Source organism: Denticeps clupeoides, unplaced genomic scaffold (assembly GCF_900700375.1).
Source record: "Denticeps clupeoides unplaced genomic scaffold, fDenClu1.1, whole genome shotgun sequence".
In the NCBI taxonomy this organism is placed as follows: domain Eukaryota; kingdom Metazoa; phylum Chordata; class Actinopteri; order Clupeiformes; family Denticipitidae; genus Denticeps; species Denticeps clupeoides.
This window is the reverse complement of record NW_021629704.1, coordinates 1-66,706: the sequence shown is the minus strand read 5'-3', so window position 1 is coordinate 66,706 and position 66,706 is coordinate 1. Positions and strand designations below refer to the sequence as shown.

The following is a 66,706-nucleotide window of genomic DNA, read 5'->3' as shown; positions in this document are numbered from 1 at the left end:
TGAAATCTTTCCGAAATTCAGCCTTGGTGCAGAATTACTGCCATTTTAAGTCTGTCCCACAATGAGATTTTCCTAGGATGTGCCATTTTAGTTTAGCGACCTATAGAAGTCGAGCTGGCATTTGTGGAAATTATGTCAACACCATTCATAAACCACAATGTTTGGTACAGACAAGGAAGACAACTGAACTGAAAAAATACACATTTGTCCTTCTTTTCAAATTCAAATCACAAGCATCTGCAAAGCTTCGCACATTTGGAAGCCATGATGGTCAGTGGAGAGGTACGGGGTGGGAAATTCTCTGGGCGGAAAAAGCATGAGAAACGGGAGGTAAACTTTCCCCTTATGACTACATAAGGGAACAAATTCCAGATCCAAACGTCTGAGCTGCCGCTCTATGGATGGCGAAGCAGAATGGCCAAAGCACTCTTTACACCTATCGCCATTTTTAGCCAGGGCAGGACCATGGACAGGCTAGGGAAACTCGTATTAATCGGAAATAATCAACTTTCATGATAGGGGACCTTAAAGTATTCTTCACGTAATCCGACACGCCTATTCGTGAAACGGTTTCCCGGACACTCGCAGCGGTATCACCCCTTGTTGATTTTCTTTATTTAAATTGGCAGTAAAATAATAGTATATTTAAACTTCTGCTAACGTTACTCACCCCCCTGCCAAATACAATTACCCAAACCCCTCTTTTTTTTTTTTTTTTTAATTGCTGTGCAGATTAAAAATGTGTCATTTCAGGAGTTTTGACATATCTGGTTGCAGATTTTTTGCCGTTTTATTGTTCATACAGGCATACAAACACACACTCCAAAAGAAACAAGGCATTGAAGCCGACTCTCAAACCAAGACAAGCAGCAATACTTCCAAGTATATTCAATATATTGCCCACCCCTCCTTGTATGACATGGAAAATCACTAACCTTGTAACTGCTTCAGCTTATTCTCATTGGTGAGCTCTACATCATCTTTATGTGTACACAACCTGGTCGCAATGATTCCATCTCTCTCAATGCTGTGACTGGCACTTTTCAGGAGCTGACCTGTGACTACTTCTGTGACTCTGGAGGAGGGAGGAACTATATGAGCCTTGGTCAGGTAAATAGTAAGCATGTTAGAAAATATCTATACAGCAGTTTGTTGTGATATTTTTTATGTGGAAGCATTGTATCAATACAGGAACATCAAAAATAGATTTTCAATACAAATGTATTCCAAAATTGAGGTTCTGAGTCATGTTGTTTTGGCTAAATTATTACCACATTATTTATGTGATCCACACAGATTGTATATATCAGCTCTGTTTTTACATTTTCAGTGAACTGTAGAATATTGCAATATGGACAGTATCAGAAGGTTGTCAGTTCAAATCCCGAGCTGCCAAGGTGCCACTGAAGTGCCACTGAGCAAAGCACCGTCCCCACACACTGCTCCCTGGGCACCTGTCATGGCTGCCCACTGCTCACTCAGGGTGATGGGTTAAATGCAGAGGACAAATTTCACTGTGTGCACCGTGTGCTGTGCTGCTGTGTATCACATGTGACAATCACTTTACTTTGCCAATACACACCCCTAGTAAATAGTATCACAGCGTTTGTGGGCAGAAGATCATTATACTCTATGACTATACTCTAGGCTTAGAGTGAAAAGTACTAGTGTCATACCTGCCCATTCGCAGTGATTGAAGCAGAGAGATGAATGCCTGGTCGGTCTGCCGGCGCACCTCAGTCAGCTCCATGCATAAATGGATGCACTTCCTCCAGCACCTCGCCTGAAAATAATCTCTCTAATATTTGAAATTCATTTTTGAGAAAACACTGGAAACAACTTTGACAAAGACAATGAAAATTATTCACAGCAAATGTCAAACCAAACAAAGAAGAGACCTGAAAGCAATACTTGGGGTTGTCTTTTCCTTTAGATACAGGTGGAAGCTGCAGGAAGTCTCCACATAAAATTAACTGAATTCCTCCAAAGGGCTCAGGAGATCTCTTGATTGACCTAAAATCATAAAAACATCCATAAATCCAAAGGGCTCAGGAGCCATTTGTGAACCCTAAAAACGTTCACAAATGAACCTTCAGTTATATCACATCAACCATGTCTTCAGGATTTGCATAAACCGCTACGTCATTCATGCAACAGAGCACATCATATTCTAGACCAATCAGAGATAGTGAAGGGTGGGGCTTGCCTCTGAATCACCATGGTCCAGATATTCCTGTATGTTTGAAGGTGCACATGCTGCAGTCAGACAGAGGTGAGTAGCCTGGACCAATCAGCTAGACGAATTACAGCTTTAATCAGGCCTTAAAAGTTACACCGAAGTACAGCTTTTAAAAAGCCAGAACCTGACATTATTGTGGCAGCCAACATAACTGTACCAACATACTTTGCGTGCATCATGAGTCAGTTCTAAATTAAACATCCTTTTCATGGTCCGGGTTTTTAATGACCGTAGGAACCTGGAGTAACCCTTGTACTAAAAAATGGGTTGAGCACCCCAGAGCACTGCCTATCAAATCAATAGTACACAGTTTATTATCATATGCAATCATCCAACTACATTTCCTCAGAAATAGTGGTAGATACATTTGAGTTAATGAGCTGAAAAAATGTTTAGAGTTGTAAACCTAAAAGCTGCTTATGTGAAGGACATGCTTTCTGTGCTCTCAGTTTTTTCTTTATTCTTAATAAATTAGCCAAAACCTCAAGCAAACATTTTTCACATTGTCAACATGGAGTGTTGTGTATAGAAGATAAATAAATTAAAAATAAATACATTTTGGAATAAGGCTGTAACATAACAAAATGTGGAAAAAGCAAATGCACTGTAAATAAGGGTTTAACAAATAAAAAGATTTGGGATACCTAGCTATAGTCTCCAGTTTGTCGAACAGCTGGGCATCCACCATAGAGATCTCATCAATGATTAGGTGCTGGCAACTGGTCCAGTTTGGCAAAACCATAGGTCTCTGTGCAAGCTCTAAACACTGCTCCAAAGATCCCAAACCTGAGCCAATGCCTACCAGAGAAAGAGGAAAACGATAAGAGACTGGCACCAACAAAGCAGGGTTACAGCTACTGTCCTTTCGTAAGAAGTACAATATTGAAGATGGACACCAAAAAAAAAAAAAAAAAAAAAAAAAAGGAATTGTAGAGCAGATTTAGACTTTTGTTTTCAAATAGAAACACGGCTGCCAACTTAAAACTCTACACCTTTGCCGTTCAGAGAGTGGCAGCTCAGACGGTTGGATGTGGAATTTGTCCCCTTATGACATCATAAGGAGAAAGGTTACCTCCCGTTTCACATGCTTTTTCAAGCCAGTGAATTTCCCACCCAATCCCTAAAACATTATCTCTACTGACCGTCATGATCACATTGCAGTTGCTGTCATTGGATGTAAAATTTTTAGTTAAGACTCTGAAGAACCAGTAGATTAATTTTAATTTTTCTGGAAAAACTTCCGGAAAGACTTGCATCAAACATTGTGGTTGGTGAATGGTGATGACATAATTTCCGCGAATGGCCACTCAAATTCTATAGGCTGCTCCCCTACTCGTCCCGCCCCTCTCTTCCTCATTAGCATTTAAAGCTACAGACACTGAAACGGCACGTCCTGGGAAATCTCATTGTGGGACTGGACAGTATTGGGGGGGGGGGGGACGACCATCAAGACAGACATAAAAGCAAATAAAAATTAATGTCATGGGACATTAAATAGAAATATGGTAAATTATTTTGTGCTGTCAACTGATGACACGCAGAATTGATAAAGCATCCTTAAGCATATTTAATACTGTGAGAGAAATCTGGGAGAGAGGCTCAGATGGGGGGTGTTGATTGACAACAAACATTTGTCAACACACACACACACACAAACTATGTACATATGACAGAAGAAAGTTTTTAAATGTTAAGCTTGAGTTGTCATAAGCAAAAACAAGGATTAGTTGCCACACATGAATACAGCCTAAAGCCATTTCACATGGAACACACATGACATTCTGTACACAACACGTTAAAATGATGACAATCCTAACTGATACAGTGAGTAGGTTCTTGCTGTATTTTGGCATGCATTCAATCACATGCAACATGCTGAAACTAAAATTGGTCTAAATTCTGTTCAATGTCTGACTGGAAAGATTGTGGAGAACTACCATCTTTGTGGATGAAATGTGGTCAGAAAAATGATCTTGAATGGTCATCACTCCCAATCACTGAAATGTTAAGTCAACTCTAATTGTATTGGACAGTGACAGAACATTTCCATATATAATGTGATAAGAACTCCAGGGATTGGGACTAAAAAGCTGTGTAACCTTAAGAAAACCACTGATCAGTGAGGGAAATCCGTGAAAAAGATTTGCTAAGGAGCATAAAGATTGGACTCTGGGACAAGAATGTAATAAGGTGTGATGAGTCCAAAGTGATTGGTGCATCATCCAAGTTTCTACTGTATATGCCTGTGGTGGCGGTGCTATGATCTGGGGTTGAGGTTCAGCAACGTTGTGTATCCAAACAATGAATTGGGCTCAGACTAATCAGGTTAAAATAGTGAAAGAGTGCTTCAGAGAGCATTGGACTGGACCCCATTGAAAATCTTTAGGTGCTTTAGAAGATTTTGTACAGTGGTCTGACTGTCCTATCATTTCAAGATCTTGGAAAGAGGGTTCCAGCTTGAAGTGTACTATCCTGTTACGGTTTTACATGACAGGGTCATGCAGGAAAAGATAACGACACATGACTGTCCCGCTGGAAATAAAGACAGCAGCATGTTAAAGACAGCACATCTGGGACGTCTAGCTCAATCCAGCAACGCCAAGTTGCACCACAGAATGTCCAGGAGTTGGTAGATGCTTTAGTAGAGGTCTGGGAGGAGATACCTCAGGAGACCATCTGCCACCTCCTCAGGAGCATGTCCTTTTTTTGTGTGTGATTGTTGTCAGCACATTCAACTATGTAAACAGGAAGTATTTAATAAGAATTCATTCAGATCTAGAATGTCTTATTTTTGTGTCATATTTGAGCAGTGTATATAAACTGCTACTTTAAAAAAATAACGTTTGTGCCCATGTCACAAGTTGGTTCGACTCTTAAAACTATTTTACATATTGTCCTATAACAGAAAACCGATCGAGTTGACATTTCTGAGACAGCAGATATAGGGCAGTATCTCAATAATTTAGTGTGGAGCAGGTTTATTTAATGTATATGAAAACACATTATGAAATACAGATTTTTACACAACAATGTCATACAGGTGAAGAGCACCACACTGTGGTACATGAATGTCATTACATTGTGGCCTGTGCCACAGGACACTGGTTCACTACAACCCCTAGAAATTTGGTGTGGACGTTCACTAGTCTCGATTATTAACGAATCATGATACAGAGTTCCCAGAACTGTGGCCTAATGATTAAGGAAGCGGCCCCGTGACCAGAGGGTTGCCGGTTCGGACACATTTTGTTGTGTCACCGTGTGCTGTGCTACAGTGTATCACAATAACAATCACTTCACTGTCAGTACCGGGGTGAATGATTTTATGAAAATATCCAATTGCACTTAATATGACCGATATTGTGATTTGATTTGCAATTCTTTTGGTTCATATTCTTTGTTCTTTCATGATAGTCACATCGATGTTAAACATTACAGGGAGTGCAGAATTATTAGGGAAATGAGTATTTTGTCCACATCATCCAATTAAGCTTATTAGGTGATGTGCATCTCTGTAATGAGAAGGGGTGTGGTCTAATGACATCAACACCGTATATCAGGTGTGCATAATTATTAGGCAACTTCCTTTCCTTTGGCAAAATGGGTCAAAAGAAGGACTTGACAGGCTCAGAAAAGTCAAAAATAGTGAGATATCTTGCAGAGGGATGCAGCACTCTTAAAATTGCAAAGCTTCTGAAGCGTGATCATCGAACAATCAAGCGTTTCATTCAAAATAGTCAACAGGGTCGCAAGAAGCGTGTGGAAAAACCAAGGCGCAAAATAACTGCCCATTAACTGAGAAAAGTCAAGCATGCAGCTGCCAAGATGCCACTTGCCACCAGTTTGGCCATATTTCAGAGCTGCAACATCACTGAAGTGCCCAAGAGCACAAGGTGTGCAATACTCAGAGACATGGCCAAGGTAAGAAAGGCTGAAAGACGACCACCACTGAACAAGACACACAAGCTGAAACATCAAGACTGGGCCAAGAAATATCTCAAGACTGATTTTTCTAAGGTTTTATGGACTGATGAAATGAGAGTGAGTCTTGATGGGCCAGATGGATGGGCCCGTGGCTGGATTGGTAAAGGGCAGAGAGCTCCAGTCCGACTCAGACGCCAGCAAGGTGGAGGTGGAGTACTGGTTTGGGCTGGTATCATCAAAGATGAGCTTGTGGGGCCTTTTCCAGTTGAGGATGGAGTCAAGCTCAACTCCCAGTCCTACTGCCAGTTTCTGGAAGACACCTTCTTCAAGCAGTGGTACAGGAAGAAGTCTGCATCCTTCAAGAAAAACATGATTTTCATGCAGGACAATGCTCCATCACACACTTCCAAGTACTCCACAGCGTGGCTGGCAAGAAAGGGTATAAAAGAAGAAAAACTAATGACATGGCCTCCTTGTTCACCTGATCTGAACCCCATTGAGAACCTATGGTCCATCATCAAATGTGAGATTTACAAGGAGGGAAAACAGTACACCTCTCTGAACAGTGTCTGGGAGGCTGTGGTTGCTGCTGCACGCAATGTTAATGGTGAACAGATCAAAACACTGACAGAATCCATGGATGGCAGGCTTTTGAGTGTCCTTGCAAAGAAAGGTGGCTATATTGGTCGCTGATTTGTTTTTGAATGTCAGAAATGTATATTTGTGAATGTGGAGATGTTATATTGGTTTCACTGGTAAAAATAAATAATTGAAATGGGTATATATTTGTTTTTTGTTAAGTCGCCTAATAATTATGCACAGTAATAGTCACCTGCGCACACAGATATCCCCCTAAAATAGCTAAAAATAAAAACAAACTAAAAACTACTTCCAAAAACATTCAGCTTTGATATTAATGAGTTTTTTGGGTTCATTGAGAACATGGTTGTTGTTCAATGATAAAATTATTCCTCAAAAATACAACTTGCCTAATAATTCTGCACTCCCTGAAGGTCCATTAAAATAAATCACTGCACTAAGACAACATACCAAAATCCTGCTCAGTACTCCAACCAGTACTACTGCTGTGTGTAACGCAAGCCCGAAGCTCATTTCAACTTCAACATAATCAGATACAGTACTGAAATGAATACAACTCTGATAAAAAGTAATGCCAGAGTTCTCAATATTAAGTAGCCTAGTGGGTAACACACTCGCCTATGACCCAGAAGACCCAGGTTCAAATCCCACTTACTACCATTGTGTCCCTGAGCAAGACACTCCAGGGGGGCACTGTCCCCGTAACTACTGATTGTAAGTCGCTCTGGATAATAAATCTGTAAATGGAAATGAATAATGACTAAGAAAATGTGTTGCTAATACGTTGCCATTTGACCATGTCAACAACAAAAAAAATACAAACCTGCAAAATTGTGCAGTGTGGTTCCTCCAATATAAGATGCTGCCACGCCTGTGCTTGCTGTTGCATATGTGCTTTTGGGAGGAAGGGATCCAACAATCCTCTTCAACAGGAATGACTTTCCTGTACCTGTACCATGTATTTTAAGAAGCATTTGCACTTTCAGGGATCCATAAAAAAATTACAACACACACACACACACACATATATATATATATATATATATATATATAAAATTTCACACACCTGCACTTCCTGTGAAAAACACGTTCTTGCCACTGAGAACTGCATCCAAGACAGAAGATTGTTCTCGGCTGAGCTGATAATCAGTTGGCAATGTAAAAAAAGGCCTTTTCTCAGGCCTTTTGTCTTTAATCTACAAATAAATAGACACTTTGTCTGGTTAAAACCTTATAAGAGAGATTGCAAGTACACAAAATTCTTCAGCTGTCAACCATACCGGACTGAAGTCACACAAGTTCCTTGGTCTTTTTACTTGCTGTGCTCGAGCCGTGGTATTTGCTCTTCTCTCGGGGTGGCCTGCGGGAGCCATGGGTGCATTTACTTTGTTCTGGAATGCGTTGGCTTTCTCCACATCCTTTTTTTGGACAGGACTAATGGCTTCAAATCTCCAGTTCTTGCAGGCAAGGAGCTTTGCACGATCCCCCAAACACTTACTCGTTTTCCAAGCTAGATGTTTTATGCTCAGCGTTTTGAGGAAAGTACTCAGTCGGTCGGGTGGACAGTCAGACATCAAAACCTGAACGTTTTCGGGGAGAAATTTTACCGTGCACTTTCCATCTTTAGCAAACCGGTTAAACAACTGGACATCAGAGACTGTGAAACTGTGAGGAATTTTCCCATCATGGACTCGAAGAACAATCTCTTTAAACTCGTTCCGACCGATCGTTACTGAAGCCCGTTTGAAAAGCCGCCGTTTGGTGGCCTGTCCACATGAGTTCAGCCATTCAATGACCACGGTGCACTGGAGCTCCGCAGGATTATCGCCGTCCAGCATTTCCGCGATTCCACTTTACATCCTGCCACTTCCGTGCGGTGTGTCTAAATGCAAGACTTTACCTCTTACATTACAGTTCCACGTGACATTTAAGCCGTTTAATATTGTAAGACTCCGCTCTTACTTGCTTGCACAGCGAACCCAACAGACGCACAGATTTGAAATATGTCAGCAAGGTAACGATTGGCTAAACGTGAGGTCCGATCCACCAGTAGATGCGCCCGTGACCTCAGCTAACACCCGGAAGTGAACCATAGGTCAGCGCCCGCCATATTGCGAGTGGCAGGCAGGCGTGGAAACTTGCATTCAACAGATTATCATTCATCTTTTTTATTATTGTTATAAGAATTTACTACTAATAATAGTGACAAAAGACGGAAAATGAACAGTGAAAAATAAAATGCTCCCTTGTTAAATCCCATCCAAGGCCTACACAGACCTAGTAAGAAAATAATTGAGTGAGAGAGGAACGAAATTGAGTCAGACAGATAAATTGAATTCACTTTTTTAATTTATTTACATGTATGTTTTCTTTCAGTCTTGATATAAGTACCACAATAAAACCATTTCATTTGCGAATACAATCCCTCATAGACTGCCTATTTATTTCTACAAATTCTAAAAAACTTTAATTATATATCCTTCTGTTCAACGTCAGCACAGCCAGAAAACTTAAAGTCTCTTTCAAATCCTTACTAGAAAAAAAGTGAAACTGAACAGAAACAAACCTCTGTTGAGCACCTATGCCCAACCCTACTTCCCAGCAATCTTTAAGCAAAACTCCACTCTTTGGAAAACAAGCTGGGTGAACTAAGATCCAGGATGACTTTTCACTGGGAGACCAAGAACTCCAACGTCTTTGATTTGAGAGTCATGTCCCCAGCTTAGCCAGTTTCACGAAGGAACTCTCCATTCACCACCAGGACAGAACAATGGTCTCAGTAAAATGTAGGGGAGTTGGCGTGTGAAATGACCAATAAACTATGGTGTACTGATGTACAGAAAGTAAAAAAAAAGGTGCCAGTGGCGAATTGGCCAATCTTGGTTTTCTCTGGCAGGTGCCAAATGTGTTGGGCTGTAAACACAGCCCCCAGCTGTGGACATTGGGGCTTCATAGCACCCTCATGGAGTGCTGTTTCTGGTCTGTTTCTGACCATTTGAGCAGACACATGAGACACATTGAGCAGCTACACTCCTGCACGCTCTCTCAGATCAGCAAACGAAAGGAGACTAAAAATTCCGTCTTCACTGGGTCTCCGATTCCAATCATCTCTGTTCTCCGTTGTTGTCCCTGGCTGGTGGAACAACCTGCCCTCCTCCACACGACTAGCCGAGACTATCACCACTTTTAAGAAGCAGGTGAAAACCCTCTTGTTCAAAAAATATTACAGACAAATCTAACTTACACACGCACATGCATACACATTGCACAAACAATACAAAAATATATAAATACATTATAATTTTTCTTTGTCTAGCACCTAACAATCTCTGAGCATGCTCTTCACTGACAAGTTTGAGCCTTATCAGGGCTCTTAGTTTGTAAACTCAATATTCTATAGAAGTCGAACGAGAATTGCTGGTGTCTTCCTCTTGTAAGTCGCTTTGGATAAAAGCGTCTGCTAAATAAAGTAAAGTAAAGTAAAGCACATGTACATTTATGTCCTGCTGGAGGTCATTTTGCAGGGCTCTGGCAGTTCTCCTCCTGTTCCTCCTTGCACAAAGGTGGAGGTAGTCCTGATGCTGGGCTGTTGCCTTCCTACAACCTCCTCCACGTCTCCTGATGTTCTGGCCTCTCTCCTCATTGGTGTGCCATCCTGGATGAGCTGCACTACTTGAGCCACTTGTGTGGGTTGTAGGTCATTAGAGTGAAAGCACCAGCAGCATTCACAAGTGAACACCAGCTCAAAAGTATAGGAACTGAGAAGTGGTCTGTGGTCACCACCTGCAGAACCACGCCTTTATTGGGGATGTCTTGCTAATTGCCTATAATTTCCACCTTATAATTTCTATTCCATTTGCACAACAGCATATGAAGTTGATTGTCAATCAGTGTTGCTTCCTAAGTGGACAGTTTGATTTTACAGAAGTGCGATTGTCTTGGTGTTACATTGTGTTGTTTAAGTGTTCCCTTTAATTTTTGAGCAGTGTAAGAAAACATACAGACAGCTCCTGGACCAGACTATATCCCAGGTTGTGCAAGCGTTACAGACATTTTCAACCTTTCCCTGCTTCAGTCTGCTGTCCCAACATGTTTTAAGAGGACCACAGAGATCCTCTCTGATCCCAGCCATCGTCAGGCCGGCAGTACAGGAGCACCAGACCCACACCAGCAGACATTCTGCACATACCAGTGTACTCTCACCACAACTACTGTATTCTTCACAATGACTCTTTAAAGGTCCCCTAATATGAACATTTTATTTTGCTTTTATATCTGTCTTATTGGTCCCCTAATCCTGTATCTGAAATGTCTTTCCGAAATTCAGCCTCTGTACAGCCAATTGGCTACTCTCTGAACGGTGAAGCAGAATGGCAAAAAACTCTCTTTACATCTATTGCCATTTCTAGCCACTGCAGAACCATAGACAGGCTACGGGAATATCGACACTGTGTAGTATGTTGTAGATTTGCGAGATTCCTTACAGCCCTGCCTGTGGCATAGCAATATAAGGTGCTGCTGCATTTGTAAACCCAGTATTGAGTCCCACTGGTGGACACTCATTTACTACTATGCATCACCAACATTTAGCCCCATCAGGAACTGTGTAAAAGAAATATAATAAAAAAATGGATACAAATGTTTCATTTTATTTTTTACAGTGCATTGTTGATCTCTGAAACTGAATCTTCTGCCATTTACATCTGCAGGGAAACAACATAAAACACAGACAACATTGAATAATTTTATTAAATGAAGTTAATAAAAGCACATGAAGCCTTTGAGGTTATTTAAAAAAAACGATTTGATAAAAAACTGCCTATTGGTTAAATAACAGAACTACACAGGAAGACCATGGATTACAAAATGCTTGCAAAATATTAAAACAAGCTAATATATTGTGAAATTGTCAAATTTAATAGAAGATAATGAAAATACAAAAGATGTGGAATGAATTAAATAGCATTCTATTTAATAGAAAATGAAAACAGTATTACAGACATGAATGATGTGATAAATGGATTCAAGGAATTACTAATATAGGACTAAAACTGGCAGAGGAAATAAAAGCTGAGAGGATAGAAATGGATGCTGCAGACTGTGTTAAAAGAATTCCCATTTACAAAGCAAGAGATAAGCACGACTTCACCAATTATAGGCCAGTATCAATACTTTCCCAGTTTTCTAAAAATATTAGGAAAAACTCATATAAAACATGACATCCAGTATGGATTTAGAAATAATACCCTAGGTCGATCACAGTTGTGTTAGGGTCAGGGTTTCTGGTCTGTGGTATAGGCAGCATGGGTAAACACTAAGGGCGTCGTTCATCCAGGGGGCACCACAAACGGGAAGAAAATAACTTTTCACTATTCTTAAAACTAGCTGGTTTTAATGTGTCTTAAAATGAAATGAACAAGCCAATATGAATGTACCTGCTTTGCAAAGCCTATTAAGTAGTAGCCATAATACTGATGATGATGATGATGATGATGATGACATTCCTTTCCCTGCACTTTCGTAAACGTCAACAACCCTTCAACAAAAATAGCAATCTAATAACGGTGTGTGCCCACAGTAACCACCTTGTTCGGGTCACCTCCTCCCCTTCTCCAATGCTAACAATGCAGTAATGAACACTACTGTCCCCACAACATCACCAACAGTGACACACAATGCATAAATTGTGCCTGCAGTAGGCGAATCCCCACATGAATCCCACAGGTGGTAGTGGCCTAGTGGGTAACACACTCGCCTATGAACCAGAAGACCCAGCTTCAAACCCCACTTACTACCATTGTGTCCCTGAGCAAGACACTCAAGTTGCTCCAGGGGGGGACTGTCCCTGTAACTACTGATTGTATGTTGCTCTGGATAAGGGCGTCTGATAAATGTTGGAAATGTAAACATGCAAATTAACACATGTTTCTGTCTTTTATGTAGTTGCTCTTGCGCTTATAAATTGGGTAGTATGGGTATGATTTTCCAAATGATTTTAGATTTAGGTCACTCACTAATATAATTAAGTATATTTAAGTATACTTAATTCAGTATTAAGCATATACTGAACTTGAATGGATAATATTTACCAACCTCTAGAATTGCTTTTTACAGTGTAGGTGCAGTCCCTGAGGAAAGTGTAAGGTGGTAGTAGCCTAGTGGCCCAGGTTCAAATCCCACTTGCTATCATTGTGTCCCTGAGCAAATGTATGTTATGTATAAAAAGGAGAAAGCTAGTGTATATAGTCTTATAAAAACTTAACAGTAATAAGATATAACACCTACATTTAAGAATGAGGCATGAAACCTTATTGCACGTGGAATAAAAACGAGATCATATTGGATGTGGAGATTGTTCTTGTTTTAATGCTCCTGATGGCAGCAGTCGGAACAGGAATCTTGGAGGATTGCGGTGGATGGTAATAAACTATTTTAGAAGCTCTCTTCGTGCGTTCCGATGTTTAATAGCCAGCACTTGGCTGGTTTTGGGCGATAATGTAACGTTGAATGAAAAAGTGACCCAGTATCCCAGCCTCTCCAGTGCGGCGGCGCTCGACGGGTCACGTGATCCCACTTTCGCCCTGGACTCCCCCTTCAAAAGAGCTGCAGTACCTGGATGGTGGTGGTGGTGGAACTTCTGCTGCTTCAACTCTTTCACGTTCGGGGACGTGTACGTCTTCAAAATGGCTGGAGCAATTATCGAGAATATGAGCACGAAAAAGTTGGTGATCGTCGGAGTGATCCTCGTCCTGTTCCAGGTCTTTTCCTTCATGGTCGGGGGCTTGATTGGTAAGTTGCAGTTAGCACTGAGCTAGTGTTTCAGCTTTTGTTCGGCCTGCCTGCTGCCTCCCCGCCGCCTTCTGAACATTCACTAATGTCGCGTTGTGAGGGAATGCAGAAAGTTGTTCCTGCCGGGTTCTGTCCCTTCACCAAACTTCCAACTTTCACTTCTTTTGTTCTCAACTCTCTTGGAAGTGAACCGTGAACACAACTTGCTCCGTGAAGACCATGGGATGACGTTTTCTCTTCATTTAGAGCTAATATTCATATTCGAGGCGCTGTTATTCCTGTTTACAATGAGGGAGGAAAGTGGAACATTGATCTATCTCATGTCGAATTTCAGCAAGCTAAATAAATTTGGTGCTTCAATTTTTATCAAGAATTCATTGGCATTGGACATTATACAACAAAATATTCAGAAACATTATTTTAATACCAAAATAAAATTTACGTTTGAATTTAAAAAGGTTGATAAAATAAAAAAAAACTGCAATATTGTTCCTATCAAGAAAAGGGTGACTGTAGAAAAAGTTTGGGAACTGACATAAAGCTATCAAGGAGGGCAGCAAAAGTGATTGTTTCATATGTTAATAACCTGTTCATCTCTGGTGTCTTTAAGTTCAGTCTGACAATAATAAAAAAGATTTTTATTAAAATAGATCAATTGAATGGTTCAATATGGGAAAATATATTGTGATCATTATTATTTTTTTTTTTGCAGTGTCTCCTGGCATTTAGTCAGTAGCTACTAATCAATTCCCAGTTTACTTTATTAGTATAACTACCACCTACTGCTGTGCAATGTGGCATAAAATTCATTTTGCAATATAAATTGAACCATGCACTGTATATATTACAGTAACCCTAACTCAGGAATTTGTGTAATAGACTTTTTACACTTTTCAAAATAGAATGTATTTGGTGCATATTAGCAATTATAGAAAAATATAACATTTGAACATCTCTCCCATAAAGGTCTTGACCTCACTAAAGCATGCAGTTCTGTGTTTGACAGGCTTTCAAATAACTTTGCTGGATTTTCTTTTAATCGTTAAACAAAAACGTAGAAATCTCCACTTTCACAAAGTCGTGTATGTTTGTGAACTTGCACTCGTTGAGTGCATTTCAAAATAAAAGCCTAACTCTATCACAAGTGTGAAAGTGCATGATTTATATGGATTTACACATGTAGTTTGGCCCAAGCTGAAAGATATGTTTAGGATGTTCACGTAAATATCACACCAAAAATATATTTCTTGATTAGGCAACAAATGTAACAAGTTTCACAAATGTCATTTAGGACTTTTACAAACCACTGTATATATTTGAGAATACCCTTACATCTACTTGCTGATTTTATTTATTTATTTCTTTTTAAAAAAACATCCCTGACTGCACTTGATTCACATTATTTTTTATTTATTTATTTATTTCTTCTTCAAAAGGTAGCCAGTCACATCAACTGATGTTCGAGAGTTTGTTTTACTGTTGACAGCATTACTTTGGCATGGTTTCTTAGAAGGAATAGTGAAATGAATCAGGACTAAAGTCATAAATATAATGCAAATCCTCTAGTGTTTTGTTGCCATAGTAACTGTGTTTCTGCTCCGTTTAAGTGAAAGTTTAAATTAAACGCTCATCACGAGTCAGAATCAAATTATCTTTATTATCATTGATAATAAAGATACAATGCAATTAGGTGCAGGTACCTGAGCTGGAGAGGTATCTTATATACTGTGTGTAAAAGCTTAAAACAAAGACAACGTGCATATATATATATATATATATATATATATACACACACACACACACACACAATATAAATAGCATATAGTATTTATATGTGGTGGTGGCTGTCAATCACATGTCAACAGACAGCCTGGTGTCTGGACATGCCCTGGATACAAAAATACTATCTGAACAGGTTAACAGCATGCACACGCAGGTCACTTGTAAGTCTGCAACAACTGGACCTGGATGATCATTTTCCAGACTTATTTTTCAAATATGCCACTATGTTTTACTAAACAGATGAAAATAATCCTACTTCTGTTGTATTCAGACACGACTCTCAAGTCAGACACAAATCACTGGATAATCAAATAAAACAAAACTATATATTCACACATGTTCTCACTCAGGTGTGTGCTTTTTGTGGGCAATATGGCCTGAGGGGGAGGAGTGTTTACATGCATTGCTGTGATTTTGTTTAAATGATTGCTCATGTAAAATGAATCTCACATATAATGCATGTTTAGATAACTTCAGTGGATTCAGTGTATACTACTTCAAAGCACTGTTACTATAAAAATATTTAGGTGCCAAAATGAGTTCGCTAACATACACTGCATCCCCTCCACAGCTCCAAGCCCAACCACTGCTGTGCCATATCTAGCAACTAAATGTGTGGATTCGGTCCACCATAACGAGAAGAGCACCAAGTGGTTCACACCATGGGGGCCAAACCAGTGCCACAAAATTCGGGACTTTGAAGAGGCCACGGTAAAGAAAATTGAAGCCAATAACATCGTGTTTGCAGTCCATATCCCTGGGCCTAAAATAGAGATGAGTCCTTGGTTCCAGTTCATGCTGGTCGTTCTTCAATTTGAGATAGCTTTCAAAATGTACAACCAAATTGGTAAGTACTTCTTTTTTTTAGCAATTATGTATTTATACGTTGATTAGCATATATATGTGAATGTAAATGAAGGAAATTTTTAAAAAAGGGTGTTTAGATGAACATGCTGCACTCTTTCATTTGTAATATACATTTATAATGTACAAGTCATGTAGCTGTTGGAAACCAACAGTATGCTGATTAAGGTAAAGAATTTGAACATCTGAGAATTGAGGAGGTCATTTAATGGAGTTTTGAGAGAACAGTGATGTTTCATCCATGATTTGTTTAGCAGCTCCTCTCTGTCCTGTCCTCTTTGTAGCATCAAAGTTTGATTGGTATGACCACATATCAGATTTCCACTTTGTCTCAATTCATTTTAAATAAGGCCAGAGAATATGAATAATGTACTCCTATCAGCCCAATGTCACCTGCTCTGCCTCCAGTCTGTCATCTACAATTCAAACAATGCATGAACTTCAGATCAGGATTACAGTTTCAGACCAGGAGACTGAGTCAGTAAATGTACTGAATCAGTAAGCATCACCTCCAGCTAGCAGATACTGTCTGTCCACTGTCCAATGTGAAAGAGCTGCCCAGCTCTCTGGATAATTTGCATACCTGCCAAACAGGTCTACAGCCGATGCCATCTCCTCTGCCTTTCATCTCTCCCAGTCACACCTGGAAAAAGTGTCATCATTTCTTCACCCCAATGCAAATCTCAGCATCTTTACCTCTCCTACCTCCTGCCTTCATCAGTGGCCTTTCCCTTTCACTCCTGCCACTTACCAGCTCTGTTCCCTCGAACGTGACCATCCTCTCATTCACACACATTCTGTCTTAGCCTTACTGACCTTCAATCCTCTTTACAGCATCTCTCAAGGTTAAAGTGAACTTTTCATCTATAGAGAAGCAAAATGGCGGAGCTCAGGATACACAGTAGAGAATAGTGTCGTGACACTGTCAAGTCAGTGTTCATGTTTAAGTGTCTTCTCCTGGATGGGAGTGGTGGCCTAGTGGTTGAGGAAGTGGCCCCGTAATCAGAAGGTTGCCGGTTCAAATCCTGCCAGTTTTGTTTCCTGTAGTGTGGAGATGCACCCTGTTATTTTTTCCTGCACAGTCATCTGCAGGTGCTAGCGGTTCGATTAGTTGCCGTAGCAACGGTGATGCAGCTAGTCAGAATGCTCTTTATGGTTCCTCTGTAGAATGTGGTGAGGATAGGACAGAGAAGGCTTGCTTGTTTCAGCTTCCACATGGAAGGAACATTTTTGGTTATGGAGGAGGTGATCATTGTCCACATGAGGTTCCTCAGTAATGTGCGAGGAATGTCAAAAAAATACTCAAATCTCTACAGCTGATCCATTGAGTGGGGTGTGAGGAGCTCATGTCTTTGTACGGTCTTTTCCACCAGGTTTCATGGATGAGCACTGAAGTCTGTGAACAGCGTTCTAGCCTATCTCTGTTTCCATAATTGTGAGGGAAAGATTGCATGGCAGAGAAGATGCAAGAACTTCTGTGGACCTGTTGGACCTGAGCCAGGGATGTGCCCTGACTAGCCTTCAAAGTACCTTCATGATAATAGGTGTGAGCATGATGAGCCGTTAGTCATTCAAGCACAAGAATTTTTTGGAACTGGAATAATTGTTGATTTGAAACCTGCTGGAGTAGATGACTACTTCTATGAGGCATTGTAAATGTTACAATGCCAGCATGACATGTCCAGCAGCCTTTTGTGAGTTGACCCTGGGTAGAGTCCTCCTCCCATCTGCTGTGGAGAGGCAGAGTACATAGTCATTGGTTGGTAGTTGTTCCTTTCTTCACATGCTCTTTGTACATTCTGAAGCACAGGAGGCATTGCCAAATATGAGTATTTTCTCCAGTATGGCTGAATTGTACACTTCTCTCATAATCCTGGGTTTTGGTAGCCTCTTGTGGTGATGTTTTGCTGGAAGATTAACTTCCTCCGTGGACTTGGGGTGCCATCATTCTTAGCAGCCTCGCTATAGATTTTCTATGGGCTGGTCTGGTGCATTTCAGCAGGATCTTGTTGACCTCATCAATGTTTGTGTGTTTGTGTCATGAAATATTGTAAAGCTTTTTACACACACAGATACAACAATTTCTTTATTTTTTCAGCCCAAAGTCACAAGCAGTTTGTCTTAATGGGCTTTTGACCCTTTCTGCACGCAGGTTTCAAGAGAGTTTTGTCAGTACAACAGTAGACACAGTATGCAGTGTCTTGAAATGCTGTTTCACACACACCGACAGTGTGATCACAAAATAAATAAAAATAAATATTTCTCATGAATTTAAGAAATATTGCACTGAAATTAAACTAAATCTTAAAGACCTATATTGAATATAAAAGCAATAAATCTTTCTGTACACTAAACATATGCTCAGTGAACTGGTTCAGGTATATGGGCTATTTCAAACAAGGCAAGACAACTCCCGAGGACGGTCAAAAGGACTACGTTTGATGGACAGTAGTTCCAGGTTGGGTGTACAAGAGGCACAACTTGATTGTCCCGAGTCCTGTCCATGCGGTGAACCGAGAAGAACTCTGCCGGCTGGATGGCGTGGTCCGGCACCGCTGGGTTCAGCCATGTCTTGGTGAAGCAGAGGAGGTTGCTGTCCCGGATGTCTCTCTAGAACTTTACCCTGGCCCTGATGTCATCGAGCTTGTTCTCCAATGACTGGACGTTGGCGAGCAGGATGCTCGCCAACAAATTTCAACTTTGAATGTGTTCTGAGAACAAGGCCACCAAGTGTGAAACTCTTACCCAGATCAGGCAGCCACAGTCACCACCAGCACTACTTTTTAATGAAAAAAAAGCCAAAGAATTATACCAGAAAATCACCAAGCTAAGTCGTTATGATATGATCAAGGATGTTCTGTAACGCATCGATGAAGAATAGTTCACATCTGCATTGCGATGCATCGATTAGATTCATTTCAATTAACCAGGGTGGTGGCTGGAGCTCGTCATGGGACACTGGGGCCAGGGCGGGACACACTTCACACACACTCACAGTCAATTCAGAGTTGCCAGTCTACCTAGTGTACATGCCTTTGGATACCATGAGGTCCAAAAGTTTGGTGATTTGACATGAAATGTCGCAGACACTGCTGGTAATGGTAATGGTTAAGTGTGTGGGACGAGGGGTCTTCAGCTGCGAGCGTAAGAGGAGGCCTGTAGCAGGATAGACGGTGGCTAAGTGCTTACAGAGTTAATTTTGCAGAGAGAGAGAGATTCCCTAATGCCTACATTTACATTAAGCCATTTAGGTGACGCCCTTATCCAGAGCACCTTACAGCCAGTAGGACAGACCCCCATGAGAAACTCAGGGTTAAGTCTCTTGCTCAGGGACAATGGAACAGGGACAACATATCAGGCAGCCACACCTTTTAAAATGAGAATGAGAGCTATATTTTCTCAGGCACCCTTGTAGATTTGCAATGTGCTGTTTGTGATTCTTATTTCATTCTTGTTCTGTATTCCAGATGACGGTGCAGTGGTCACCATTGATGTTGGTTTGGCCTACAGGGATGACACCTTTAGTGATTGGACTGAACTGGCTCACTCTGTAGAGCAGAGGAAACTCTCCTGCAATTTTACAGCTGTCAAGGTTCTTAATGTTTTTAAGATTCGCATATTATCTATTTCTATACAGTACCTTTTTAACGGATTTTATTTAAATGAAAACTGTAATCACACTGGCAGTAATTTCTTCCACTGAATATTTTTTTTTCTTTCATATGGCAATAGACATTCGAGAATGAGGGGCGCTACTATGACTGTAACCTCTTACCTTTTATGGAATTGGGCAGTGTTGCGCACAAGTACTACCTTATCAACATTCGACTGCCAGTGAGTGAGCGTAAGAAGACAAATGTGGGTATTGGAGAGATCAAGGACATACGATTAGTGGTGAGTAAGGAGGAGTGGAACCAAAAAAAATATGAATTTTTATTTTGTAGTGTGATTTTTAAATATAATTGTTACAAATGTGTTTATTTATGTGGTTATTTCTTCTGTAGAGTATCCATCAGAATGGTGGATTCACAAAGGTCTGGTTTGCTATGAAAACATTCTTGACTCCTAGTATTTTCATCATCATGGTGTGGTACTGGAGACGAATCACCATGATGACACGACCCCCTGTCCTGCTTGAGAAGTAAGCATGTGTTTTATTGTTCATAAGGAAATACTTTAATGCCTGAAAGTAGGACAAACTTCACATCACTGAGAATTTTGATCACCTTTTGAGAGCTGAGATTCAGGTTCCATTATAAATATATTGCGATTGGGACTAATTTACCCTATTCTGTGGGTCATAGTCATGCAGCATTTGGAACATAAACCTTGTAGCCTTTTGTAGCAGTGATAAAACTGGATAAACAGGAGCCAGGTTGTTGATTGCAAACCAGGGAACAATTTGGTTTATTTACATGACCACAATTGGTGTCTAATACCTGCTTAGATATTCTTGTTGTTTCCAAATAAAAAAACCTAAAAGAATTCGAATAAACAAAGTTTCTGAAGTCTGTTCCCTCATAGATTTAAAGAGATATAATAGATGAAATGTGTTTTAAATAAGATTAATGTCTGGACAGTAAATTTGAACAGCTGGATATAGTGTACTGTTCACCAAGGGTGATTGGTTAAAAGCAGAGGACACATTTTGTTGTATGCACCGTGTGCTGTGCAGTGCTGCAGTGTATGGTGGATTGGGATTCAAACCAGCAACCTTCTGATTACGGGACTGCTTCTTTAACCGCTAGGCCACCACTGCCCCAAGTTCTTGGTATAGCTGATTCTTGGGACTCTGAAAAATGTTCATAAATTTTAGTCAAGCTAATAATACCCATAATAATAATAATCTTACAATAAGCTACAAAAGATACTCATTTGTGAATTAAAAATCCAGATTTCCCAACCATATTGAATGGTATGTTGGTCCAACCCAGACTTTCTTTAGACATACAATGTGTGACATGCACATATGTATCTGTTTCCTAAGTGCAGGAAAGCTATAATTTTTGGTATCCTTCACATTCCTATGTTGAACGAAGGTTATGACTAGACTGTCCCCTTCTTGAGGCTTTGGTGCTAGTGAATGCTGGCCACAGTCCAGACACGGATAGTTTTTTCAGGAAGTTTGTTTGTGGGGCATGTCAGCAGTTCTATATTCCTACTGGCTTGGGCACACTTCAAGTGTTCATATGATTTCAAATTTAAAGAATTTTCCAACAGAGCTCTATTCTTTTGGTCACAAATCACTCCTGCCACTCTTCTCCATCCATTCCACCCTGCCTGCACTTTCCACTTCACCTCTTTCCATTTGCTCTGGTCTGTTGAACTCATGTTCCATCACCACTTCTACTCCTGTAACCTGACCAACTGTCCACCCTCTCTCAAACACATGTATTCTGCCTCAGTCCTGTTGACCTTCATTCCTCTCCTCTAGACCATACCTTCACCTATTCAGGGTCTCTTCCACCTGCACCACTACTAGCAGGGAAGTATCACTCCTTCCCAGCTGTCACACTGTCCTCATACATATCCAAATATTTCTCCACATACTACCTCATACAAAACCACAACTCCTTTTCTTATCCAACCTTCTCTGTCCCATTCTCTTCCATCTACTCAACACTGCTTGTAAGGACATTTCCACTGATGTCCTTTATCGCCCTCACCATCTTTCCCAGATCTGTCTCTCTGCTTAGCCAGACAGAATAGGTCATTTTCTCCTTCCTTAGTGTCCAACCTCTCATAAAACTCATCATATGCCTGAGCTTTAGCCTGAGCCACCTCCCTATTTGCCTGATATATCATCTCCTTGTACTCTGTCTACTTTCTTCATCCCACTTGTTTACCTACCTCTTCTTTTGAAAACCCACCTGTACTTCCTCATTCACCACCAGGTGTCCTTGTCGTCTTTCTTCTACCCAGACATCACACCAAGCACCTTTCTAGTGGTGTTCCTCACTACTTCTGCAGTAGCTGTCCTACTAACTGCTAACACTTCCCTGACATCCAGTGCCTCTCTTAACTCCTCTCTAAACTTCACCTTATCTTTCTTCAATCTCCACCACTTGATCCTTCTTATCCTACAAACCACAATCCTATGCTGTCTAGGAGTACCATGTACTCCATCCAACTAATCTCTCTCATCTCACACATAATGGCCCAATAACATTAGTCACAACTTCAATTTCCAACTTTACACTTATCACTGTTTTCACCTCCAGAACACTCTTAACATGCTCTTCCCTCACTCTTAACTAGCTTCCTCTTTGTTTCTCCTGTCATTGACCCCTTGGTAAAACAGTTTGCAACCTCCTCCAATACACCTAGCATTACTTCCCTTCCATCTGGTCTCCTGCACACACAATATCAATAATAATAATTCGGTTGTGGATCAACTTTTCCATCATATCAGCAGCTCTCTCCCTTTACCAGTCATGCTGGTAACATTCAAAGTCCCTACTCTCACTTCTACTCTCCAAACACACCTTTTCCCCTCTTCTTCAGCCAACAGTCCAATATGATGTGTGTGTGTGTGTGTGTGTGTGTGTGTGTGTGTGTATATGTACACATATTTGTGTGTGTGTGTGTGTGTGTGTGTGTGTGTATTGAGACACTATATTCAAGGTATAAGATTAAAAATCCAACTTTTTTTTTCTCACTGAAATGTATTGTTTGCCTAGATTAATTGAAGAAAATACTACTTGATTGATTTTTTTTTCTAGGCATAAAAATTGTGGACTACAGCTGTAATCATTCAGCGAAAGAGCAAAATATCTGCCAATTGTCTGCATTGAAAAAGCAAAAAAGATAAATAAGGGTTGTATTCAGGGTTAGGGCTAGACTATATTGACGAGATACATAGGCAGAGGACCGCTAACAAAAGACAGATGAGAGCAAGGAGCATCACATTGTGATGGATTATATCTCATTGGAAGCATAATTAAATGTTTGTTTCTGTTTTAATAAATAAACAAAATGTACATGAAAAAGAATACATGAATCTTTTTTTCCCCCCCCAAAGGGTGATCTTTGCTTTGGGAATTTCAATGACATTCATCAATATCCCTGTGGAGTGGTTCTCCATCGGGTTTAACTGGACCTGGATGCTGCTTTTTGGAGACATTCGTCAGGGAATTTTCTATGCCATGCTCCTGTCCTTCTGGATTATCTTCTGTGGAGAACACCTCATGGTCAGTGATGCAACAATGTTTCCATCAGTACATAATTTTGTTTAGTCATAACAGAAGAACATAATTACAAAAACATAAGCAAATAGGTTAGAGGCTCCCATTAGATAATTACTGCATGGATGGTTATGATTCAGTTGGCAACAACTTGTAGTGGCAACGGTGGTAGTAGCCTAGTGGGTAACACACTCGCCTATGAACCAGAAGACCCGGGTTCGAATCCCACTTACTACCATTGTGTCCCTGAGCAAGACACTTAACCCTAAATCGCTCCAGGGAGACTGTCCCTGTAACTACTGATTGTAAGTCGCTCTGGATAAGGGCGTCTGATAAATGCTGTAAATGTAAATGTAAACTTATTTAACTCTAACCGATGCAGTGAAGTTGGTTATTCAATCAGTGAATTTCTTCTTTCCTGATGTCACAGGCATATTTCAAAATGACAATTGCAGGATTATTCAGACTCAAATAATGTGAAAGTGGTTCAGGAAGCATGAGACATAATTTTCACACATGGACAGGGGTGGTAGTAGCCTAGTGGGTAATACACTCCCCTATGAACCAGAAGACCCAGGTTCAAATCCCATTTACTACCATTGTGTCCCTGAGCAGGACACTTAACCCTAAATTGCTCCGGGGTGGACTGGTTCACTTCTGGTTCATAGGCGAGTATGTTACCCACTAGGCTACTACCACCATGTAGTTATATTAATAACTGGTGTAAGAAAATTCAGAAACTGTTATGTTAAATACATTTTTGTCTCAATCAAGGTGGTGTGATTTTAATCTGTAGACTTGTATATGATGATTTAAAAATTATGTAATGCATTATTTGCAGGACCATACAGAAAGAAATAATTTTTCTGTATACTGGAAGCAGGTGGGACCCATTGCCTTTGGTTCCTTTTGCCTCTTTATCTTTGATATGTGTGAAAGGTAAGCAACATTACATTTCATCATGTACCATCATTGCAAAGTATGTGTTTGAGCTTGTTGGTTTCTACTCCTTTACAGAGGAGTGCAGTTGAAGAATCCTTTTTTTAGCATCTGGGCTTCAGATGTTGGGACCGAGCTGGCTGTATCCTTCATTATTGAACAAATGCAATTAAATGCAGAGGACTTGTGCATTAAATGCAGAGGACACATTACACTGTGTCCTGTGCTGTGGTGTCACATGTGACAATCACTTTTATGAGGCCTAGTGGGTAAGGAAACAGACCCGTAATTGGAAGGTGCCACTGATCAAGGTACCGTCCCCATACGCTTCTCCACGGGCACCTGTCATGGTTGCCCACTGCTCACTAAGGTGATTGTTAAATACAGAGGACGCATTTTGTTGTGTGTACCGTTCACAGTGCTTACCTTGTATCACAATGACAGTCACTTCACTTTGGAGACTGAGCTGGGTATATGAATTGGGTTAGTTCCTTGACTGGGAGTGCGTCAGATGGCCTTCATTGTTGTTGCAGGGATTTGTGCATGCCTGTACTTCCTCTTTCTGTGCTTCATGGTATTCCAGGTATTTCGGAACATCAGCGGTAAACGCTCATCCCTTCCTGCTATGACCAAAGCCCGTCGGCTGCACTACGAAGTACGTACCTTACCTGAAAACTGGAAATGCCTTACTGGAGGAATAGTTCAAATGAAAACGGAACATTTACTCTGCAGTCTAATTTCCTTTTATCGACCAGGGTCTGATATTTCGATTTAAGTTCCTGATGTTAGTCACTTTGGCCTGTGCGGCTGTAACTGTCATCTTTTTCATCATTAGTCAGGTAGGCAGCATGTTTCCTTTTATTATATCATTTGTGTTGGTCTTTTACTGAATAGAAAGTCTAATGTAGGGTGTGTGAGACTGGGACCTAATGAAAACATTGGTGTGTGTGTGTGTGTGTGTGTGTGTGTGTGTGTGTGTGTGTGTGTGTGTGTGCGCGCGCGCCCCCAAACAGGTAAATGAAGGCCACTGGCACTGGGGTGAACACACTGTGCAGGTGAACAGCGCGTTCTTTACTGGAATGTATGGCATGTGGAACCTGTATGTCTTTACCCTCATGTTCCTTTACGCGCCATCGCACAAACGATATGGAGATGAACAGTGTGGTGGTAAGAATTTTTGCCATATTCATCATTTAATCATTATTTAACAAGCTGAAATCCAATCCAAATCCAAATGACATCCATATCGACTAGGGGTCGAACATTATTTTTCAAGACTGATACCAAATACCAATTTTTTTTTTTTTTTCCCCTTGCTTTTGTATAAGTCTTAGTGGTCCCTTATTACTATATCTGAAGTCTCTTACCTTTGCGTCATCAACACCATTCACCAACCTAAATATTTGGCGCATACAGGAAGTTTTGTCTGTTTTTCCAGAATAAAAAAAAATTCCCCTTATAACAACATAAGGGGACAAATTCCTGATTGACCGTCTGAGCTGCCGCTCAAAATGACCTAAGCATTACATTTACATTTACAGCATTTTATCAGACGTCCTTATCCAGAGCGACTTACAATCAGTAGTTACATGGACAGTCCCCCCCTGGAACAATTCAGGGTTAAGTGTCTTGCTCAGGGACACAATGGTGGGATTTGAACCTGGGTCTTCTGGTTCATAGGCGAGTGTGTTAACTACTAGGCTACTACCACCCGCACTATTTACACCTATTACCATTTGTAGCCACTGAAGGACCATAGACAGGCTAGGGAAACTTGTATTAATGTAAAATTATCGTCATGTGAAATGTTCTCTCAATACGTTTGCGGCACAAAAGTACGGTCCACAAAGAAGCTTGGTGGAATGACCTTGGAACCCCCGTCCCAATATGTCTGTATCTTATGCCAAATCTAGTGTTTATATATGACTCCAAGAACACCATCCCCACAATCAAATATTATGCTTTGGGGGGGTGTTTCTGTCAAGGGGGATGAATGGGACCATGTAGTGTTAAATCTTGGGTGAGAACCTTCTTCCCTCAGCCAGGGTATTGAAAATGAGTTTGAGAGGATCTGCAAAGAAGAGTGGGACAAAATCCCCTGAGGTACATTCAAACCTTGTGGCCAACTACAAGAAACAAAAGTTTGGCCACCAAGTACTAAAACACGTACTTATTTAATTCATTCTAACCTTATAAATGCATAACTTTTTGTTATTGTTCTGTCTCTCACTGTTCAAATAAAGACCATTGAAATTCATATAGACATGAATAAAGCGGCAGCATTTTTAGCAGTAACATGGCTTTTGTTCATTCTCACTCTCTCTTACTCGCTTATCCAGGGGGGCAAGGATCAAACAGTGGAGAGGACCTTCAACTCACCACTACAGTTACTCATGTTGATGGTCTAACAGAGATCTACAAGATGACTGGAAAAGAAGCCCAAGAGTAGCTGCCACACCCTCCTGGATCTTACCACTGTTACTTGTCAATGTATATGACCTAATATTAATGTTTATCAAAGTAACTACTACAGGCCTTTTGTGATTTGAATTACTAATAATTTCAGTAAGGATAAGTTCAACGACTCCCTTTTATGTGTTTTTAGTTCTTATCAAATGGAGACTGAATTTGGAATTAATGCTTTCTATCAGGGACCATTATATTTTTAAATGCAACGATATGTACATGGAATAATTACAGTAGCTACCAAAAGTCTTCAACCCCATTGAAAGTACTCAAAATGCACATAATTCTTCATTCAGTATTTTAATGTGAAATGCAGTCATAAGAGAAAATAAACATTTTGTACACATTTAATGGAAAAAGTATTTTTTATAAGTATTCAACCTCTGCACATGTGGAAAGATTTATCTGTTGCTGAGCATTAGGTTAATTCCAGACCAACAATTTTATGCAGAATTTGTATCCATCTATTATTGACCTCTAGCTCTGAACCCCAGTACTAGTAAGGCTTTGGGTGCTGTGATATATTTTCACTCTGATTTCATTGATTTTTGTCTCGTCAACAGATTGCTTCTTTGTCTTCAGTTTGCAGATACAAAATGTATTTTTAATGTTTTTTTATAGCTATAAGGAGAAAAAAAAAAAAGTGTATCAAGATCATTCTTGCTTAAACCTGGTGCTTCCAAAGCAGAATGGTATGCATAAGAATTTAATCTTATTTTAATTATTTTGCCTTATGCAAATGCACTGTTTTTACATATAATTCAACATTTAAACCACTGAATGGAAAAATGTGTAGAACACTTATACAAAAAGTTGTGACTACTTTCAGTGGGGTCGAATGGCCTCTGTTGGTACTATAAAATTCTCCCTGAATGGCACACAGGTTGCAAAGGCTTGGTTTCAGCTTCTTTTAATGTTCATTTAAATGTACTGGAACATCACTATACTTTGTATGTTTTCCATCTTATGTTAATATGTTTTTGTGGGGCTGCCTTATGTTGAGCTTTCTAATACACGCCATTAGATGATATTATATAACATGTATAGAAATGTAGTTTGTTTTTTTATGTTAAAAATACATTTCATTATCTGTCTCATTTCATTATACAAAATATGTTTCAATAAACATTTACATTTATATACATTTATGGCATTTGTCAGACACCCTTATCCAGAGTGACTTACTTGTAGTGGCAATGGTGGCCTTAGGAAGTGGCCCCGTAATCCTTATTCCTGTTACCTTTAGGTCACGTTTATAAACACAGTATTAACTTTCACTGCTATGCAGCAGTTCTTTCACCTTAGAAATATTGCAAAGATAAGAAATATGATCTCAATGCATGACGCACAAAGTTGGTTAATGCCTTTATTACATCATTACATTCTGACACCGTGACACATTACTAAAACCTTCTCTGCACTGTCCAGTACCTCCAAACATGGACAGATGCTGAATACTACAACTTTTCCACCACTACAACTGTTGGACTATTTTTTCTTTTCTTAGACAAATCATCACCAACCCCGCATTGACACCAATTGCAAGCTCACTCTAGGGTGTGAGGGGTGTCCCTCTCTCTATCACTCCTTCCTAAGTTTCTCCTAGGGTTGCAACGATTACAAATTTTGGTGGTATGATTGTCAGTTTCCAGTTTTCACAATTATCTTCATTATTTTACAGAAATTGATTTCACAACTGTATTAACATATATGAACCCCACAAACACATTATATAAAGGTTTTAAACTTAAGAAGCTATTTATTGCAGCTTTTTAGACAGTTAGAACAATACAATGTTTAAATTAAATAAAATTAACCACTGGACATCTATAGCACAGCTCATTTTTTGCTGCCAAAATCCTTACCTTAAATGAAGTGACAATAAAAAACAAGATCTTTAGTTGGAAGTGCAAAAAGATGAGCATGATCACTTCTTCTGAGCTCGTCTTTGACCGATGAGGTGAGTGAATATTGCCAATACTGCTGAACACTGTAGTTTCACCACATTTTATTGGAAAAAAATTATGCCACTGTTTTAGAAAAAGTACCTCACATAGTGCATATGGAATAACACACAACACAAAAACATGACAAAGGACATTGTGGACATCGTGCACTGACCCATAAAATAGTGCAGGTTGAGACAAACCAGGCAGACAAGTAGCAGCAATATGACAATATAGCAGTTTATGGAGTATTTAGTACATAGTGTATATGGTATTTGATATACTATGATAATAATGGTAGTAGTAGTGATATGACATCATTTGATGACAGAATGATGTAGTGAGAGATTAAAATGCAGGGTGTAATATTGTCGGAGTGTACAACCACCACCTCCGATATAAGTATAAGAATTTTAAATATTAGATCTCGCACACCAAAAGAGAGTTAAAGGAATGATTACAGATAAGGGTTGTACTGTGCTTTATCGAAACTTGGCTAAAATAAAATTAAAGTCTAGCCCTCGTGGATACAGTTATGTACACCAACCTCGCTTAACTGGAAGAGGAGGTGGTGACGCAGTCATTTATAATGATAACCTTGGTATTACTCATAAACCTGGACATGGATTTAACTCTTTTGAGAGTCCCTTTAGTAAACCTATGTAATAGGAAAAAAATTAAGTGCTCTAATTACTTATTTATAGACCCCCTGAACCTTGAATTTTCAAACCCTATTTCCAACCTGGTTATTTCAGTGGATAAAGCTTTAATTGTTGGCAACTTTAACATTCACTGTGATAAATATCTATACTAGATTTAGTAGCTTTAAACAGAATATAATATGACCAACTCAAGGCGGTCACACACTCAACTTTGCCCTAAGGTGTGTGACAAGTACAAATCAAATTAACATTTTAACAGGGCTTATATACATGGCTTTGAACCCAAGGATCACCCCAATGTAAACAATGCAGATTCGTTTTGCATTTTTGTTTCTGTGATTTCGCACAACACAGAAAAAATTCATTATGACATAATGGGCTTGGATTGAGAATATTACAAATACAACGTGCAAATACAAAATTGAGGATGCCTGTGATGTCGTCCATATGAAAAACCGCCACTACCCACAGCCCAGCAGGCAGTAGCAACAGAAGTCTTTCTCAAGAAGGTCAAGAGTGTGGAATTGACAACGGTAAACTATTTGTAAGTGCAGCACTAAAACACATGGCTGAATATCTAGGAATAGCTATGAGACATTACATTTACAGCATTTACCAGACGTACTTATCCAGAGCGACTTACAATCAGTAGTTACAGGGACAGTCCCCCCCTGGAGACACTCAGGGTTAAGTGTCTTGCTCAGGGACACGATAGTAGTAAGTAGGGTTTGAACCTGGGTTGTCTGGTTCATAGGCGAGTGTGTTACTAGTGTGAGAAAATGGCATATTTAAGAACAAATGGAGTAAATGTTGTGCAGAAACAGGACTCACTTGAACAAAAACACTGCCTATTTGTCTGGGTCATATGCAAATGAGAGACAGACCAAATCACAGAATGAGACTATAAAAAAAATTCTGCACGGGTACCCAACAATCCCTGGCATAGGTCCTAACACACCCTACAGTCGTGGCCAAAAGTTTTGAGAATGACACAATGCTGGTTTTCACAACGTTTGCCGCCTCAGTGTTTTTAGATATTTTTGTCAGTTGGTTCTATGGTGCTTTGAAATATAATGATATATATAATATAATAATATAAACGTTTCAAAGGCTTTTATTGACAATAACATTAAATGTATGCAAAGAATCAATATTTGACCTCTGCAGATGCACTCATTCCTGAACAAGCGCTGCACTGGTGGCACGCCGATCAAACAGCTGAATTATCTTTAGGAGAGGGTCCTGCCACTTGGCAAAGTCAAAGTCCACTATATTCTCACTATATTCAAGTACACAGAGAGACCAGATTGCGAAACTTTGGAGATTCAGTGTGCAAAAAGACATGGAATAACAAACAAAACACAAAAACATGACAAGGGACATTGTGCGCTGACCCATAAAATAGTGCAGCAATGAGTGTATGTGGTATATGATGTCCATCCAGAGACAGATTGCTGTTGTGGCACCATGCAGACAGCCGTTCCACCTGCTCTCTGTACATCCCTGCTTACCAGTCCCAGCACAGTCGTATCATACGCAAATTTGATGATGTGGTTGGTGGTGTGTGTGGCTGTGCAGTCATGAGTCAGGGTTAAGAGCTGGGGACTAAGCACACATCCCTGTGGTGCTCCTGTGCTCAGTTTCATGATGGAAGAGGTGTGGTCACCCAGCCAAACTGCCTAGGTCCTGTTTGTGAGGAAGTCCAGGACCCAGTTGCAGAGAGTGGTGTTCAGGCCAAGCCCACTCAGTTCTACAACCAGCTTTTGAAGGATGATTGTGTTGAATGCAGAGCTGAAGTCTATGAATAGCATCCTGACATATGAGTCTTTCTAGTTAAGATGTGTTAAGGAGAGGTATAGGGCAGAGGATATGGCATCCTCAGTTGACCTGTTGGGATGGTATGCAAGTTGAAGTGGATCCAGAGAGGTGGGGAAGTTCTTCATGATGACTGGTTTGAGTGCAATGGGTCTGTAGTTGTTGTGGCACGTCACTGCAGACTTCTTCGGCACTGGTATGATGGTGGTGGTCTTGAAACATACCAGGACCAGTGACTGGCTCAGAGACATGTTGAGATGCCAACTGATCAGCACAATCTTTGAGCACCCGGCCAGGTATGTTGTCAGGTCCTGCGGCCTTGTGGGGGTTAACTCTGAGAAGAGTACTTGGTCATTGGGGGGAGGTGATTGCCCTTTGTTGTGTCCATCAAAACATGCAACAAAGTCGTTCAGTTTGTCTGGAGGGAGACATCACTGTCGGTGATTTGTGGATTGGGTTTCCTTGCTTGCTGGACTTTCTTGGTGTTACATCCTGGTCTAGGTCAGGAACGTAAACAATCAGAAAGAGGGAGGGCTTTAGAAGTAAGAAGCATCTTTAACCGCCTCACTCCAACGGGAGCGCAAATCAGTGCCAGGTATGTCAGTCAAGTTTTGTAAATTACAGGCTCCTCCTACAAAAAGGAGAACACAGACAACACATCACACGACCACAAGACGTAACACCCCCACCACCAAGAATCAACATCACGTTTTGACATAAACTGGCTGACTACATCATAACCCTGGATAGCCTTTCTATCTCACCAAGTATTGAAGTAAAGGATCTAGGGGTCATCATTGATGCAGGTCTCTCATTCAATTCACATGTAGATAATGTCACTAGAATAGCATTCTTTCACCTTAGAAATATTGCGAAAATAAGAAATATAATTTCAATGCATGATGCAGAAAAGTTGGTCCATGCATTTATTACATCAAGGTTAGATTACTGCAATGCATTATTGTCTGGATGCTCTAGTAGGTGCATGAGTAAACTCCAGCTAGTACAGAATGCTGCAGCCAGAGTTGTAACTAGAACCAGGAAATTTGACCACATCACCCCAGTCTTACAATCACTGCACTGGTTACCCATCAAATTTAGGATTGACTACAAAATCCTACTTCTGACCTATAAAGCTCTAAATGTTTAGTTCTTTACGACACGCCACGCCTCCTTCGATCAACGGGAACGGGATGGTAGTAGCCTAGTGGGAAACACATTTGCCTATGAACCAGAAGACTACAGAGTCACAGGTTCAAATCCCACTTACTACCATTGTGTCCCTGACACTTAACCCTAAGTTGCTCCAGGGGGGACTGACCCTGTAACTACTGATTGTAAGTCGTCTGATAAATGCCATAAATGTAAATGTGCGGGGTCACTACTGGTACCCAAAGTACAGAAGGTCACAGCTGGGAGAAGATCCTTCTCATACAGAGCTCCCCGCAGTTGTGGAACGGCTTGCTGGTCAGTGTCTGAGTCCCGAACACTGTGTCAGTGTTTAAATCTAAACTGAATCTGTTTTCTCTAGACTTCTGTTAAAGTCCCAGACACAGTGTAAATTATTAAGTCCACTTTATCACACAGTCCCCCTGTTAGACACAGACTGTGTTAAATTCACCCTAGTTAGGCTGTCCTAGTTAGGGTACCGGGCCACTGTAGCACCAATATACCACTATAACCACATATTTCAGTATCGGTCGTACAGTGCAACCGTCTGCCGCTGCTTCTGTTTGTTTTTCTCCGAGACACGGAATCAAGCACCCAGACTACTGGCAGATCCCAGTGATCAGACCAGCAAATAAATCCTGAACTACACTGGACAACACTTTGGACCTCTCCAACCCTACAACTGTAGGACATTTTCTTCTATTTGACAATCCCCAGCCCTGCACTGACACCATTTGCAGGCTCACTCTACCCTGGAAGGGGGTCCCTCTCTGTATCACTCCTTCCCAACGTTTCTTCCTTTCTTTTTTTCTCTCTCCTAGAGTTTTTTGTGTGTGGAGTTTTTCCTTGTGTGCAGAAGGGTCAAGTGTGGGGGGTGTCAACTGCAGGACCTGTCAAAGCCCATTGAGACATACTGTATGTGATTCTGGGCTAAATAAGAAATAGAACTTGTTGTTGATGTCCTGGTATAGGTCAGGAACGTAAACAATCAGAAAGAGGGAGGGAAACGCAAAATATGCTTTAACCATTTCATTTCATTAATAGTAAGAAGTATAATTGAAGCCTTGACACAAAGACAACACAGCAGTCAGGCCATGAAAAAGCACAGAGTAGATTACTGTGAACAGGGTATCTGTCTGGCCGTATTTCCCCCCACGCCATCTTTAACAGTCTCACTCCGACGGGAGCGCAAATCAGTGTCAGGTATGGTAGGATTTCCATAAATTACAGACTCCTCCTACAAAAGGAGAGGATCAATTCAATGATCTCAGCAGGTCCTTTTGTGGCAGGGCTGAAATACAGTGGAAATACAGGCTTTTGTGATGGCAAAGAGGGAAACATACTGAAGAGTTACCTACAGCAAGTTAGATCTGATTTGTTATTTTGGGTCTGATCAATACCATGTTTTGTAATGAATATATCTTTGCAAAAGTGAAAGTGATTAGTTGTCACATGACACACAGTGGGCAGCCATTACCCGCTAAGCCACCACTGCCCCCATCTGGGAATGCCCTGGGATGTGGACGAATCTTCGCGAGACGAATTCTGTAAGAAACAAATCTAGCTGTGGCCATAAGCACTAGATTATGAGAACTCCTGAGAGGAAAATAGTCAGTGATGTCAGCAAGGAGCCCTGGACACATCACACATCAGAGCCCGACTGAGCCCAGTCCGTAAACATTGAAAGTTTTGGAAGTCTGTGATTTGGTCTGATGAGACTGAAATGAAAATGCTGGCCACATGGATGTTTGGCAAAAAAAAATGGAGAGGCCTTCCATTTACATTTACGGCATTTGGCAGACGCCCTTATCCAGAGCGACTTACAATGCTACCATCGATGAAGAGATCAATTCCGGTTCACTAGGACCCCCCAACTATAAATACAATCTTTTTATTTACTCTGTTGTAGATTCTGCACACAAGTTCGACAACAAGAAAATTACAATTTAATCTAAATATTCTCTAAAGAGGAAGGTCTTGAGCTGCCGTGTGAAGGTTCTCAGTGACTGAGCTGGAAGTTCATTCCACCACCGAGGGGCCAAGACGGAGAAGAGTCTAGATGAGCGTCTTCCTTTTACCTTCAGAGATGGAGGGACCAGGCGAGCAGTACTGGAGGCTGAGTATACGAGGTGCAGTGCGAGGTGTAATAAGGGCTGTGAGGTAGGATGGTGCTACTCCATGTTTGGCTTTGTAGGCCAGCATCAGTATTTTGAATCTGATGCGTGCAGCTACTGGGAGCCAGTGGAGGGAACGTAGCAGAGGGGCGGTGTGGAGAACTTGGGAAGGTTGAAGATCAGTCGTGCTGCTGCATTTTGTATTTGTTGTAGGGCCTTCAACCCTAGGAACACTGTTCCCACAAATGGGGGTGGGGAGCATCATGCTGTGGGGCTGTTTTGCCGCCTCAGGAACATGAAGCCTTGTTTGGGTCCATGGCATCATGAAAAAAAAAAAAAAAAAATCTATATATATTTTGACATTTTGAGGGAGAATAAGGGGGGTAATAATTTTGGCCTCATTGTTGATAGGTAAAACAATGCATTTTAGAAATAATAAATGTCACAGAAAAAATCATGGGATACCCCACTATTGTCTTCATTTATGTTTTATCTACTTTGGGATGTGGGCTTGTCTAGGATTTCTAAAAACTGTACAATTAACCAGCATAAGCCACCATACATTTCTTTATAATATCTAAAAATAATCATATGAATCTATAGTACATTAGACAGAACATATACTACAATAGACATATTACAATACATTTTGTATTAGGAATAACAAATACATTTGTATTTGTTGTTAAAAGGATCGATAAAAATATTCCTCTGGATTGAAATCCACTGCCATAACACAAGTAGCAAATACAAACAGCACTGGATTTTATTTGTGCTTAAAATATAGGTCCGTTTTTTCCCCCCTAAACCCTATACAAAATGCAACTGGACTATCATTCTGAAATGACAGGTGAAGTTTTAGAGTCCAAAATAAGTTAATGGACTTACATCAGAAGTAACAAGTTTCAGAAATACATACAGTTTAGTATGGCATAGACACTAAAATCACTAACTAGAAACCAAGTTTATAGTCAAAGAAGTGGTAGGATAAAGGCTGGCACCTTCATACACCTTCCATCTGATTTGCAACTGTTTGGTTTGGTGATCCTGATGGTTGCACAGACTGGTCTTGTGTCTGTTGTAGAATACACAAACAGAGTTAGGTTGGTTTAGATGGGAATGGATGAAACAAAGAGACTGGTGTTTTGCTCAATGGCACCTGTACATTTACATTTTTACATTTACAGCATTTATCAGACGCCCTTATCCAGAGCGACTTACAATCAGTATTACAGGGACAGTCTCCCTGGAGCAATTTAGGGTTAAGTGTCTTGCTCAGGGACACAATGGTAGTAAGTGGGATTTGAACCCGGGTCTTCTGGTTCATAGGCGAGTGTGTTACCCACTAGGCTACTACCACCTCAGTGGAACCATGGGATTCGAATTGGATCGGGATTCGAACCGGTAACCTTCTGATTACAGGGCCGCTTCCTTAACTGCTAACTGCCCTTTTTATACTATCTCACTGCAAATACATTCAGTGGTGGGGCAGCGGTGGTCTAGCAGGTAAAGAAATGGACCAGTAATCAGAAGGTTGCCAGAAGTATCGATTCTTTTCCTGATCCCGGAACAACGAAGGTAACCAATAATTTCCAGAATGTTTGGCATGTATAACTTGGAGATTAGCTATATAGCTAATAAGATAATACACGGGGCAGTGGTGGCCTAGCGGTTAAGGAAGCGGCCCCGTAAACAGAAGGTTGCCGGTTCGAATCCCGATCCGCCAAGGTGCCACTGAGGTGCCACTGAGCAAAGCACCGTCCCCACACACTGCTCCCCGGGCGCCGGTCATGGCTGCCCACTGCTCACTCAGGGTGATGGGTTAAATGCAGAGGACAAATTTCACTGTGTGCACTGTGTGCTGTGCTGCTGTGTATCACATGTGACAATCACTTCACTTTGACTTTGACACCGGTGGAAAATTACAGGTATTTGCATTTCATGCTGGTGGATCATAACCAGGTTGCAAGGAAAAGTTCAAAATGCAAAAAGAGGAAAGAGGAACGAGAGGCAAATGAGGAGGAGGATGCTCCCCATATTTTGGTGCCCACCATATTAGGTTGTCCCATTCCAAATTTGTAGTATGGGAGGAGATTCTCTGTAAGGATTCCCAGTAAGATTAATGCAGGTCATTTTTTTCCAGATCTACCAGGACCCAAGAAATTTAACATGGCTGTCTTACAGTGCCCAACCCCGCCAGTGATGCCTTTGCCATCAGGAGGTCATGACAGTGTCAGACAGCCTGACAGAAAAAGCCAGAAAGACAGATTCTGAAAGACATTAGATTCTGTCTTTTAAAGGCTGTGGTGGAGGCAGTGGTGGCCTAGCGGTTAAGGAAGCGGCCCCGTAATCAGAAGGTTGCAGGTTCGAATCCCGATCCGCCAAGGTGCCACTGAGCAAAGCACCGTCCCCACACACTGCTCCCCGGGCCTCATGTTATAAGAATTTGATCAGCTGATGAACAGTATGTTTGAGTTTAAACACAGTTTTCAGTAAATTGCCTACTCTCTATTTTTTGCAATTTAATCTTGTACTTAAACCCTGGTTATGATCCACCAGCAAGAAATGCAAAAGGATTGTTCAGGATTGTATAATTAAGTTCAGTTTAAAGCCTTTCAATTCTCTCTTTCCATGAAATTTAGGAAAGATGTTAAGTACTTAAGAAAACTAGGATGCATGTGTGTCCAATTTAAGTATTAAGAGTATTAGAGTAAGAATTACATTGTACCATGTTCACTGTACTTATTGTACACATGACAAAACTGGACAGCTGAGTAATACCTCTTCTCTGTGAAATTTCTCGTGAATTTGAGCTTGGACCAGTTTTTCCATCAGCAATGCAACCTGTTAATAATCAAAAACATCAGTCAAAAAGAATGTACAACAACAACTACAACAAAAAAGATAAGCTCTCTTGATATCTCACACCTGCTTTTCTTTCTCATTCAGTTTACGTTCTGTCTGTTCCAGAGCATTCTGCAGACCAAGAGCTTTTTCCTCCAAGTCCTGTTTATGTTCCTTAAGGGCCAGAGCTAGCTGATGAATCTGAAAGAATAGAAGTAACATTAATTCACAAATGGAGCCACAAGCAGCAAACGCATCTGCTTGCACCTCCGGTTCACTGTGGCCTGTAACAATTCATCATCAGTGCACATATCAGAAGTGTTCATTAACATGTTGAAATCCAGTACAGGAAAAGCTGATATCCATAAAGAAAAGCAGGTGGTTTGCATTGGAATCACTGGGAATCACTATAAACATTCAGACTTTTTCTAGCTACTTCTTCTCATGCTTTTCTTACTTCTTTTGATTGGCCAGGTCTACTGGCAGAACCACAGCATCCAATGATGGAAAGCAACTGTGTCTGAATTCACACTGAACAGTAAGTTGAAGTTGAGATTTATTGTCTTTTCAGCTATATACATGTTAGACCGTACATAGTGAAATGAAATAATGTTTCTCCAGAACCTGGTGCTACATGTAACATTTGAACGATTAAACAAAGTTCCATACTGACATAAAGTACACGTGTGCAACACAGACAAACTGGGCGACAAAGTGCAAACGGGACACGGGCAGTGCAAGAATAACGTTTAACAAAAAACATGTAGACAACATTGAGACAGACAGCACTACACTAGTGAAATGAATAAGAAATGTGCAAATTAAAATACTGCGAATCTTACTGTGCAAAATGGAACAGTGCATTTATAGATGATATTACAGATAAATAATCATACAGTATAACAGATAAATGTGTTCCATTTCCATACAGTATAAATGTGTGTGTGTGAGTTTTCAGGTGTCTGATGGCCTGTATAATGAAGCTATTGCAGAGTCTGGCAGTGAGTCCCCAAAGGCTTCGGTACCTTTTTCCAGATGGTAGGAGGGTGAAAAGTGCTTCACAGCGCATTAAAATAAGCCCTTTGAGACATACTGTATAGGATTTTGGGCTATATAAGAAATAAATGTTGTTGTTGGTGGCTTTCTGATGCAGCATATGTGGTAATTGTCCATTACGGAGGGAAGAGAGACTCAGATTATCTTCTCAGCTGTCCTCACTATCCACTGTAAGGTCTTGTGGTCTGATCCGGTGCAGTTCCCAAACCAGACAGTGATGCAGCTGGTCAGAATGCTCTCAACGCTTCCTCTATAGAAGGTGTTGACGATGGGTGGTGGGAGCCTCCACAGGAAGTAGAGACGCTGCTGGGCTTTCTTAGCTGTTGAGCTGGTTTTGAGATTCCAGGAGAGATTCTCCTCTAGATGAACATCAAGGAAATTTGTGTTCTTGACTATCTCCACAAAAGAACCATCGATGTTCAGTGGAGAGTGGTCCCTACATTGTATTCTGAAGTTAACAATAATCTCCTTCGTTTTGTCCATGTTCAGAAATACATTGTTGTTCCTTGCACTGGCTTGGTCCAGTTTACCTTAGTAATTTACTAGTCTCATATAACCCACCACACAATGCCTTCATTTGACAGAAGCAGGCTTACTTGCTGTCCCACACATAGACAAAGCCACAGCTGGAAATAGTACCCCAAAACTATGGAGCAACCTTCCAATGAGTCAATATTTAAATCTAAACTAAAAATATATCTATACAGTTGAACTTTTAATCAACACTAACGTCACCCTTAGCAAAGTGTCACAAGTCATACGCTGATACCTGCATTAAAATGCTCTCATTTAATACTCAATGGACTTTAAATCTGGACACTGCTAATTTTTGACTCTCTGGACAACACCCAGATTCAGCTCACACTGCACTACATCTGTGACCTGACATGTACAGCCGAGGGTAGTCTAGTGCTGAGCAGAGGAGGATGGGTTCCACTTGCTGAGCCTTGGTTCCTCTCAAGGTTTTTCCTTTTCAGAGAGTTTTAACAGGCTGCTGTTGCCATTGGCTGCTCACTAGGGGCCTTCAGCACTGATCTAATGTGAGGCACTTTGTGTGCTGTACAAATAAAAATTAATTGATTGAATTGAAGAGCACATACAATGTGTTAAAGCTGGTAACCCGTGAGGTCATGGGCTAGCTGGTAGAGTTTGGCATAAAAATATTTAGTGTCAACTTTGGAAAATCTAGATGCAAGAAGTGAAATCTGTAGTGTCTGAGTGCTGGACAAATATGCTGATGAGCTTGATATCAGCTAAAGTTTGGTGTATAGAGGTCCAAATCAATGGAACAACCTTCCAAGGAATATTCAGGTATCAGACACAGATTCAATGTTTAACCCTATGATTACAACCTACGCATACAGTCAAGCTCTTCACCAACACTCCCTTCACACTATACTGGCAATTATTAGACATATTGCACACCTCACTACAACTGTGGCCTGACATGAGCAATCCAGGGTACCTTGCTCAAGGGGTCAGAGGACACACCAATCATTTTCACATGGTTTTGAAATACTAATCCTTGGTGCATGGTTGGATTCCATCCAAACATAACACATTAAAAAAAAAGTTCATAAGACAAAGTTGTGAAATAATTTGTGATCTCGTGTGGTCTTCAGGGCTCTAGATTGTGACCACTTTGTCACACATGCGACCAAATTTCTCAATGGTGTGACACCCAAGAATCGGAGGTCTCGCTGGTGCACCCAGCAATTCTCTGCAAACTCCATGTGGTTCAACGCATGGTCCAGATATTCCTGCACATTTGAAAGTGCATGTGCTGCAGTCAGACAGAGAGGTGAGTAGCCTGGACTCTTCAGATAGACAGAGTGGATGTAGCCATGGATTACAGCTTTAAATGGGCCTTACAAGTTAGACCAGAGCCCAAAATTATTGTGGCAGCAGATGTCAGCCAACATGACTGTACCAAAATACTTTGTGTGCATTATAAGTATTTTTCATGGTCAAAGTTTTTTTCCACACCTCAGACTAGTTTCCAGAAGCTAGCCTCCGTTTCACCGCATCAGCTTCTAATTTAGTGGTAATTGAATCGAATCACCTGACTGCCCAAGTAAAATGAAAAAACACAATAAATCTATAAAACACATGCAGCAATAAATGTACTGGCCCAGTGTCCCCTCTCCCTGCTTCCTTTCAGCAACAGGCAGCAGCAGCAAACCGATCATCAGACTGACATGATAATCAAGTTCAAGCCACAAAAACATTTTGCAACATCAAGCATGTTTTCCAAAATCTCCATGCATTCCTGTGAAAAAAAACAAAACCAAAACCCACAAAAAAAGAGAACTATTCAAGATTCAGAGAATCAGGGACGGCTCAACAAGCAACTGGTTACTTACAGTGTTCATTTCAGGCCCGAAAAGACTACCTACATCTCAATTTACTACTCTAAACTTAACCACAAAAAAACTGTCCTTCACTGTTTACCTAAATTCGCATCACATGGACAGTACACGATGAATATGTTTCTGTTACCAGCTGTGCTCTTTGCTGAAGCTCCCTTTCACATTCCTTCAATGCAGCAGCCATGGTGTAAAGTTCATTGTTTCGCTGCTCCAATTCTCTGTGGCTTTCACTAAAACACACAGACACAGGATACATGCATCACACATTTAAATTCCCAAAGTACACATCCCATCCAAATTAAGAGATTTAATTCCTTAATCCCTGAGCTACTAGGGAATGGGTGCTGATTACGGATGCACCGATACCAGTTTTTCTGTGGCTGACTGTGGCCGGTCCGGGGCTTTTGTCCCTGGAGTCTCACCTGATCAGGTCTGTAAGATGTGCTGTCTGCTGTATGGCCACACCTGCTTCTGATATTTCTCTCTTTTGCTTCACTTCCTGCATTGAGGACCAGTGCCATACCTGAAATAATCACACAGAGAAATAAACGTAAAGGCATCATAATTACAAACTCTGGCACACACTGACACATTTGCATTTTATTCAGTGTACATACACTGCTCACCATAAAATTAGGTTCGACCATCTTTAACAATTTAGTACAGCATGCATTCATTATGGCATAAACTGATGTCACTACATTGAAGCACGTGATTACAATTAAAACCAGAGGAATCCTGGCAGAGGATGCCCATGCCATCCAGGGGAAAAAAAACATTGATGGAAAAGTGGTCATTTGGTATATTGACGCCTTACTATTACAGTTATCTTCACTAACACGTGGCAACTCACCGCGTCAGTTACAATTTAACAATACGTGTCCAGCTCAAACGAAGATAGGTAGGTAGGACACGGCCATGTGGAGGGATGTTTTACTGAAACATTTACGTTAGTAGACAATTCTGTGGTCAATTCTGTGGTCTCTGTTCACACGATTATACACCCAGCTATCTCCGGACCTTAAAGAAGATGCTATTGTGTTGCATAGAGAATATTTTTCAACTAGGTGGTGCTACAACTACTAGTGGGTAACACACTCGCCTATGAACCAGAAGTCCCAGGTTCAAATCCCACTTACCACCATTGTGTCCCTGAGCAAGACATTTAACCCTAAGTTGCTCCAAACTACTGTTTAAGTCACTCTAAACAAGGGTGTCTGGTGACAGACATAAATGTAAACTATTACATAATCTTAATGCAATAAGATTTAAGCCAGGAATATCAATATCAACCATATCAATCATATGATGTTTCGTTCAGATTGGATGTTGAATGTGGACAGAAACTTCCCATTACATTGTGAATCATCAAAATTGATTGGCCATAATGTATTGGGTGAGCAATACAATGTCTCAAATGTAATCTTAAGGATATCCAGATGAAATCTGAGATATCTATGAATCAGCTCATGTGGAACAATTTATTCAAATGTAAACCTGTTAACATTTTTGAGAAATATGGCACAGCAACCTCTTGTTATATGACGCATCATCAAATTCAAAGCACTTCCACGGGAAAGCCATGTTGTTAATTGTGTAACTCACCAATTTAAGATGATGTGGTTCTGATTGTTGGGTTAAGGACAATTTTTGTAGCATGAATTGACAATTTCCCTCAATCATTAGGTGACCAGAACATCCTGGAATGCCACTTCCAGCGGAGGAGTATGATACCTAGTCCAGAATGTCCTATCCCACTACAACCCGTGGGTTACACCAGAAACGGGAGTCAAAGTGGAACACACAAACAGAAGCATGTCACATCTGGATTTCTATGTGTCTGTCTGCGGATTGGGAAAGCTCCATAATTAATAAAATAAAAGTCAACCCATGATAATATTTACATTTACAGCATTTCTCAGACGCCCTTATCCAGATTGACTTACAATCAGTAGTTACAGGGACAGTCCCCCCCTGGAGCAACTTAGGGTTAAGTGTCTTGCTCAGGGACACAATGGTAGTAAGTGGGATTTGAACCTGGGTCTTCTGGTTCATAGGCAAGTGTGTTACCCAATAGGCCACTACCACCCTTGTTAACCTTGTATAACCCTGTACTGCCATATCAAGATAGATTTGGGAACAAAAACAATAATCACAAAATATCTCTTGAAATATTTATCGATCACATCGATAAGGTTGGTGGTTGCAGCGTAGCATGTGATGTGAATGGAGTAGAAAAAAAGTCTTTGAAACTACTAAATGAATGGCAAATTATTAATCATATACATTAAAAATTCATAAACATTCTAGAGATTTGACAAGAACAAAGCAGTAAAAATAAATCTAATACAAATGATACAGCTGAAAGAATCAAATTAATAAATGCATTAATACCATAAAAAAAAAAATAAAAAAAAACCTCACCATCTCATTCTCGATTTCTTTACACTTTTCAGTGTGTGCCTTCTTGACTTTCTCCAGATCTCTCTGAAATTCCTGCTGTCTTTTGTGCAACACAGCATGACAGTGCTGTAGACTGTTAGACCTCTCCTAGTAAATGATGAAGACCATGATGAAGTCGGAGTGTGCTAGTGTGAAAGAGTAAAAGAGTGAATAAGTGAGAGATACCAGAAGTTCTTTCTCTAGCTGGCTAATCCTTCTTAAAGCTCTTCTATCCCCCATCTGTTTGTCCAGGAGGGCAGTATGCGAGTTCTTCATTTTCCCCTGCAAACACACACTCAAACACACTATTACAATGTACAGATAGAAAAAAATTATATTTGATATTTCATTACAGCAATTAGCAGTGACTACAAGCTGCCTCATGTCCAGTTCTATTTCTGGGGAAGTATTAGCAAAGCACTCAAAGTATTCCAAATGTTAAATGTTATTCTGCACTGCCCGTGTCCCCTGTTTGCACTTTATGTCGCCCAGTTACATGTAGCACCAGGTTCCGAAGAAACGTTATTTTATTTCACTATGTACAGTCTAACATGTATATAGCTGAAATGACAATAAAGCTCAACTTCAATCACTTTACAATTTAGAACTGACTGGCCGCAGTAATTGGAGCTTTTTTCACTGTACACAAGGTCAGAATAAAGCCTGCAACATTTGACCAAGCAGAAAACATCCAAGCTTTCACGTGGTACCCCACCGCTTGTTTCTTGTTTCAGACGAAAGGTTCTTTGGCTTAAATGCCTTTGAGTAGAGCTGGTTGTGATGATCTTGGTGATCAGCTTTGGCTATTTTTCATTATTTCTAAAGAGAGACATGTGGCTGCTGAGACACTGGAATACAGAAGCAATGCACAAAGTACCAAGTGACGTAGTAAAGCTAGCAAAGAGCGGAATGGCTGAAAAAAGAGCAGAGGACGGTAACAAAAGTCATGGAGATGAGTTGCAGTTACGTGGAGATATTGCTAACAGGAAAAGTTACATATAATTTGTTTGGAAATGGTTTGGTGGGTATGGTCAAAGCATTCACGAGAAGGAGGCATGCCCGGTCTGCCTGGGAAGAGTCTATACTAGACTGCCGTTATCCCAGCCGGGAAAGTTCTGAGCAAGTTCTGAGCAAGTTCTGTAGGCAGCTCAGATGAGCGACGCTTGAACGGCGCATGTGCTGGGCGATTCATGGTGGAGCATGATGACTCTCTGCTCTGTGACACTACTGGGCCTGCAGTTCCGGCCTGTTTGTGGACCTCTGTTGTAAGGGATGTTTTGGAGTGTGGTATAAAAACTGCAATAAACGGTTTTGCCATTTTGTCATCCGCTCCTGGGGGGACCATCTTCTTTGGGCTGCCTTGCTACCCAGCTGGTCAACTGGCGCACATGGGGACACACATTCACATTTGTACGATCCGGTGGTGATTGAAAGCGCAGCAGCAGATAGTAACTGTCGTGTCACACCTGCAGCTTTTGGGGTTTTTAGTGAATGTGAAAACATCTTGTCTGGGTCAGGAGATCTGTCCACGTTTATTTAAAAAAAAAAAAAAAAAAAAAAAGTGAATTGATTGTCACATGTGATACACAGCAGCACAGCACACGATGCACACAGTGAAATTTGTCCTCTGCATTTAACCCATCACCCTGAGTGAGCAGTGGGCAGCCATGACAAGCGCCCGGGGAGCAGTGTGTGGGGACGGTGCTTTGCTCAGTGGCACCTCAGTGGCACCTTGGCGGATCGGGAATTGAACCTGCAACCTTCTGATTACAGGGCCGCTTCCTTAACTGCTAGGCCACCACTGCCCCAGAGTGGTTGCACTGCGTTACTGTCTCGCCCAGATTCAAACTGCGCTTTCAAATTTACCTGCATCTACTGGGTCTGCAATAGCAGTGGTTTCAGTACTGATGCTGTCCCACAGTTTAAATATTTATTCCTGATCAAATTGAAACTAGAACCATGAATTATTCATCAAATTCAAACAAGAAACCTGTTGACTGCAGAGTTGAAAGTGGTGGCTGTGCTTTGACGTTTTCTTCAAGTAAGATGTGGTCTTGTGGTGCACACGTGGAGGAATGTCTCATTTCAAAGTGTTAAAGTCCACCCCATGGACTTATTTTATAGTTTTAGCTGTAAAAGTGTCCTAAAGCTGCTGTGGGTATGTGTCTCTGTCTCTTTTTTCACTATGAATAAAATATGTTAGATTTTTTTTTAGAATCTTTAGCACCTCCACAAAGCACTTCCTCTCAGGTTGTCAGCAGAGGTAGGGAAACTCGTATTAATCTTACATTTTCATGATTGGGGACCTTTAAATGTTAATTATGGATAAAATGTTAATTTGATTTCTAATTCTTGATGATGTGTTTTAATTATAGTAAGAGAGATTTGAAAATACTGAGGAGGAGGAATGGAAGTTAGCCTCTGGCAATTTCTTATCGCTCTTAAGACTAGTCTCCATAGCATGTGCAAAGAAAGCAGACTTTTAAAAGATGTACTTGTTGGGTCGGGAGTTGTCAGACTTTCTTTCCTGAACGTCTGGTAGCACCGGTGCAACCTCAGATTTTTTTTGTCACACCATTGAGAAGTTTGGTCACTCTAGAGCCCTGTGGGAGGAGGGTGAGTGGGCATGGAGGCAAGGAGCAAACTCATTTGGCCCGTTTCCGGTGGATTTTTCAGCTACTGTAGTAAATGTTGTAGTAGGTGCTGCCCCCTTTTGCCCCAGTCCCCATGGCAGGTAAATAGAGTCAGCAATGGAAATATTACATAAATATTATACACAGCTGAAATGAAACTATTCAGAGCTCTAATGCTTCCTCAACCAGGGAAGCCAGCATGAGGCCAGCCTCTGTTAAAGCAGCGTCATCTCCTTGACTTATAATAAAAGGGGACTAGTTATTAACACGTGAAGTCATGTGGCTAAACTTTGTGATGACACTAAGGTCATGGCCCACAACCCTTACACTTGGCCAATATCTCCAGGAATGTGGAACTTAAATAATGGCTGCAAAATGTGCTTACCAGCTGTGGTACTTTACAAGGACGAATTACTAAGTATTGTAAGTACTGATTATGTTAGGTACCCAAACCTTTATTTTGTATGTGTAATTGATTGATGTAAAAATGGAATCTTGCTGAAAATTTTAAAGATGCATCATCTTTAACATTTTTTGTCTTTTGTGATCAGCTTATTCAATAAATTACAGTATAGAAACATGACTGTAATAACCTGATCACATGCTACTTAACAATGAATGTCTATGTTTGCATTTCTTATTGAGTTACAACTGAAGCTATAAAGAAAGATGTATTCTCAGCTTAAATCAGAAAATGTAGTTTTCTTTTACATGAATGTATTGCTGATGTTCCAACCTGTTGGTGATGAAGGCTACTGAATTGCTGAATGTGCTTCTGTTGGTGAAACAACTCCTCCTGCAGTCTATGCACCTCTCCTTCAGCCTTCTGTAATCGTTCCTGTAGCTGTTTTGACTTCACATTGATGATCTCAGCACCACCACACAGTTCTTTCATCTGACTGAAGAGAAGAATATATTGAAATATCTAATCAAGTGTTTAAATATGTGAAGTGTGTATCTAATGAGGAACTTACTTCATGTCCTGGAACATGTCTTCTTTCTCTTTCTCTAATTGTAAACATGTTTTTTGTAAGTTTCTTTTTTCCTTATGACACGCTATGAGATTCTCCTTTAGTTTGCATTCACTCTCCATGAGCTATACAAATGGATTTATATATTAACAGGTATGAAATAGAAAAGTTACAACATCAATGATTTTGCATGATCTGACCTTTTGTAGTTTCTCAGTAATGGCTCTTCTGTATTCCATGAAAGTCATTGTCAGTTTCTTAGCACTAGACAGGGCCTGCTTTTTCTCCTCCTCAGCACTTTTTTGAAAACAGAAGAGACACCAAATCTGGTTACAAACTGTGAACAACCTGGATGAATATGCAGAATGCTCAATCTTTAACGTTACAGTGGAAAAAACACTACTCTCTCATGATGCATGGCCCACAACCTTCACTGGTGCTCTAATGAGGGATCAACAACTTTTCAGTCATCTAAAATGGATTCTGTTTGACCTTTCCTGATATAGCTGTTAGGAGGAGTACTTCCAGATATTAAAAACTGGAACCTAGATTAAAACAACAGTACCATTTAACCTGACAAGTTCTTTCAAAGAGTTCAGCTTTCACCACCAACAACTCTTCTTTTATTTCCTTCAACTGCTCACTGCTGTGAAGTGCTTCTTGCTCACTTTTCTTCTGCTGCTTTTCAGCTTTTCTGAGGAAAAGGTCACAACAAGTTAGATGTATTCAGATGACATGGAAGTAGGACACAGACAGTTTAACAAAAGAGCCTTACAGCAGAGCTCTCGTCTTGGAAGCAACTTCTGCCTTAAAAACCAATATCTGTTCCTCCATGGTGAACACATTCATGGAATTCAGTAAAGTAACCTAAGAGAACAAAGAAAAAGAATTAATGTTCATACTCACAATACACAACTCCTCTCAACAACAACAGTACATAGAACTCCAGCACTTTCACCTTCAATCACTCCGGACTCCTTGCACAAAATCACTCTGCGCTTTTTACTTTACTGCTCTTTTTTTTTTTTATGGCTCTTTTCTTTAAATATTGTCTTTCACTCATTTCACCCTACCTGTTACACATATTTTATGTTAAAGACATAAAAGTGTAATATTTGGTTATGTTTGCAATATTTGCATATTGGTTCATTGTTTACTTGCAGCATTTGCAATACTGTGGTCTGTAGCAGTCGCAAAAAGCATTTCACTGCATAACATACCGTGTATGACTATGTATGCGACCAATAAAATTTGAATTTGAATTATATAAGGTAATAAAATAATTAGGATTTAACCTAATCACAGAAACCAGAATAAACTGAATGAAATGCATTTAATGTCTGCAGGTGTATCTACCATGTAGGGAGCACAGGAGCAGGGACAAATCAGGGTTTAACCTGACTGGTAGGGTGTACCTTAGGGCACAAACTTCACAGAATATTTTACAGGAATGTTATTTTACAAATTAGCTTACATTTCATTGCAACATTTTTTCTAGTTTCTCCAGACTTTTCTCCCAGCGTTAGAAAATATATATCGCCCAGCCCTTTAATGTGAGCGTTCAAAATAAATGAATGTCTGATTTAAAGAAGACCCACATAAACATTTATCGGCAGAAGGACACCGTAAAAATGTTACCCAAACCAATTCGAATGAAAAAGAAAGATTAAAAAGCTACGTCTTTCAGCGCTGATTCGTGTTTCCAGTCCGAAGTCATTTCTTTGAAAGTTGGTTAAGAAAGTTGTCCGTCTTTTGTTCCGGGGCGACGGCGACTGTTTACCTTCTTTTCCTGCTGATTCGACTTCAGCAGATTCGTCAAACACGTCCACGCGAAACAGCATGTCACACCAATATTGCGCTGTAAAACGGAGCATACGGTGAACTAATGTCGATCTTCATAACTAATCGTTCAACAGAAAAAATGTAAATGCAACAGAGTATGACACTGTTATTTTATTTCATATATATTAAATATATCGTTTATATGTCGTTAACATCCTTTAACTGTTGCTCATTACAAAGCGTCATTGCTCCTCTGCTTTTAACCATCACCCTGAGCTAGCAGTGGGCACCATGACAGGCACCCGGGGACCAGTGTGTGGGGACGGTGCTTTGCTCAGTGGCACCTTGGCAGATCGGGCAACCTTCTGATTACAAGGCCGCTTCCTTAACCGCTAGGCCACCTGTCAGAGTTAAACCTTGTTCTAACACTTATTAAATAACTGGAGAAGGAAGACACGAAGCAATTGAGTCCGTTTTACTTGCAAGGAGAGCAATCAGAGACGCACATTACAGCATGCCTCCAACAGCTCTGTGGTTTCTGACGTGCCTCCTCCTTTTATTCAATACTGGGTGGTACATTCAGACGTCAGATGGGTTTGTCCCGAACATAGAAATTCGTAGAACTTCACTGTTGTTTATCTCATGATTGGTGGTCTCCTTCTTTTTCCATCTGCAAGTTCTCCGTTCGCTGTTTTCCCAGATCCCGCCAGGTCTCGGTCACCTCGCCCCGGCGAACTTATTTTGCAACCCTTCTCTTGTTCCACGGTTTCTCTTCCAAGCAGCTAATGATGTTATGATGTTATCATTACAAATACAGATGTTGGCTAATGTTTAATATAGCTGGTGTTTGCCAGAGGTTAACATTCCAAATACAGAAGTAATAGAAAAAGATGATTGCATGATAATTTATATACTTTTTCCAACATTTCCCTCCTGTTTATCATGTAATTAACTCTTTTTGTTACTTTCCCCAATCCTGTAGGATTTTCAACTATTAGTTCATAAACAGAGCAATACATTTTACACACAAAGGGTTAGTTTCTCTCATTCTCATGGAGAGATTCTTGGAACAGCTGCCTCAGCTGCAAATCGCTGAGGTCTATTGAATCTTCCAAAAGCGGGTATTCCTGTCCTTCATCAGTTTCCTTAGTTGATAAGGCCGCGGTAATGAGGCGGTTCACAAGACTGCGTAGACAAGGAACACAACAACATCCACACAAGGTCAGGATTGCAACAAAAACAGCTACAGATACTAAAACAGATTGGATTAGGGCTTTGTATTTCCCGAAGACACTCATCCAGGAATCCCACATGGAAGTTTCCACTCCCGAATGCTCTTTCATCTTCCTTTTCAGCAAGAAGCATTGTCAGGAGATCCTGTTCTGAAATGCCATGAGGGAAGTGGCTGACAATTGCCCATGCACGGCCTCAAAACCGTCTTGTGTCCAATTACCTAATTTTTAAACATTGTAGTGGATGTAGTTGATTCTGTCTACGTTCTTGTTAATCGTACACCACCTGCATAAGACTGATTCCAAACCCGCAGCTATTTGATTTGCTATTTTATATTCGTCATGCACCCCCTGGGAACTCCAATTGCATCTATGTATGTTGGATCAGTTAGCTTCTCCCAGGGCAGGGTTGACCGCTTCATCCTGTGCCAGTCTGCAGGTGCCAGGCTGTTTAATTTGAACAACAGATTAGTTACATTTGTTGGATAAATGGATACTGGTAATAAAAGTGTTACTAAGGCTCACAGTCCGGTAGTATTTGAGGGTAATTGATCGAACAACATTTTTCCTCCACACCACCACCATAAGTCCCTTTGAGACAGTGGGTTAAAATAAGTCCCCACCTTTTGTACCGTATAACACCAATCTCTCGGTGTCCCTTCTCCTAGTAGGTTCTGTCTTCCCATTATATAGATACATGTGAAATTTCCTTGTGTTATTTTACTGGAGAAGATAGGTTTCACTTGTTCTTTTTAGTGTGGCTCTCACGGTTGTAGGCCTGGTCCCATTCTGCTTTTCTCTACCCCTTTCTTTATCTTCTTGCCACTATACTGCTATTGTTATCATTACACAAATCACTACCACGCACGCTTTTTGATACCGTCTATAATCCTTCATTTCTGCCAACCTTTTTTTTTTCCTTCTGCCTCTTCTAGGATTGGTGGCTGTAAAGTGTTCTTCACTGACTTTCGGGTCTACCCAGATTCTACACGTCTGAGTCCACCCTATTATCAGACTTTTGCTCACCTTTCCCGTCGGCAGGGTTAGCAGAAATGACCTTTTCACAGTGTGACTGATGTATCCAAGTTCCCCTTTCTGTTATCTTAACAGCCGTCGGTGTTGGTAGGGCCCTTCCCACTTCGGTGAGTGCCAATGCTTCCGCTTTATGCTTTTTACAAGCACCCAGTCTCCGGGCTCCACCAATGGAAGATCCTGCTGAGAAATAGGGAATTCATCATCAGGATTACTTTGTTTTTTCGTTTCTAGCATTTTTCTCATGTAGTCTGCCAGTGACACATCTTCCTCTGTTTCCCATTGGTTTTTAAAGTAAGGTAATCTATATGGTCTTCCAAATAAAGTCTCATAGGGAGTTAAGCCGGACGTGCTAGTAATATTGATGTATAGTTTCACCAGCTCTAAAACATTGAGTCCATGGTCGACACGTTTTTTCCATGCATTTTTTCAAACTGTTTTTAATTGTGCCATTCATTCGCTCCACGAGCCCCGCGCTTTGTGGATGGTTTTTTAGATTAATGTGAAACATTTTCCCAATATTGGTTACCATCTGATTCACAAAATGTGTCCCATTGTCGCTATATATTTTCTCTGGTATTCCGTAGCGTGGGATAATGTCTTTACACAAGGCTTTTGCTACCGTTAGCGTGTCTGGATGTTTGGTTGGAAATAATTTTACCCATTTAGAGAATGCGTCAATAATGACTAAACAGTACTCTTTCCCCTCACTTTTGTTCAGTTGAATAAAATCCATGTGTATGACCTGAAATGGATATTGTGGCTTGGGGAACTGGCCACGCTTTGGTCTTAAGTTTCCTTGAGCATTATGTTTAAACATGTTCTATCAAATATCAAACATGTTCTACAGAAGTTTTTTTTGAAAATGAGATAAACCCATATGCCTTGAAATATTGTTGTATTAGTCCTACCATCCCTCCTGTTGAGACATGAGATTTCCCATGGCTCAATATAGCAGCCCATTTAAACATATTCTTTAGTAGGATAGGTTTCCCCAGGGGTCAAATGTACATCTTGTCGTGGATTGAAGCCCCATGTTTCACCCACGTATCTACCTCATGTGGGGTGCTTTGTTGTTGCATGTCAATGAGAATGTCAGGAGAAATGATTTGGACTTAGTCAATAACAAAAACATGTATGGTTTTTTTCAGCGGCTTGCTTTGCAGTGCTGTCAGCAAAGGCATTACCGAGTGAAATTGTGTCTTTGGACGTAGTGTGAGCTGCACACTTACATATAGCTAATTTAGCGGGTAGGTGCACAGCTTTTAGCAATTCTCGTAGTAATTTAGCATGAGTCACTGGCTTGCCAGTGGAAGTAACCATTCCCCGGTTATGCCAATACTGAGCAAATGTGTGTACTGTTGCAAATGCATATTGACTGTCAGTATAAATGGTGAGTCTTTCCCTTTCATTAGTTTACAGGCCTCTGTTAGAGTGACAATCTCGGCGGCCTGCGCTGAAAATGAGGATGGCAAGTGTTCTGCTTTGAGTACGGTGTCATACCGTACTCAACAGCATAACCCGTCAGTGTTTTGCCCAGGTCATTTTTCTTAGAAGAGCCATCAACGAACACTATCTCACCCTGAGGCAATGGTTGGTCACTTAAATCTAATCTAGATTTGGCTGTATGTTCTGCGAGTGCTTGGCAGTCGTGTTGATAGTAACTTGAAAGCACGTTGTAAGTCGCTCTGGATAAGGGCGTCTGCCAAATGCCATAAATGTAAATGTAAATGTTCTTCGTCACCCGGCAAAGGTACCGATGTGGCTGGGTTCAGTGTGGTACAGCGTTCGCTGGTGAGGTGGGGCTGTGACAGCAACGTCGCCATGCAGGAGAGGTGCCTTGCAGGGGATAAAAAGATCATGTTGGTTTGCAGTAGCAAAGCCGCCACTGCATGTGGGACCTTAAGGGTCAATGGATGGAATAAAACTATTCCAGCACTTACCTCTACTGCCATTGACGCTGCTATGACCGCTCTCACACAATGTGGTAATGCGCAAGCAACATTATCCAATTTAGACGAGAAGTAAGCAATTGGTCTCAACTTGTCTTCATGTTGCTAGGTGAGAACAGATGTCATGTACTTGTCTTTACAGTCCACCATTTGTATAAACGGCTTGCTATAGTTTGGCAAGGCTAGTGCTAAACTGGAGGTCAGCGCCTGTTTGATATCACAAAAAGCTTTTTCTGCTTCTGATGTCCAGTTCAGCGATGATGTCATTTTTAGGTTTTTGGAGTAAATTAAGGCTGTGAGTGGGGAAGTAATTTCGGCATAATTTGGCACCCAACTTCTACAGTAATTGGTCAAGCCCAAGAATGACATCATTTGTTTTTTAGTGATTGGTTTAGGCGCCTGTAGGACTGCTGTCTTTCGTTCTTCCAGAATAGTTCTGCCACCTGCACTAAGGAGGTGACCTAGGTATTTGACTTGTGGTTTCCATAATTACAATTTGTTTTTACTACCTAGCTAACCATCTTAGCTAGGTAATTTAAGAGGGCCACAGTGTCTTCTTTACATGCTTCTAGTCTTGGAGAAGCCACCAATATATCGTCAACGTAAAGTCCCCCCACTCCCTCAGGTGGTTGAAACATGCTGGCATGCATGGTTTGTGAATATATAGTAGGGCTTTTACAATAGCCCTGAGGAAGGCTAGCATAGGCATATTGTGAAAGCGAACCAAAATTGACTGTGTCACTGGGAATGGAGGAAAATGCATTACTAATGTCGACCACAGTAAGTATTTGCGCCTCTGGTCTTAAAGAATTCAACAACGTGTGTGAGTCAGGTACCCACGGAGCTCGTGGTGCTACTGCGGCCTTTACTGCCTGCAGCTCCTGCACCGTTCTCCATCCTATTGTGGGAGCTTGCCTTTTTACCGGGAATATAGGTGTATTTCTGTAGATAAACAAAACTTAGACATAAAACATAAAAATCAGTTCAGTTAGTCAAAGTCCAGTCAGTAGTGTCACAACATGAATTTAATAAATCTAATAAACTTAGTCAGGTAAAATAATGATTGTTATCATTATTCTTTAAATGCTCTTGGTCTCTGTTCAAGTAAACAAAAAGGGCACTGCGCAAGTTATGACCATAACATTGTAGTAATCTCAATGCTACCTTTTAATTCATGCATCAAAATGCTGGTGTCTATTTCATGCTTTTTCAAAATGTAAAAATCCCATATTCCCATATTTCCTTTGAGGCTGAATAAAGTGGAAACCCACTGGAAATCGCTGAGCTGATGCCCAGACGGCAAATTCTATTGCTAAAAGTTCAGTCCCAAACCAAACAAGAGAGAGAGAGAGAGAGGAGGAGAGAGAGAGAGAGAGAGAGAGAAAAAAAGAGAGAGAGAAAAAGAGAGAGAGAGACTGAGAAGGAGGGGGAGGGAGAGAAGGAGGGGCCCCACACATACACTCACATACCCGAGAGAGAGAGAGAAAGATTAGGTCTGCCAATACATGCAGACTCTCTCACACACACACACACACACACACAGAGGCTGGAGTGTCTCTTCAGAACTCCGGTCCTCCACGAAAACACATCTTACTCGCAATTTACACAGTCTGATATTCTCTATCTCACACACAGAGCCTTGTTGGCTGTTATGTCTATCCCTCCGATCACCCTCTGCTTCCCATATTTTAAACAGTCTCCCATTATACCCATTTCCTGAATTACTTTACTTTAAACTTTATTTGACTGCTCTTTTTCCTGTACTTCGCCCATATGCGTCCCAGCAATGCCTGCGTTCTGGTTTCCAATTCTGACCCATTGCGACTCAGAGGCTGTCCTCCTCGTCTTAAAGGGGACCAGTCACCTTTTACATGGTGCCAGTCCTGCCCCATTGCTTGCATATATATTTGTTGCACTTCAACACCGTTCAAATAGTAAGACCTTCGAATCGCCTCCATGTCTCCCTTAAACTTTTCTATATCCTCTTTACAAGGAGTCACGCCTTCTACCACCTTTTTTTTTTTTTTTTTTTTCGTCCAGGTCTGATATACTAGGATGGTACGAGACTGCTCATCGTCACTTGGATTAGGGTTGGCCACTTCTATAAGGGGATATTGATCCCCCTCTTGTAAATTTTGCATTTTGTGGGGACTGTCCCAAACCTTGCCCAAGGTTTTAGACCAGGGTCTTACTTCCCCTCGAGATCGAGTATGCGGTGTTGGGGAGTAGGCGCCAGGATTATAAGCAGGGGGGTTTTCTTCTTCAAATTTAGGTATCTCAGGATACAGTAAGTTCGTAGGAGCTGGTGGTAATGTGAGAGGCTGTGGCGTTGATTCCATCGCCCCCTCCCCTTCTGCTCCTCTCTCCTGAGCTGCGCTCACCCCTCCCCTACGGCTCCCTCTGGTTACAGACTCGTCGTCCTCCTTACGATGAAACAGGACGGCGCCTTCAGTTTTTTTAACAATGGGTACCTCCTCCCCCTCGCTCTTCGCTCTTGCTGTAGCTTCCCTGGCCTGTCTATCCCTTCTCTCTCCTTCTTCTCGTTTCCCCGCTATCTTTATCCATTGCATTAACTCGTCAACACCTTCTTTCTTCATCTCTTTTTCTTTATTTTTACATTTTAACTTAATGGCCCCCTGTAACTCTATCACGCTTCTTACCCTTAATTGCCCTTCGAACTCGTACTTTACTATCCATTTATTTAATGGTTCAACGTAGGCTTTGTTAATTGGTTCAACGTATTTCCAATCTTTACATTTTAAGAACTCTTTTGGTTCTGGTTTGCTGGATCCTTTACCCATTTTGACTTAAATTTAGACCAGTGGTTTTGTGTACCTAGGGTATCCTAAGACACTGGTGTTCAGATCACAGGACAGTGTTAAAATACCTCTCGTGGTGTATTCAACTTCTACCTCAAATGTTTTGGGGTGTGAATACCTTGCGTAACGCTTCCACAAGAGTCACTGTTCAATTTCCTGTGAATTTTACATGGAGTGTCGGTCTAGCGACTTTCACTCCCTTTCATCCACACAAGCACTCCGCATGCGCGCTCTCATACACCTGTATGAGTTTTACACAACTTTTTTTTTTTTTTTTTTTTTTTTTTTTTCTTATTGAACGTTCCTTTTACCAGGGCAGAGGGGTCCGTTTCCCCGCGGATTTTAACCCTTTATGGGAGGAGTCCGCCCTCCCCGCAGAATTTAACTGCTACCTAGCAGAGGAGTCTGCACCTCCCCACGGAACTTAACTGCCACCTGTCACCTGCCAGAGTCTAGAATACCCAGGGTTTGTTTAAGTAACCTCTTGTTACTTCAGTTACCTCTTGTAACTTCTTTTTATGTAACCTCTTGTTACCATACCATTCATACCTTTTGAATAAAAGTCAACTTACCCCGTGTCTCTTCTCCTGGAATTCCTTCAACCCTCCGGAGCCCAGCAGGCGGTCGGCCCTCCAGTCCCCAAAGGGGTATTCTACTGACCCTTGGGGGTCAGCCTCGGCCGAGGTTTCTTTGCTGGCGTCCACCGTCCCGGCCACTGGGATCCGGGGGTCTCTTGGAATCCGGCTCGAAGGACCAATTAAATGTCAGAGTTAAACCTTGTTCTAACACTTATTAAATAACTGGAGAAGGAAGACACGAAGCAGGTCGAGTTCGTTTACTTGCAAGGAGAGCTATCAGAAACACACCCACAGGTTGCCTCCAACAGCTCTGTGGTTTCTGACGTGCCTCCTCTTTTTATTCAATACTGGGTGGTACATTCAGACGTCAGATGGGTTTGTCCCGAACATAGAAATTCGTAAAACTTCACTGTTGTTTATCTCATGATTGGTGGTCTCCTTCTTTTTCCATCTGCAAGTTCTCCGTTCGCTGTTTTCCCAGATCCCTCCAGGTCTCGGTCACCTCGCCCCGGCGACTTTGTGTTGCAACACTTCTCTTGTTCCTCGGTTTCTCTTCCAAGCAGCTAATGATTAATGCTGATGTCTTTTAGATGTTAACATTACAAATGCAGATGTTGGCTAATGTTTACTATAGCTGGTGTTTTCCAGCGGTTAACATTCCAAATACAGATGTAATACAAAAAGGGTGATTGCATGATAACTTATATACTTTTTCCAACACTGTTGAAAAACTTTTTAAAATGAAGTTTTTTTGCAATCGCTTTGTTAGTTTTTATCTAAAGTAAGTTAAGAGGTATTTTCACTCTGTGATATGTTTTCAAGCCTAGGTTGTTTAAAGTCCAAGATTTTCAAGCAGAGATTGCTTACGGCCATACCAGCCCAAGAACGCCCGGACTCGTCTGATCTCCGAAGCTAAGAAGGCTTGGGCCTGGTTAGTACTTGGATGGGAGACCTCCTGGGAGTACCAGGTGCTGTAAGCTCTAACTGTTGAAAAACTTTTTAAAATGAAGTTTTTTTGCATCGCTTTGTTAGTTTTTATCTAAAGTAAGTTAAGAGGTATTTTCACTCTGTGATATGTTTTCAAGCCTAGGTTGTTTAAAGTCCAAGATTTTCAAGCAGAGATTGCTTACGGCCATACCAGCCAAAGAACGCCCGGTCTCGTCTGATCTCGGAAGCTAAGGAAGGCTTGGGCCTGGTTAGTACTTGGATGGGAGACCTCCTGGGAATACCAGGTGCTGTAAGCTTTAACTGTTGAAAAACCTTTTAAAATGAAGTTTTTTTGCATCGCTTTGTTAGTTTTTATCTAAAGTAAGTTAAGAGGTATTTTCACTCTGTGATATGTTTTCAAGCCTAGGTTGTTTAAAGTCCAAGATTTTCAAGCAGAGATTGCTTACGGCCATACCAGCCCAAGAACGCCCGGTCTCGTCTGATCTCGGAAGCTAAGAAGGCTTGGGCCTGGTTAGTACTTGGATGGGAGACCTCCTGGGAATACCAGGTGCTGTAAGCTTTAACTGTTGAAAAAACTTTTTAAAATGAAGTTTTTTTGCATCGCTTTGTTAGTTTTTATCTAAAGTAAGTTAAGAGGTATTTTCACTCTGTGATATGTTTTCAAGCCTAGGTTGTTTAAAGTCCAAGATTTTCAAGCAGAGATTGCTTACGGCCATACCAGCCCAAGAACGCCCGGTCTCGTCTGATCTCGGAAGCTAAGAAGGCTTGGTCCTGGTTAGTACTTGGATGGGAGACCTCCTGGGAATACCAGGTGCTGTAAGCTTTAACTGTTGAAAAACTTTTTAAAATGAAGTTTTTTGCATCGCTTTGTTAGTTTTTATCTAAAGTAAGTTAAGAGGTATTTTCACTCTGTGATATGTTTTCAAGCCTAGGTTGTTTAAAGTCCAAGATTTTCAAGCAGAGATTGCTTACGGCCATACCAGCCCAAGAACGCCCGGTCTCGTCTGATCTCGGAAGCTAAGAAGGCTTGGGCCTGGTTAGTACTTGGATGGGAGACCTCCTGGGAATACCAGGTGCTGTAAGCTTTAACTGTTGAAAAACTTTTTAAAATGAAGTTTTTTTGCATCGCTTTGTTAGTTTTTATCTAAAGTAAGTTAAGAGGTATTTTCACTCTGTGATATGTTTTCAAAGCCTAGGTTGTTTAAAGTCCAAGATTTTCAAGCAGAGATTGCTTACGGCCATACCAGCCCAAGAACGCCCGGTCCTCGTCTGATCTCGGAAGCTAAGAAGGCTTGGGCCTGGTTAGTACTTGGATGGGAGACCTCCTGGGAATACCAGGTGCTGTAAGCTTTAACTGTTGAAAAACTTTTTAAAATGAAGTTTTTTTGCATCGCTTTGTTAGTTTTTATCTAAAGTAAGTTAAGAGGTATTTTCACTCTGTAATATGTTTTCAAGCCTAGGTTGTTTAAAGTCCAAGATTTTCAAGCAGAGATTGCTTATGGTCATACCAGCCCAAGAACGCCCGGTCTCGTCTGATCTCGGAAGCTAAGAAGGCTTGGGCCTGGTTAGTACTTGGATGGTAGACCTCCTGGGAATACCAGGTGCTGTAAGCTTTAACTGTTGAAAAACTTTTTAAAATGAAGTTTTTTTTGCATCGCTTTGTTAGTTTTTATCTAAAGTAAGTTAAGAGGTTTTTTCGTTCTGTGATATGTTTTCAAGCCTAGGTTGTTTAAAGTCCAAGATTTTCAAGCAGAGATTGCTTACGGCCATACCAGCCCAAGAACGCCCGGTCTCGTCTGATCTCGGAAGCTAAGAAGGCTTGGGACTGGTTAGTACTTGGATGCGAGACCTCCTGGAAAAACCAGGTGCTGTAAGCTTTAACTGTTGAAAAACTTTTTAAAATGAAGTTTTTTTGCATCGCTTTGTTAGTTTTTTATCTAAAGTAAGTTAAGAGGTATTTTCACTCTGTGATATGTTTTCAAGCCTAGGTTGTTTAAAGTCCAAGATTTTCAAGCAGAGATTGCTTACGGCCATACCAGCCCAAGAACGCCCGGACTCGTCTGATCTCCGAAGCTATGAAGGCTTGGGCCTGGTTAGTACTTGGATGGGAGACCTCCTGGGAGTACCAGGTGCTGTAAGCTTTAACTGTTGAAAAACTTTTTAAAATGAAGTTTTTTTGCATCGCCTTTGTTAGTTTTTATCTAAAGTAAGTTAAGAGGTATTTTCACTCTGTGATATGTTTTCAAGCCTAGGTTGTTTAAAGTCCAAGATTTTCAAGCAGAGATTGCTTACGGCCATACCAGCCCAAGAACGCCCGGTCTCGTCTGATCTCGGAAGCTAAGAAGGCTTGGGCCTGGTTAGTACTTGGATGGGAGACCTCCTGGGAATACCAGGTGCTGTAAGCTTTAACTGTTGAAAAACTTTTTAAAATGAAGTTTTTTTTGCATCGCTTTGTTAGTTTTTATCTAAAGTAAAGTTAAGAGGTATTTTCACTCTGTGAATATGTTTTCAAAGCCTAGGTTGTTTAAAGTCCAAGATTTTCAAGCAGAGATTGCTTACGGCCATACCAGCCCAAAGAACGCCCAGTCTCGTCTGATCTCGGAAGCTAAGAAGGCTTGGGCCTGGTTAGTACTTGGATGGGAGACCTCCTGGGAATACCAGGTGCTGTAAGCTTTAACTGTTGAAAAACTTTTTAAAATGAAGTTTTTTTGCATCGCTTTGTTAGTTTTTATCTAAAGTAAGTTAAGAGGTATTTTCACTCTGTGATATGTTTTCAAGCCTAGGTTGTTTAAAGTCCAAGATTTTCAAGCAGAGATTGCTTACGGCCATACCAGCCCAAGAACGCCCTGTCTCGTCTGATCTCGGAAGCTAAGAAGGCTTGGGCCTGGTTAGTACTTGGATGGGAGACCTCCTGGGAATACCAGGTGCTGTAAGCTTTAACTGTTGAAAAACTTTTTAAAATGAAGTTTTTTTGCATCGCTTTGTTAGTTTTTATCTAAAGTAAATTAAGAGGTATTTTCACTCTGTGATATGTTTTTAAAGCCTAGGTTGTTTAAAGTCCAAGATTTCAAGCAGAGATTGCTTACGGCCATACCAGCCCAAGAACGCCCGGTCTCGTCTGATCTCGGAAGCTAAGAAGGCTTGGGCCTGGTTAGTACTTGGATGGGAGACCTCCTGGGAATACCAGGTGCTGTAAGCTTTAACTGTTGAAAAACTTTTTAAAATGAAGTTTTTTTGCATCGCTTTGTTAGTTTTTATCTAAAGTAAGTTAAGAGGTATTTTCACTCTGTGATATGTTTTCAAGCCTAGGTTGTTTAAAGTCCAAGATTTTCAAGCAGAGATTGCTTACGGCCATACCAGCCCAAGAACGCCCGGTCTCGTCTGATCTCGGAAGCTGAAGAAGGCTTGGGCCTGGTTAGTACTTGGATGGGAGACCTCCTGGGAATACCAGGTGCTGTAAGCTTTAACTGTTGAAAAACCTTTTTAAAATGAAGTTTTTTTGCATCGCTTTGTTAGTTTTTATCTAAAGTAAGTTAAGAGGTATTTTCACTCTGTGATATGTTTTCAAGCCTAGGTTGTTTAAAGTCCAAGATTTTCAAGCAGAGATTGCTTACGGCCATACCAGCCCAAGAACGCCCGGTCTCGTCTGATCTCGGAAGCTAAGAAGGCTTGGGCCTGGTTAGTACTTGGATGGGAGACCTCCTGGAATACCAGGTGCTGTAAGCTTTAACTGTTGAAAAACTTTTTAAAATGAAGTTTTTTTGCATCGCTTTGTTAGTTTTTATCTAAAGTAAGTTAAGAGGTATTTTCACTTCTGTGATATGTTTCAAGCCTAGGTTGTTTAAAGTCCAAGATTTTCAAGCAGAGATTGCTTACGGCCATACCAGCCCAAGAACGCCCGGTCTCGTCTGATCTCGGAAGCTAAGAAGGCTTGGGCCTGGTTAGTACTTGGATGGAGACCTCCTGGGAATACCAGGTGCTGTAAGCTTTAACTGTTGAAAAACTTTTAAAATGAAGTTTTTTTGCATCGCTTTGTTAGTTTTTATCTAAAGTAAGTTAAGAGGTATTTTCACTCTGTGATATGTTTTCAAGCCTAGGTTGTTTAAAGTCCAAGATTTTCAAGCAGAGATTGCTTACGGCCATACCAGCCCAAGAACGCCCGGTACTCGTCTGATCTCCGGAAGCTAAGAAGGCTTGGGCCTGGTTAGTACTTGGATGGGAGACCTCCTGGGAATACCAGGTGCTGTAAGCTTTAACTGTTGAAAAACTTTTTAAAATGAATTTTTTTGCATCGCTTTGTTAGTTTTTATCTAAAGTAAGTTAAGAGGTATTTTCACTCTGTGATATGTTTTTTAAAGCCTAGGTTGTTTAAAGTCCAAGATTTTCAAGCAGAGATTGCTTACGGCCATACCAGCCCAAGAACGCCCGGTCTCGTCTGATCTCGGAAGCTAAGAAGGCTTGGGCCTGGTTAGTACTTGGATGGGAGACCTCCTGGGAATACCAGGTGCTGTAAGCTTTAACTGTTGAAAAACCTTTTTAAAATGCAAGTTTTTTTGCATCGCTTTGTTAGTTTTTTTTCTAAAGTAAGTTAAGAGGTATGTGATATGTAATATGTTTTCAAGCCTAGGTTGTTTAAAGTCCAAGATTTTCAAGCAGAGATTGCTTACGGCCATACCAGCCCAAGAACGCCCTGTCTCGTCTGATCTCGGAAGCTAAGAAGGCTTGGGCCCTTGTTAGTACTTGGATGGGAGACCTCCTGGGAATACCAGGTGCTGTAGCTTTAACTGTTGAAAAACTTTTTAAAATGAAGTTTTTTTGCATCGCTTTGTTAGTTTTTATCTAAAGTAAGAGGTATTTTCACTCTGTGATATGTTTTCAAGCCTAGGTTGTTTAAAGTCCAAGATTTTCAAGCAGAGATTGCCTTACGGCCATACCAGCCCAAGAACGCCCGGTCTCGTCTGATCTCGGAAGCTAAGAAGGCTTGGGCCTGGTTAGTACTTGGATGGGAGACCTCCTGGGAATACCAGGTGCTGTAAGCTTTAACTGTTGAAAAAACTTTTTAAAATGAAGTTTTTTTGCATCGCTTTGTTAGTTTTTATCTAAAGTAAAGTTAAGAGGTATTTTCACTCTGTGATATGTTTTCAAGCCTAGGTTGTTTAAAGTCCAAGATTTTCAAGCAGAGATTGCTTACGGCCATACCAGCCCAAGAACGCCCGGTCTCGTCTGATCTCGGAAGCTAAGAAGGCTTGGGCCTGGTTAGTACTTGGATGGGAGACCTCCTGGGAATACCAGGTGCTGTAAGCTTTAACTGTTGAAAAACTTTTTAAAAATGAAGTTTTTTTGCATCGCTTTGTTAGTTTTTATCTAAAGTAAGATTTAGAGGTATTTTCACTCTGTGATATGTTTTCAAAGCCTAGGTTGTTTAAAGTCCAAGATTTTCAAGCAGAGATTGCTTACGGCCATACCAGCCCAAAAAACGCCCAGTCTCGTCTGATCTCGGAAGCTAAGAAGGCTTGGGCCTGGTTAGTACTTGGATGGGAGACCTCCTGGGAATACCAGGTGCTGTAAGCTTTAAACTGTTGAAAAACTTTTTAAAATGAAGTTTTTTTGCATCGCTTTGTTAGTTTTTATCTAAAGTAAGTTAAGAGGTATTTTCACTCTGTGATATGTTTTCAAGCCTTAGTTGTTTAAAGTCCAAGATTTTCAAGCAGAGATTGCTTACGGCCATACCAGCCCAAGAACGCCCGGTCTCGTCTGATCTCGGAAGCTAAGAAGGCTTGGGCCTGGTTAGTACTTGGATGGGAGACCTCCTGGGAATACCAGGTGCTGTAAGCTTTAACTGTTGAAAAACTTTTTAAAATGAAGTTTTTTTGCATCGCTTTGTTAGTTTTTATCTAAAGTAAGTTAAGAGGTATTTTCACTCTGTGATATGTTTTCAAGCCTTAGGTTGTTTAAAGTCCAAGATTTTCAAGCAGAGATTGCTTACGGCCATACCAGCCCCAAGAACGCCCGGTCTCGTCTGATCTCGGAAGCTAAGAAGGCTTGGGCCTGGTTAGTACTTGGATGGGAGACCTCCTGGGAATACCAGGTGCTGTAAGCTTTAACTGTTTAAAAACTTTTTAAAAATGAAGTTTTTTTGCATCGCTTTGTTAGTTTTTATCTAAAGTAAGTTAAGAGGTTTTTTTCACTCTGTGATATGTTTTCAAACCTAGGTTGTTTAAAGTCCAAGATTTTCAAGCAGAGATTGCTTACGGCCATACCAGCCCCAAGAACACCCGGTCTCGTCTGATCTCGGAAGCTGAGAAGGCTTGGGCCTGGTTAGTACTTGGATGGGAGACCTCCTGGGAATATCAGGTGCTGTAAGCTTTAACTGTTAAAAAACCTTTTAAAATGAAGTTTTTTTGAATCGCTTTGTTAGTTTTTATCTAAAGTAAGTTAAGAGGTATTTTCACTCTGTGATATGTTTTCAAGCCTAGGTTGTTTAAAGTCCAAGATTTTCAAGCAGAGATTGCTTATGGTCATACCAGCCCAAGAACGCCCGGTCTCGTCTGATCTCGGAAGCTAAGAAGGCTTGGGCCTGGTTAGTACTTGGATGGGAGACCTCCTGGGAATAACCAGGTGCTGTAAGCTTTAACTGTTGAAAAACTTTTTAAAATGAAGTTTTTTTGCATCGCTTTGTTAGTTTTTATCTAAAGTAAGTTAAGAGGTATTTTCACTCTGTGATATGTTTTCAAGCCTAGGTTGTTTAAAGTCCAAGATTTTCAAGCAGAGATTGCTTACGGCCATACCAGCCCAAGAACGCCCGGTCTCGTCTGATCTCGGAAGCTAAGAAGGCTTGGGCCTGGTTAGTACTTGGATGGGAGACCTCCTGGGAATACCAGGTGCTGTAAGCTTTAACTGTTGAAAAACTTTTTAAAATGAAGTTTTTTTGCATCGCTTTGTTAGTTTTATCTAAAGTAAGTTAAGAGGTTATTTTCACTCTGTGATATGTTTTCAAGCCTAGGTTGTTTAAAGTCCAAGATTTTCAAGCAGAGATTGCTTACGGCCATACCAGCCCAAGAACGCCCGGACTCGTCTGATCTCCGGAAGCTAAGAAGGCTTGGGCCTGGTTAGTACTTGGATGGGAGACCTCCTGGGAGTACCAGGTGCTGTAAGCTTTAACTGTTGAAAAACTTTTTAAAATGAAGTTTTTTTGCATCGCTTTGTTAGGTTTTTATCTAAAGTAAGTTAAGAGGTATTTTCACTCTGTGATATGTTTTCAAGCCTAGGTTGTTTAAAGTCCAAGATTTTCAAGCAGAGATTGCTTACGGCCATACCAGCCCAAGAACGCCCGTTCTCGTCTGATCTCGGAAGCTAAGGAGGCTTGGGCCTGGTTAGTACTTGGATGGGAGACCTCCTGGGAATACCAGGTGCTGTAAGCTTTAACTGTTGAAAAACCTTTTAAAATCAAGTTTTTTTTGCATCGTTTGTTAGTTTTTATCTAAAGTAAGTTAAGAGGTATTTTCACTCTGTGAATATGTTTCAAGCCTAGGTTGTTTAAAGTCCAAGATTTTCAAGCAGAGATTGCTTACGGCCATACCAGCCCAAGAACGCCCTGTCTCGTCTGATTCTCGGAAGCTAAGAAGGCTTGGGCCTGGTTAGTACTTGGATGGGAGACCATCCTGGGAATACCAGGTGCTGTAATGCTTTAACTGTTTGAAAAACTTTTTAAAATGAAGTTTTTTTGCATCGCTTTGTTAGTTTTTATCTAAAGTAAGTTAAGAGGTATTTTCACTCTGTGATATGTTTTCAAGCCTAGGTTGTTTAAAGTCCAAGATTTTCAAGCAGAGATTGCTTACGGCCATACCAGCCCAAGAACGCCCTGGTCTCGTCTGATCTCGGAAGCTAAGAAGGCTTGGGCCTGGTTAGTACTTGGATGGGAGACCTCCTGGGAATACCAGGTGCTGTATAGCTTTAACTGTTGAAAAACTTTTTTAAAATGAAGTTTTTTTTGCATTCGCTTTGTTAGTTTTTATCTAAAGTAAATTAAGAGGTATTTTCACTCTGTGATATGTTTTCAACCTAGGTTGTTTAAAGTCCAAGATTTTCAAGCAGAGATTGCTTACGGCCATACCAAGCCCAAGAACGCCCCAGGTCTCGTCCTGATCTCGGAAGCTAAGAAGGCTTGGGCCTGGTGTAGTACTTGGATGGGAGACCTCCTGGGAATACCAGGTGCTGTAAGCTTTAAACTGTTGAAAAACTTTTAAAATAAAGTTTTTTGGCATCGCTTTGTTAGTTTTTATCTAAAGTAAGTTAAGAGGTATTTTCACTCTGTGATATAGTTTTCAAACCTAGGTTGTTTAAAGTCCAAGATTTTCAAGCAGAGATTGCTTACGGCCATACCAGCCCAAGAACGCCCAGTCTCGTCTGATCTCGGAAGCTAAGAAGGCTTGGGCCTGGTTAGTACTTGGATGGGAGACCTCCTGGGAAACCAGGTGCTGTAAGCTTTAACTGTTGAAAAACTTTTAAAATGAAGTTTTTTGCATCGCTTTGTTTAGTTTTTATCTAAAGTAAGTTAGAGGTATTTTCACTCTGTGATATGTTTTCAAGCCTATGGTTGTTTAAAGTCCAAGATTTCAAGCAGACATTGCTTACGGCCATACCAGCCCAAGAACGCCCGGTCTCGTCTGATCTCGGAAGCTAAGAAGGCTTGGGCCTGGTTACTACTTGGATGGAGACCTCCTGGGAATACCAGGTGCTGTAAGCTTTAACTGTTGAAAAACTTTTTAAAATGAAGTTTTTTTCATCGCTTTGTTAGTTTTATCTAAAGTAAAATTAAAGGTATTTCATTCACTCTGTGATATGTTTTCAAACCTAGGTTGTTTTAAAGTCCAAGATTTTCAGCAGAGATTGCTTACGGCCATACCAGCCCAAGAACGCCCGTCTCGTCTGATCTCGGAAGCTAAGAAGGCTTGGGGCTGGGTTAGATACTTGGATGGGAGACCTCCTGGGAATACCAGGTGCTGTAAGCTTTAAACTGTTGAAAAAACTTTTTAAAATGAAGTTTTTTTTAATCGCTTTGTTAGTTTTTATGTAAAGTAAGTTAAGAGGTATTTTTACTCTGTGATGTTTTCAAGCCTAGGTTGTTTAAAGTCCAAATATTTTCAAGCAGATATTGCTTACGGCCATACCAGCCCAAGAACGCCCGGTCTCGTCTGATCTCGGAAGCTAAGAAGGCTTGGGCCTGGTTAGTACTTGGATGGGAGACCTCCTGGGAATACCAGGTGCTGTAAGCTTTAACTGTTGAAAAACTTTTAAAAATGAAGTTTTTTTTGCTTCGCTTTGTTAGTTTTTATCTAAAGTAACGTTAAGAGGTATTTTCACTCTGTGATATATTTCAAGCTAGGTTGTTTAAAGTCCAAGAGTTTCAAGCAGAGATTGCTTACGGCCATACCAGCCCAAGAACACCCGGTCTCGTCTGATCTCGGAAGCTGAGAAGGCTTGGGCCTGGTTAGTACTTGGATGGGAGACCTCCTGGTGATTATCAGGTGCTGTAAGCTTTAAACTGTTGAAAA

The 66,706-nt window shown here is 40.9% G+C and overlaps 3 protein-coding genes, 27 non-coding genes and 10 pseudogenes across 37 annotated transcripts in view; 38 read left to right on the top strand and 2 right to left on the bottom strand.

The window, feature by feature from the left end:
* The window catches only part of LOC114772179 (ATP-dependent DNA helicase PIF1-like), a 17,092-nt gene extending 8,334 nt beyond the window's left edge, over window positions 1–8,758 (bottom strand). Inside the window, exons 1-7 of the mRNA XM_028965218.1 lie at window positions 8,044–8,758; window positions 7,830–7,959; window positions 7,587–7,712; window positions 2,884–3,037; window positions 1,899–2,013; window positions 1,677–1,783; window positions 936–1,075 (exon numbers count right to left, since the gene is read on the bottom strand). Of these exons, the coding sequence (XP_028821051.1) occupies window positions 936–1,075; window positions 1,677–1,783; window positions 1,899–2,013; window positions 2,884–3,037; window positions 7,587–7,712; window positions 7,830–7,959; window positions 8,044–8,601 (1,330 nt within the window). The 5' untranslated portion in view covers window positions 8,602–8,758. The remainder of the gene's footprint in view (window positions 1–935; window positions 1,076–1,676; window positions 1,784–1,898; window positions 2,014–2,883; window positions 3,038–7,586; window positions 7,713–7,829; window positions 7,960–8,043) is intronic.
* Window positions 8,759–13,340: 4,582 nt separating this feature from the next.
* Window positions 13,341–27,931, top strand: LOC114772183 (protein wntless homolog). Its single transcript, XM_028965221.1, has 12 exons — window positions 13,341–13,552; window positions 15,906–16,181; window positions 19,666–19,790; window positions 19,931–20,092; window positions 20,203–20,339; window positions 23,220–23,388; window positions 24,224–24,321; window positions 24,400–24,463; window positions 24,833–24,976; window positions 25,077–25,160; window positions 25,335–25,488; window positions 26,661–27,931. Exons 1-12 carry the CDS (start codon window positions 13,447–13,449, stop codon window positions 26,768–26,770), a joined length of 1,629 nt encoding a protein of 542 aa, XP_028821054.1. The 5' UTR covers window positions 13,341–13,446; the 3' UTR covers window positions 26,771–27,931.
* A 246-nt stretch (window positions 27,932–28,177) lies between these two features.
* Window positions 28,178–52,905, bottom strand: LOC114772185 (coiled-coil domain-containing protein 18-like). Of its 8 annotated transcripts, XM_028965227.1 has the most exons (15): window positions 49,098–52,905; window positions 48,590–48,667; window positions 47,585–47,676; window positions 47,375–47,503; window positions 47,010–47,106; window positions 46,813–46,934; window positions 46,575–46,737; window positions 43,392–43,487; window positions 43,188–43,313; window positions 41,186–41,286; window positions 40,894–40,993; window positions 37,423–37,539; window positions 37,276–37,338; window positions 35,496–35,569; window positions 34,587–34,796 (listed from the first exon to the last, which is right to left on the bottom strand). In XM_028965227.1, the coding sequence occupies exons 3-14, from the start codon at window positions 47,656–47,658 to the stop codon at window positions 35,498–35,500; spliced, it is 1,260 nt and encodes a 419-aa protein (XP_028821060.1). In that variant the 5' UTR covers window positions 47,659–47,676; window positions 48,590–48,667; window positions 49,098–52,905; the 3' UTR covers window positions 34,587–34,796; window positions 35,496–35,497. The 8 variants fall into 8 exon arrangements, with proteins under 8 accessions (XP_028821057.1, XP_028821060.1, XP_028821058.1 ...); XM_028965224.1 differs by lacking the exons at window positions 34,587–34,796; window positions 48,590–48,667; window positions 49,098–52,905 and adding exons at window positions 28,178–31,841; window positions 48,488–48,578; XM_028965225.1 differs by lacking the exons at window positions 48,590–48,667; window positions 49,098–52,905 and adding an exon at window positions 48,166–48,583.
* Window positions 52,906–57,065: 4,160 nt separating this feature from the next.
* LOC114772214 (5S ribosomal RNA) lies at window positions 57,066–57,184 on the top strand. The gene has a single exon (XR_003743915.1). It is a non-coding gene; the product is annotated as a 5S ribosomal RNA (ribosomal RNA).
* Window positions 57,185–57,328: 144 nt separating this feature from the next.
* Window positions 57,329–57,448, top strand: LOC114772202 (5S ribosomal RNA). Its single transcript, XR_003743904.1, has one exon. It is a non-coding gene; the product is annotated as a 5S ribosomal RNA (ribosomal RNA).
* A 144-nt stretch (window positions 57,449–57,592) lies between these two features.
* Window positions 57,593–57,711, top strand: LOC114772194 (5S ribosomal RNA). The gene has a single exon (XR_003743896.1). It is a non-coding gene; the product is annotated as a 5S ribosomal RNA (ribosomal RNA).
* Window positions 57,712–57,856: 145 nt separating this feature from the next.
* LOC114772197 (5S ribosomal RNA) lies at window positions 57,857–57,975 on the top strand. The gene has a single exon (XR_003743899.1). It is a non-coding gene; the product is annotated as a 5S ribosomal RNA (ribosomal RNA).
* A 143-nt stretch (window positions 57,976–58,118) lies between these two features.
* Window positions 58,119–58,237, top strand: LOC114772193 (5S ribosomal RNA). The gene has a single exon (XR_003743895.1). It is a non-coding gene; the product is annotated as a 5S ribosomal RNA (ribosomal RNA).
* A 145-nt stretch (window positions 58,238–58,382) lies between these two features.
* Window positions 58,383–58,502, top strand: LOC114772199 (5S ribosomal RNA). The gene has a single exon (XR_003743901.1). It is a non-coding gene; the product is annotated as a 5S ribosomal RNA (ribosomal RNA).
* A 144-nt stretch (window positions 58,503–58,646) lies between these two features.
* On the top strand, window positions 58,647–58,765 carry LOC114772200 (5S ribosomal RNA). The gene has a single exon (XR_003743902.1). It is a non-coding gene; the product is annotated as a 5S ribosomal RNA (ribosomal RNA).
* A 145-nt stretch (window positions 58,766–58,910) lies between these two features.
* Window positions 58,911–59,029, top strand: LOC114772221 (uncharacterized; annotated as a pseudogene).
* Window positions 59,030–59,174: 145 nt separating this feature from the next.
* Window positions 59,175–59,293, top strand: LOC114772219 (uncharacterized; annotated as a pseudogene).
* A 145-nt stretch (window positions 59,294–59,438) lies between these two features.
* LOC114772192 (5S ribosomal RNA) lies at window positions 59,439–59,557 on the top strand. The gene has a single exon (XR_003743894.1). It is a non-coding gene; the product is annotated as a 5S ribosomal RNA (ribosomal RNA).
* Window positions 59,558–59,705: 148 nt separating this feature from the next.
* Window positions 59,706–59,825, top strand: LOC114772212 (5S ribosomal RNA). Its single transcript, XR_003743913.1, has one exon. It is a non-coding gene; the product is annotated as a 5S ribosomal RNA (ribosomal RNA).
* A 144-nt stretch (window positions 59,826–59,969) lies between these two features.
* Window positions 59,970–60,088, top strand: LOC114772205 (5S ribosomal RNA). Its single transcript, XR_003743906.1, has one exon. It is a non-coding gene; the product is annotated as a 5S ribosomal RNA (ribosomal RNA).
* Window positions 60,089–60,232: 144 nt separating this feature from the next.
* On the top strand, window positions 60,233–60,351 carry LOC114772191 (5S ribosomal RNA). The gene has a single exon (XR_003743893.1). It is a non-coding gene; the product is annotated as a 5S ribosomal RNA (ribosomal RNA).
* A 144-nt stretch (window positions 60,352–60,495) lies between these two features.
* LOC114772210 (5S ribosomal RNA) lies at window positions 60,496–60,615 on the top strand. Its single transcript, XR_003743911.1, has one exon. It is a non-coding gene; the product is annotated as a 5S ribosomal RNA (ribosomal RNA).
* Window positions 60,616–60,760: 145 nt separating this feature from the next.
* Window positions 60,761–60,878, top strand: LOC114772209 (5S ribosomal RNA). Its single transcript, XR_003743910.1, has one exon. It is a non-coding gene; the product is annotated as a 5S ribosomal RNA (ribosomal RNA).
* A 144-nt stretch (window positions 60,879–61,022) lies between these two features.
* LOC114772206 (5S ribosomal RNA) lies at window positions 61,023–61,140 on the top strand. The gene has a single exon (XR_003743907.1). It is a non-coding gene; the product is annotated as a 5S ribosomal RNA (ribosomal RNA).
* A 143-nt stretch (window positions 61,141–61,283) lies between these two features.
* Window positions 61,284–61,404, top strand: LOC114772218 (uncharacterized; annotated as a pseudogene).
* A 145-nt stretch (window positions 61,405–61,549) lies between these two features.
* Window positions 61,550–61,668, top strand: LOC114772229 (5S ribosomal RNA). The gene has a single exon (XR_003743919.1). It is a non-coding gene; the product is annotated as a 5S ribosomal RNA (ribosomal RNA).
* Window positions 61,669–61,813: 145 nt separating this feature from the next.
* LOC114772227 (uncharacterized) lies at window positions 61,814–61,933 on the top strand (annotated as a pseudogene).
* Window positions 61,934–62,072: 139 nt separating this feature from the next.
* LOC114772198 (5S ribosomal RNA) lies at window positions 62,073–62,191 on the top strand. The gene has a single exon (XR_003743900.1). It is a non-coding gene; the product is annotated as a 5S ribosomal RNA (ribosomal RNA).
* A 146-nt stretch (window positions 62,192–62,337) lies between these two features.
* Window positions 62,338–62,456, top strand: LOC114772225 (5S ribosomal RNA). The gene has a single exon (XR_003743917.1). It is a non-coding gene; the product is annotated as a 5S ribosomal RNA (ribosomal RNA).
* Window positions 62,457–62,603: 147 nt separating this feature from the next.
* Window positions 62,604–62,723, top strand: LOC114772208 (5S ribosomal RNA). Its single transcript, XR_003743909.1, has one exon. It is a non-coding gene; the product is annotated as a 5S ribosomal RNA (ribosomal RNA).
* A 145-nt stretch (window positions 62,724–62,868) lies between these two features.
* LOC114772213 (5S ribosomal RNA) lies at window positions 62,869–62,987 on the top strand. Its single transcript, XR_003743914.1, has one exon. It is a non-coding gene; the product is annotated as a 5S ribosomal RNA (ribosomal RNA).
* Window positions 62,988–63,132: 145 nt separating this feature from the next.
* Window positions 63,133–63,252, top strand: LOC114772196 (5S ribosomal RNA). Its single transcript, XR_003743898.1, has one exon. It is a non-coding gene; the product is annotated as a 5S ribosomal RNA (ribosomal RNA).
* A 146-nt stretch (window positions 63,253–63,398) lies between these two features.
* On the top strand, window positions 63,399–63,518 carry LOC114772211 (5S ribosomal RNA). Its single transcript, XR_003743912.1, has one exon. It is a non-coding gene; the product is annotated as a 5S ribosomal RNA (ribosomal RNA).
* Window positions 63,519–63,662: 144 nt separating this feature from the next.
* Window positions 63,663–63,782, top strand: LOC114772207 (5S ribosomal RNA). Its single transcript, XR_003743908.1, has one exon. It is a non-coding gene; the product is annotated as a 5S ribosomal RNA (ribosomal RNA).
* Window positions 63,783–63,926: 144 nt separating this feature from the next.
* On the top strand, window positions 63,927–64,045 carry LOC114772201 (5S ribosomal RNA). The gene has a single exon (XR_003743903.1). It is a non-coding gene; the product is annotated as a 5S ribosomal RNA (ribosomal RNA).
* Window positions 64,046–64,189: 144 nt separating this feature from the next.
* On the top strand, window positions 64,190–64,309 carry LOC114772216 (5S ribosomal RNA). Its single transcript, XR_003743916.1, has one exon. It is a non-coding gene; the product is annotated as a 5S ribosomal RNA (ribosomal RNA).
* A 145-nt stretch (window positions 64,310–64,454) lies between these two features.
* Window positions 64,455–64,573, top strand: LOC114772195 (5S ribosomal RNA). The gene has a single exon (XR_003743897.1). It is a non-coding gene; the product is annotated as a 5S ribosomal RNA (ribosomal RNA).
* Window positions 64,574–64,717: 144 nt separating this feature from the next.
* On the top strand, window positions 64,718–64,838 carry LOC114772226 (uncharacterized; annotated as a pseudogene).
* Window positions 64,839–64,984: 146 nt separating this feature from the next.
* Window positions 64,985–65,104, top strand: LOC114772220 (uncharacterized; annotated as a pseudogene).
* A 147-nt stretch (window positions 65,105–65,251) lies between these two features.
* On the top strand, window positions 65,252–65,375 carry LOC114772223 (uncharacterized; annotated as a pseudogene).
* Window positions 65,376–65,520: 145 nt separating this feature from the next.
* On the top strand, window positions 65,521–65,638 carry LOC114772203 (5S ribosomal RNA). Its single transcript, XR_003743905.1, has one exon. It is a non-coding gene; the product is annotated as a 5S ribosomal RNA (ribosomal RNA).
* Window positions 65,639–65,780: 142 nt separating this feature from the next.
* Window positions 65,781–65,898, top strand: LOC114772217 (uncharacterized; annotated as a pseudogene).
* Window positions 65,899–66,043: 145 nt separating this feature from the next.
* On the top strand, window positions 66,044–66,163 carry LOC114772224 (uncharacterized; annotated as a pseudogene).
* Window positions 66,164–66,308: 145 nt separating this feature from the next.
* LOC114772190 (5S ribosomal RNA) lies at window positions 66,309–66,427 on the top strand. Its single transcript, XR_003743892.1, has one exon. It is a non-coding gene; the product is annotated as a 5S ribosomal RNA (ribosomal RNA).
* A 144-nt stretch (window positions 66,428–66,571) lies between these two features.
* Window positions 66,572–66,691, top strand: LOC114772222 (uncharacterized; annotated as a pseudogene).
* Window positions 66,692–66,706: the final 15 nt, after the last annotated feature.

Excerpts from the sequence above, each read along its gene's own strand:
- LOC114772183 (XM_028965221.1), top strand. The coding sequence starts at position 13,447 with ATGGCTGGAGCAATTATCGAGAATATGAGCACGAAAAAGTTGGTGATC. Across the intron at positions 20,093-20,202 it reads TCAAGGACATACGATTAGTG|AGTATCCATCAGAATGGTGG; the intron begins GTGAGTAAGGAG and ends TTTCTTCTGTAG. Across the intron at positions 24,464-24,832 it reads ATGTTGGGACCGAGCTGGCT|ATGGCCTTCATTGTTGTTGC; the intron begins GTATCCTTCATT and ends GGAGTGCGTCAG.
- LOC114772185 (XM_028965224.1), bottom strand. The coding sequence starts at position 48,526 with ATGACTTCGGACTGGAAACACGAATCAGCGCTGAAAGAC. Across the intron at positions 47,504-47,584 it reads TCCAAGACGAGAGCTCTGCT|AAAAGCTGAAAAGCAGCAGA; the intron begins GTAAGGCTCTTT and ends CCTTTTCCTCAG. Across the intron at positions 40,994-41,185 it reads CATCTTACAGACCTGATCAG|TGAAAGCCACAGAGAATTGG; the intron begins GTGAGACTCCAG and ends TGTGTGTTTTAG.